The following is a 51,510-nucleotide window of genomic DNA, read 5'->3' as shown; positions in this document are numbered from 1 at the left end:
GAGCATAAACTGAGACCTACAAGGACAGACTGGAACTGTCTTCAACCTTGATGATGTGGGCGTCCTGCAGGAGAAGCTGGTGTCCTCGCAGAAGTAAAAGCACACCTGACTCAGGACTTGGAGAACTGAAGGGGCTCTAGGGGAGGGTGGAGCCCGGCAGCTAGGAGGTGAGCCAGCAGGAAGGCAGCGGCCTGTGTGAGCTAGAGTGGCTGCCACTCCCCCTGCTCTAAACCTCCCTCAGTGCTGCCTCCTGTGGCCACCAAAGGGAGACACATAAGAAAGGGAATTCTGGGAAACATGGTTCAGCCCCGCCAAGTGGACACATTCCAGAGCCGCCAGTGCTTCTCTCTAGTGGTAATGATTTTGCAATGTTTTATATTTTCTTTTTCTTTCTTTTTTTTTTTTAAGAAAGTAAAGTGAGGATTTATTAAGGGAAGGACAGTACACTCTCAAGGGGAGAGCAGCTGCCCCAAGTTTCTCATTTTATATTTTCCCCTGAGAGAACAAAACGGTGACTTAGTCTTTCTTTCAGCATATTTGATCAAAATTTGTCTTCTGTTATTCCTAGTTGAGATTCATAAAACATGCGACTTCACACAATTGGACCTGACGTTATAATGCGATAAGAGTTTTGTGTCCCACAGATATAAGAATTCTGATCAATTCCATTTCATGTGATTCCCACTCAGAAAGAAAAGAAAATGTGCCCTCATGTTTACTCAGTGATTTAGTTGGGTGCGGAATTCTAAGCCTGAGGCTCCTTTCCCTTAGCATTTGGAAGGTATTGCTCTACTTTGCAATGCTGAGTGTGTTCCTGACGGAGAGGCCGCTGGCACTCGCCATGCTTCAGCGAGACCTGAACTCATTGCTTACAATTTTGCACACCTGATGATGGGAATAATTTTCCACAGACCAGCTTCTGATTCCATACATCTCAAACCTTGTTTTTCCTCTTCTGCCCACACACGTAACTACCAGATGCTGCAGAACAGCTTCCTATTAGGATACAACATATGGCCTCGCCCCTTCCAGTCATGGTGCCGGGTACGCTGGTCCAGTGGGTGATGGGAGTTCTCCCAAGCATCATTTTTACAATCAGATACGACAGCAACAACGATATAAGGAAGTGGTTGAAAACCACATAAACGTATATATGTCGCTGAACCCAAACCACTAGTGTCCCTAGCTCAGTGTGGTCTTAATCTGATCCCAGATATTCCTGCAGTCTCTCTAACAGCACCTGGCACAAACTAGACTTGTGACTGCTTTGACGACAGAACATGGCAGAAGTGACATGTGACTCCTGAGACTGGCGTTTAGGAGCCTTGCAGCTCCCTCTTTCGCCCTCCTGATCACCAAGATATGAAGGAGCCCCAGCTACCCTCCTGTTGGATGAGAGGCCGCACAGGAGAGAGCTGAGGAGCCCCAGCCCACAGCCTTTACCCACGGCCACGTGTGGACGGAGGACATCCTGGACTCTCCAGCCCCAGTCAAGCTGTCAGCTGACAGCAGCCACAGGAAGGACCCCAGGCAAGACCAGCAGAACTGCCCAGATTGCCAACCCACAAGACCGTGAGAAACAATAACCATCTTTGTCTTTAACCACTAAGTTTTGGAGTGGTTTGTCAGGGAGCAGCAGATAACCGGACACTTGTAAATCACATAACTGCATATAACTGGGCTTTCAAAAACCCAGTCTGAATGCCTTTCTTTTCATTGATAACAAATTATTCACAATTTATTGTACTTAATGGTCTGTTCGTATCTCTTTCTAACACCTTATTTTGAGTTTCCTGTCTAACATGCTCCCGCCCCCCATTTCTTGCCTTTTGTTACATAGGTCAAATTCTATTTACTGTATTTTTCTTCTCATGATCTGACTATTACAGATTCTATCTCCATTCTTCTGGCTTTTCTATTCAGGAAACAGGACTGTATTGGAACCTGCTTTCTTCATTTTTCTTTGGCTACAGGGTGTGCTTTGGAGGTAATTAGGTTGAATTTTGCCTATCAGAAGGGAAGCTACTGCTTGTGGCCTAGAAAAATATAAAATATAGAATAAAGCAATCAGAATCACCGCAGGAGCGGCGCCCTCGGGGTCTGTCCGTGTGCGGGTGCGCGAGCGGATGGTTACTGGAACACGGCGGGAGAGCAGCCCGTCTGCGGCGGCCCTGGGCTCGTCGGCCCCCGCCTGGCACCTGTCAAGAGCGTCCGCAGACGGACCCAGTGTCTCCAGTTGCCCTGGCTCAGCCTCTGCGTTGCCGGGACCACACTTTGGGCAGGCTTCCCTCTCCCCTCCAGGCCCCTGAGCCCCGGCCTCAGCAAGCGCAAGAGCCGCGGGATGAGCCCCTCCCTCGTCAGCCTCTCCGGGAACTGCCGGGCCACAGCGGGCGCTCTCCCCGCCAGGCCTCACTGGGGCCTCCCCTCGCACGTCCCGCCTCCCCTCCGAAGGCTCTGCTTATCTCGGCCCGCCTCCCCTCTACCCTGTGAAAGAAAATCCTTTTTCTGTTCGATTTTAAGGCGTTTGCAGAGTTCTGAGATGAGAGTGTTCTCCCTGTTGCGATAGATTTCTTTCTAGTTAAAAATCTCCACCTAAGGCTGGATTTGCGTTTATTTGACAAGATAATAGTCGTCACTTGTTTAGCATAAAAGCCTGGATAACATCAGAAACCTGGAAGGTAAACTCTTTACGGGTAGAAGCAGTGGCCCCTTACTATTTTTCCCCAAGAACTTAGACTGTTCTCGAAACAATCGGTGCTACGTATGTGTTTTATGAATGAATGAATGAGTGAACAAATGAACAGTTGCTCAACTCAGGAGACAAGAGAGACAGCCTGGGAGACCTGGGGCCTGGTCCCTCTTTGCCCCAGAAGCTAGCTGCTCCTGGTTCACAGCTATAACCACCAGAGATTCCGGAAGCACACCCTCTGCCCTAGAAATGTGTGCAGTCATGGGGGAAACGGGAAGTTACTTTTCTGAAGGAGCTGCATCGTTTAGAAGCAGATCTTAAAAGTCCTTGCTCCTGCAGGAGGGGATGACTGAGTGACTGCAATGGAATCACACAGTTAACCATGTCAGTCTCACACGAAGTTAAAACAATGGATAGAGACGCACAAATCTGTGCCACTTACTTGAGCTCCCTGCCACCCTTTGCCTTGCTTTCTCCAAGGTCCCCTTCTCCAGCGTCTTGCGACTGGACGCACATATGTGTCTCAGCAGCCGCCTGGCTGCCCTAGGGACTGAGGCAGGAAGGAGCTGTGTTAGGCTCAGCGGTTCTTGATAAAACCCAGTCGCTAAAATCTGACCACCCTTCCCCCACCCCCAAGCTGCTACTAAGGCGACTCCCTTTGCCAGGCGTGTTTATCTTTTCATCACTCTTGACCAGCTCTGGACTATTTCTGGATCCCATATCTGTTCTCTGACAAATTCCACATCCCCGCCAGCTTCCTGGTGTCTATAACTCTGCAAGGCATGGGAAAACGACATTGTCTAACCAAACCAGCATCCCACTGTGGCGAAAAAATAGATTCGTCCAAAGTGATTTGGCACCCATGAGTGTCCCCAAGTCACAGAACAGCCCCAAATCACTGGTTTTCCCCGTGGAGAGGTTTTGCAAACACTAACCCATCTCTGAGCATTTTTATGCTCTGATTTTAATTTGGATGGATTTTACTCTTCTCTTTACTTAAAAAAAATCATTTAAATCCATTTTTAGCTGATTATTCCTTCTCTGAACTTTTTCTAGGACAGCTAGAAACAATGTAATTATCTCACAGGGAGGCTATTTCCCCTTCACCTGATGTGGGATCTCCCGTGCTCAGGCTGCAGGCCGGGGTTACTTCTCCTCCCACTGGCCTTGCTTGTAGCCAACCTGTAGTCTGTGAGAGGGCGAGGGAGGAGTGGCTGCATGGAGCGGAAGCTGGCCCCCCAGTACCTGATGACACAGGTGCATCCGATCTGTGACCCTAAGGTGCTCCCTCTTCCATGAATGCGGGCTGCAGCCCAGCAGCTGCATCTTATCTCTCCCTGCCCGCCTCCCCAACGCAGAAAATTGAGGATGTTATGTTAGTGAAACCCTCCCATCGCTCACATTGCAGAGTGCTCCCTGACTTCTCTCAGTCATGGGAAAGGCCTGGAAGCAGTTACTCTGATGACAGCACCACCTCGTACCTATCCAGCTACACAGTCGACCAGCTGTGCGTCAGTCTAGAAAAGTCACCCTGAAACCCAGCTCGAGTTTGGGGGAGGCGACACACTCTTGTTTTGTTCCAAGAGCTGTTCTTCTGTGGACCTTGCAATGGGGTGTGCAGGGGGAGGGGGGTGCAATGCCTCCCAGGCCGTGTGCAGCGGCCTGGCTGAGGAGGGAGGGGGTCTGTTCACAAATCTGGGATGAGACAAGTACTTCTAAATCAATCAAGAGTTCTCATCTCCCCAAAGACACTAATGCTCAGGTGAACACAGCTATTGCGTTAGACTGGGCACGTCAAACTCTCACTATTGTGTTGTTTTCTTGATTGCCTTATGAAACTAAGTAAAGTTATGTTTCCTGATTCAGAAGTTGCAATGAAAATACCCTTCACGGAAACAAAAGGTGGAAATTTTGCTTAGCAGATATGTTGGCTCTTTGCAGGGCACAGCTGATCCTGGGAGCTGTTCCAATAAGTACACATTCTGTAGCGTATCAAGCAGCGGGCTGAACCCAGCAACAAAAGCACATTCTCCCCAGCTCTGAGGGATCTGAGTTGAAAGATGGAGTTTTAAACTGTTTTCATGATTTCCCTGAAGGTCTTGGTGAAATCACAAACGATATGAAACAAGAGATTGTTGATATCTTGTCCAAATGCCAATTTGCTCATCTGTCTGCCCAGGGGCAAATGATGCAAATGTAAGTCCTGGAAAATTCCATTCAGTCTATGAACTTCTTACCGAAGAAAAAATAACAAATCTTACCTGCTAAATGTACATAACACTGCTAAAAAAGGGGGGGGGGCCTGATTTGCTTACCTATGGTATTGAGATTTTCATAATAAAAGTTTAGGTCATTTTTCCATTTCCTCAAAGCATGCAGAAGCACTTAATGAGATTTTTAATTTATAAGCAGAAGAAGGTAGCCTCCTTAGACACATGCTTACAAGATGTCTTGTAGAATACATGTTAAAGCACTGGCCCGCTGTAAAATAATATTTTCCACGTGTGGGACCAGAGGAATGTTCTTGTCTAACTTGGAGATACATTGAGGATGAGAGAGGAGAAAGGGGTTACTGTGAAATGTCATTTCTCCAAAACTGCTTGATGATCTCCAAAGAGGCCATAGAAGAAGATCAACTGAGTGTACCTGGCTCGTTCCATTTAGGTGTAGGTTGTGACAAAAACTATCCAGTGGAAAAAAAGCGACTCATTTCTTGGAAGTCAGGCTACTTCAGAACTCAAAAAATTCTCATAGTAAAGGATGGCCAAGTTGGATAGGACCTTCTCAATTCCTTTGTTGTCAGTTATTTGAAATCCAAGTTCAATTTCATAAGTTCAGATTGCCTCTGTGCTTTAAAACCATTTTTCCTGAGAAAAGAGGCTTCCCTCGTGGTGACATTTGATGTGCTTCCAGTTGTTTTAAGATGATGGACATTTTAGACTTGGAGAACTTACAGGATGAATTTAGGGACACAAAAGACCTGAATAACAAACAACTGGTCTCCCAAAATGAGCCTGTAGGTACACAGAAGATGGGCATTTTTGGAAAGGTGGAAATTAATTCCTGCAAGTCCAAAAATCAGCTGACACTAGCAAGTAAAATCTTAAGTATTCCAGGCTCAAACACTTTTCTTAAGAGGACATTTAGCACAATGTCATCATGTGGGGGAACCAGTGAGGTTCGGGCTTGAGGAGAGCAGAGCTGCAGTCAAAGTGACCGTTGCCTTTGCCTCTATTTGGGGGGAGGTTATACCTCAGCACTCAAGAGGTCGTGGGTTCAATCCCAGTTCCTCCTCCAAGTGGAAATCAATGAATAAACCTAATTACCTCCCCCTCATAAAAACAAACAATATAAGCAAATACAGTTGTCTCTATTCAGTTTTATCACTCCATAAAAGAAAAGAAGGCTGTCATAAAGGCTGCAGGCAATTCAGAGAAGTGCTATTGGAAAAGGAAGCTGAAAGAGTAAAAATATGCGGCAGTAGTATGGGTCAGAAGGCAACACGTCATTGTTATTTTTTATTAAATATAACTAATATCTGTTTAACTGATACTACTATATTAATATATTCCTTTCTAGAAGTCTTCCATGTATGTATCTTAAGAATATACAGTAATTAGTCTACACAGTTTAAATATCCAGTAGAGTTTAAAAAGTTAAAATAAATTGCTGAATCAGAGGACAGAATATAAAAATATTGTTTTATATTTTATCTCACACATATTAATGTTAATTAGTCCTGCTGTTATTCACCACTAATTGCTACTGTTAATTGTATTGTTTAAATAATAGCATTTACATAACAGAAAGTAAACAATACAGAATACATCATTTCAAATAAACACCTATTTTTACATTTGTATAGTAAAATTTAAAAAGTAAATTCACATATGTATATACTTATTTATCACATATTATATTATTATGATTTTTTTTTTGGTCTGGCATGGCACAGCTGTCTTGGATTGGCTTTCTAAAAAGTTGGTCATCCTATTTGCCACTCAACATAACGCTTCTGAGATTCTTCCATGCAGTGTGTATCAGCTGTTCAATCTTCTTTATTGCTTGGAAGCGCTCCGTAGCATGAATAGACACCTGTCACTTCTTTTCATTCATTCACTAGCTGCTGGACATTCATGCTGTTGCAGTCTGGGGTGACTATGAATAGCGCTATTTTAAACATGTGCATGCAGGTGTTTGTAGGAACATACATGTTTATTTTTCTTGAGTAACTACCTGAGAGTAGAATTGATCGGTTGTACAGTAAATAAAAATGCAAACTCTCATCTTGCTTTCCAAAGCGGCTGCACCATTTTGCGTTGCCCCAGCAATGTCTGTGTTGCTCTGAATCCCAGCTAGTGCCTGATAATTTCAGAGTTTTTAAAAACTTTCCTTTTTCAGCCATTCTAATAGATGAATAGTGGTATCTCATTACTTTAACCTCAGCCATTTTGATGGGCCGTCACAACTGCCTGGAGTGGAGCTGAGACAAAAAGAAAACATAAAGAAAGCAAAGTTCCCCAGTGAAACTGGAGACTGGGACAGGTGTGGAGAGGGCCCTGGGGAACGTACGCGACTTGGAGCATATTTGGAGTAAAGAATCAGCTTGTGGCTGAGGAAGAGCAGGAAGGGGGATCAGCCAGACTCCCCCCTCCCCGAGAAGCCCACACCTGCAGCACTGGAAGTTCTCAAGAGGAGAGAAGGAATGGGGGAGGGGAGGGGAGAACTCTTGCTCAGAAAGGTCAGTCTCAGAGTGTGGCACCCATGCGCCTGCATGAAGGCAGCCTACTGTCAGCCTCGTCCCCGCTGTGTCCCCAGAACCCGGCTCACTGCCTGCCTCATCATAGGAGCCCAAGAGATACTGTGGAATGAATGAACACATGTCTCGGGACTGCTGAAGTTGCTCCCTCCCACCATCCTTTTGTGAATCTGGCCCAGAAGCAGCACCGCCCTGCCTGCCAGCCCAGGGAAAGCCCCTTTGCTCACCCGAGGCCCAGTTCTTGGCCCATCTGGCCACTTCCTCACCCCTCTCACCCCGTCCACTCCAAGCACCTCCCTTTCTATTGCTTCCCCTCTGGGCAATTGACTCAGCCTCCTGACAACTCTCCCTGTGCCCCTAGCCCCCAACTCTCCCCACTTTCTGATCTACCTCATCTGCACCAGATGCCCAATCCTGTGCTCTCACAGCCAAGCATCTGCACTGGCCCTGAGGTGCCCACAAGAGAAAAGCCAACCGGCAGTCTGACCCTGGCTCCCTTCCTCCCACTGGTCTTTTGGCAGCTTGGGATTTTGATCAAATTCAGCTTCATGTCTTTTATCCTCCCCTTTCCTGCTACAGCCATGACCGATCCAGCCTTTCAGGCCCCTTAAGAACCAGGCAGAGGTGGATTTGAGCTCTGGTCTCCTTATTTCCTAACCTAGGGGACATTGACAAATTCCTTAACCTGAGCCTCAGTGTTCCCTTCTCTAGAATGGGCAATAAAAATACCTACTTTTGTGTGGTGGTAAGGAGATTGTGTGAACAAGGGGCCTAGCACATGGTAGGTATTTAAAGAATGGTAGATATGATTTTTGGTAACTCCTACCTCAAATAAAAAACAAAAAAAGGTTAAAAACAGTAGTATAATTAATTTTTTTCAAATCTGCTTCCAGACAGAAACGGAAGGATTCTTCCCTAGGATCATCAGAGGAAATGCCTGAAAGAGATAGGGTTTCAAGTGTGGTGCTGCTGCGTCTGAGTACAGTGCCCCGACCCTGGCATTTGGGGTATCCCCCAACCTAAAGACTCACACACCCTAAAGAGGAGCTGGTTAATCTAGGTGCCCCCCCAGCTTCCCTCTGCCCACAACTCCCTACCCCTCTGCTCCCTGGCCAGCCTCCCTGTTTGAGAGAGCGGCCTCACGGGTTAACAGACTAAGTGCCTGATAGGAAGCAGTAGGGAGGGGAACCAGCGAAGAACTCTCACTCTCCAGTGTGGACAATGGGAATCATCTCCTGTGTGAGCCTCGTGAAAGGGAACATAAAGATAAACCAATAGACCGGGAGCTCCCTGAGGGCAGTCACTGAGCTGAGACTGGGCACAGGGGTCCACAAAGAGACTAATGATGGTTGGAGATCTTCCAAGAAGGGGACCTTCAGAACTTCTCCAAAGCCATGGGCCTCCTTGAAATAGAAAGTTCTCCAGCATTGATGGTTATTTTAGAAGGAACATCATGATGGAGTTTCGGGGAAGAGCGTGAAGCTTCCAGTGGGCTCTTTGATTAGATGCCCTCTCAAGGTGGCCTCATTCTGGGCTCTACAGCTGACAAGGCTTTGGGGATTCAAAGGGCTCCCAGCTGCTTGAAAAGCAAAAATAAAGAGAAGAAGCTTGCATGTCAATAAAGCAAGTTATTAGGGAAAGTCACTAGGCCAAGCAATGTCAGCACGAGGAGATGTGTACAAAGCTTTGTCATTTTTAGTATTTGGTGAAGACACATTATTCTTTTGACAATAAGAATAAAGAAAGCAATTAGAAACTCCAGGAAAATCAAAAGCTGTAGGAAAAAAAAGCCATCAACCAAATATAAAGCAAATGAAAATGTGGCAAGCTTTTGAGCAATTGATGGAGCCTAAGAAAATTGAATACATGTGACCTTGATGCATTCTTAACCATCCTTCAAGTGGCCTGGGCATCAAGACACTGGATCAGAAGGGAAGGAAATATAATCCTTGGGTACATATTCCCTGGCTCAGCAGTGAACCATCCTCATATAGGCAAGAGAGTGCAATATTGGTTTATTGATTTTTAAAAAACTTTTAAAGCCGATCTAAGGACAAAATGCAACTGTCATAATTATGACTTCAAAACAGTATTTAAATATTATCATCTTGTAAAGAGTAAGACAATGACAGACAGGCTGAGAAGTAGATGAGTGGCGGGGAGGAGAAGAGGAGAGATGCAAGTGGTAACTTTCTCAATTTAAACAGTAAGGAGGCATCAGATGTGTCTCCACTCTAGGGTGTAGGAAGGAATGTGCACTGTTAGAGCTCAGATGTAACCAATAGAAGAACCAAGGCTATTTTAACTAGTGAAAACCAGGAGTAGGGGAGGGAAGAATGGAAGCATATAACTGAGCTAAGCCCCGATTTTGCGTAGAAGAGTTAGGTTCCTAAGGCTGTCACAACGAAGTACCGGGTGGCTTGAACAACAGAAGTTTACGGTCTCACAGTGCTGGAGGCTGGAAGTGTGAGATCAAGACGTCAGCAGGGCTGGTTCCTCTGAGACTGTGAGGGAGGACCTGCTCTATGACTCCTAGCTTCTGGAACCTGTTGGCAATCTCTAGGCTTGTGGGTGCATCACTGGAGTATCTTCCTTCACCTTCATGATGTGTTCTCCTCTGTGTTTTACATGGCGCTCCCTCTGTGTTCGTCTTTTATAAGGACACTAACTTCATTGGATTAGGGCCCACCCTCATGACTTCATTTCAAATTGATTACCTATTTAAAGACCCTATTTCCAAATAACGTCACATTCTGAGGCACCGGGGACTTCAACATATTTTTGGAGGGACTACAGTTCAGCCCGTAACAGAGTCATTAGATATTGTCTAAAGTTTCCATATCAAGACACGGTAGTCTATGCATATAATTTAGATTTATGCAGGTCATTATCACTTTAATCCAGGCAAGGGGGCCCCTGCCCTGAGCACAGTGCTTCAGAGGGCTCTGCCTTGACCCTCCTCTAGTCTAGAGTTGCCAGATTTAGTAGAATTTCAGATAACAGATAGAGGTTTTTTTAAGCATAAGTATGTCCCATGTAATATTGGGGATATACTTACACTAAAAATTATTGTTGTTTATCTGAAATTCAAATTTAACTGGGTGTCATATATTTTATTTGGCAGTCTTACCTTGGACTTGCCTTTCAAGGGGACTTTTCAACCTAGAGCCTGCACCCTCACTTCTGGACTAAGTTTTGAGGGCCTGGGACCCTGGAATTCTCTGCCCAAATGAAAGGACCTGAGCCTGCTTCCAGGGCCTCTGTAAGTATTTTCACTGACCACCCCATCCCGGGCAGAACTACACCAGGAGGTGTGCACCACTCGGCCTGAGTCAGTTTGAGGGAAGTGGGGAGTGTGGATGGAGACTGAGTGTGAGGGCTGGGGTGTCCACTTCTGCACTCGCAGGACCCCTCGTGGTACAGGATGGAGCCTGGGGTGGGAAGAGAAATAGGACACCTGTAGGCTGGGGACTGGGGGCCAGGGGGTGGCTCTGCCTGCCTATCTAGGTCTGGGTAGGACTCTAAGGAGTCCAAGACATCCACGTTTGAACTTGGCCTTCAAGTGGTTATGAAGGTACATTGGTCAAGGTGGGAGACTAGAACATATTATGTTGTTTGCAGGATTTATAACTTTTAAATATTTAGACGTATGGTACGCGCACCCGCAATGTACTCTTGTCTCACGCCCTGCAAATGGTCTGGGCAGGCCTGCTGTGTGTAACCACAGTAGAACTAAAAACAGAAACCATCCCAAGTTGTCGCCTCTGGGGAACGGATCGGGGAAGGAAGCCTGGGAGGCAGGGAACTGCAGCATTTTGTATTGAGCCTCTCTGTCCATTTGATTTTCTCTTGTACCACTTGCAGTCTTTCCTTTTTTATGAAAATTATTCAAGTTCCCAGATCCTCCCTCAAGCCTTCTTGACCCCCAGCTCCCTTCTCTCAGCTCTACACCCTGATGCTGCACAGCATCTGATCCTGCCCGGCGCTCTCCCAGAGGTCTCTGCCGCCGCCTGCCCGCAGGTCTCCTCTTCTTGCCATCCCCCAGACATGGCCTTGGGCTGCAGTCAGCATGGCCTTGTTGTCCTGCCTCCCCGTGGCCAGCAGCCTCGGCCGGAGCTCCTCTTCTCCCTCCATCTCCAGCTGGGGCTCCCACCTGCACCCCCTTGGAAGCCCCTCAGGGTTGAGAGAAGCCTGCAGCCCCGCCCCCAACCTCTTCTGCAGGTTGGTGTGGAGCAACATTGCCTGGAAACTGCTGCATCCTGACCTGCTGATGAGAAGCAGGCGTTAGAAGGGCTCTCTCCTGTGGGCGAGAAGCTCTGCCTTCCTCCTGCTGCCCCGGCCTCTCCCAGCCCTGACCTCTCAGGTCTCCAGCTCTCCCCGCTCCCCTCTCGCCTTTCTCTCTCTGCCCTTGTCTCCCTGCTTCTACTTTCGTCTCTCTCTTTTTTCATTACTCTCTAGTCCTCTGCCCGCTATCTCTATTCCACTTTCCAGGAAGACACCGGGACCACGGTGACTCTCCCATTCTGGACCCCAGGCCCTGCTTTGCATGTGGCATTAAACTACCCCTGCCCCACCCTCTAAACCTGCACTCGCATCTAGTCCTGGCCTCTCAAGCTGATCCCTAACAAGTGGCCTTTGGCCTATTCCTGGTGCCCCATAGCTACATAAGGACTGGGATCCTGACCCTATAACTCTGGTTCCAGCCTAGAACCTTAATTCAAATACTCATTCTCATTTACAACACTTCCCAATCTCACCCCTAACCTATGGGAAGGGCTGGGGATGAACATTGAGATCGGCTATGAGCCCTGGGTATGTGGCCAAGGACTGGGTTTCTGAAAATTGTGGGACTGGCCTGGGGAAAAACAAAAATAATTTCAAGGTCGGGGGTATAGCTCAGGGGTAGAGCATTTGACTGCAAAAATAATTTCAGTGAAATATGCCCCAGTTAACACTGCTGCTGGAAATGGTGCCTACAGACTAAGGGAAAGGTCAGGAGGAGGCAGTGAGGATGGTGCCAGGAGGGGGACCAAAAATGCCAGTGACAGAGAGGGCAGTGCCCCACAGAAGAGAGGGGGCAGGTGAGTCCCTGGACAGATGGAGGAGGGCTGGGAGTCAGAGGCTTCCTACTGGCCATTCTTCATCCACTCATTCAACACTATTTACTGAGCACCCGCTCAGTGGCCGGCCCTTTGGCAGGTGCTGGGGGTATCGCAGTGAACAGAACCAAGGGCTTGCCCAGGCGGAGCTCACATTCAAATGGGAGATGGACAAGCATTATACTCACAGCTATGCCAGAGGAAAGTGTTAGGGAGAGGAACAAATAAAGCAGGATGAGGGGACAGAGTGATAAGGGCTGTTGATATAAGGTGGTTGGGAAGGCCAACCTGGGGAGCTGGCATTTGAAAGTCTCCATGGACTAGAAGACGTGAGTCCTACAAATAAGGGGGGCAGAGTCCAGTCTGAGAAAAGAGCGAGCGCAGTGGCCCCAAGGTGGGAGCAGGTGGGGTGTGAGGCTGGACCAGCGAGCAGGTGGAGATGGGCCCAGACCAGTAGCCAGAGGCAGAAATCCAGGGCACCTCCTGTTTTCCAAGGTCTGAGGAATTGAGACATAGGAGGGGAGAGGCCCTCACACCTGTGTTGGGGAGGGGTGCGTGGAGAGGGAGAAAGGAATCGGGACTGAAGGCACGCGGTCAGCCTGGGGCCTGGCCTGTCGCCCCCACCCACAGCCTCGGGTGCCCACACAGTGAGCCGATGCTCGCGCCGCCCGCGTGGCCGCAGTGTGCACGCGCCAGCGAGCAAATGGCAAACGAGCACGGGCTCATGTGTGTGCAGATAGAAACCACTGTGTGCGAGCACACGCGTGCACACGGGCTCTTGTTGTAAAGGTAGACGTGCATGAGAAATTCTAGAACGTCAGGGCTGAAGGACATGAGACCTTCTTACCCAATTCCCCAGCTCCCACCTAGGACAGAGAAACTGAGGCCCAGGAGAGGCAAGGGTTTCTCAAGTCCCAGAAGTTCGTGGTCCAGGCAGACTTCAGTATCCTCCCCGCCCCCACCCCCCTGCCAGGCACATTGGCATTTGCCAAGCTCCTTCCCTAACCCTATATTCTCAACGACCCAGGCCAGACTCTCCCTCCCTGGAGACCTGCAGGCTTAACCACATCCCTCCAGGAGTCACTGAGCTGCCTCCCATTTATTCCCAATTATTTCCACAAGCTGCGTGGAAGGAAAGTGGGGTTGAGATTGAGACAGGCCTGCCCCTCTCTGCCTGATGGCAACAGCCCCCCAACCACAGCGGGCCACACACCTGAGCCCCACTGTCTCCTCCCTCTCGGAGCCCCTTTCAGGGCCCACCAGAGCCTCTGTCTCCATTTCCCTTTCTGCGTCTTCCTTTCTCTGCCTCAGGTCTATCGCTGGCTGTCCGTGATTCTCTGCTTGCTTTCTCTCTTTCCCCTCACCTCTCCCTTCTCTCCGTTTCTCAGTTTCTCGCCAGCTCCCTCTCTGCTGGGCCCAGTCCCTCTCACTCTATTTTCTCTCTCTCTCCAGTATCCTTTTTTGCCTTCCAGGAAAAGCTGACGTGGCCCCCTCCTCCCCCTCTCCATCAGTCAGCAGGAGTGAGGCCTCTTTGGGGTGGGGGAGTCAGGCTGGCTGAGCAGCCACAGCTGGAGAGGGATTGGCCAGAGGGAGAGGCAGGAGGAATGGGAGGAGAAAGAGCTGGGCTTCTGCAGAGGGCTGGGGAAGGGGGAGCAGGAAGAAAAACTCTGCGGGAAGAAGTGAGCACCACCTCCCCCACTAGGGTGAGCCACTGTCCTGGCTGGCCTGGGGTTGTCCAGATTTTAACACTGAGAGCCCCATGTCCTGGAAAACCCCTCAGTCCTAGGCAAACCGGACAGCCGGTCACTCTGTGCTGAGACCCACAGGAGCCAAGTGGGGCTGGCAGGAGGATGCTCCCAGATCTGGCCAATTCTCCCTCCCACTGTTGCAGGGTGGCTGTGGATCCAGAGGTAGTGGAGGGGTTTTAGGGCCTGAGAGGAGCTCTCCAGTCCTGGGCCTTCGGGTCTCCATCTGTGATCTGGGGACAGTCAAGGAATCCACATACTCCCCAAAGACCCCCAGCTTCAGGCCTGAGCCCTGCTCTGGGGAGGCCAGGAGAGAAGACGGTGGCTCAGGCAGCCCACAGGGAGCTCCTGGCTGGGAGGAGGAAGGGGAGCTGATCTCCGGCTTGTCTCCTCACCAGCTCACATTGTCTCCTGTGGGACAGGCTTTTCAGGAAGAACTTTCAGCAGCTGACAGCGCAGGGAGGGCAGAGGGGCTGCTCGGGGGTAAAAGCTCCATCCTTGGAGGTGCACCTCCACTCCTCAGGCTCAGCAGCGGGGGGCCCTGCGCAGCCCACTGTGAAGGGCCTTGGAGGACCCGATGCTTCTTACTTGAGGCCCACTGGGCCCTGGTGGCCCTTGTCCTATTGTCCTTCCCAGTGGAAGTGGGGCACGCTGCACCCTCAGATGGTGGTCGATCTGGGCAGTTGGGGAGAGGCTGCCAGTGACCTGTCCGGGAAGACTCAGGTCTGCCTGGGTGGTCAGGTCCTTCTTGCTTCTCCTGCCGTAGTCCCCACCTGGCTGTCCTGCAGTGGGATTCCGACGGAGGCCTAGTGTTCAGCTGCCATCAAGGTCTTTGATGATGGAGAATTGGGGGGCAAGGGCTCTTCTCCCCCAGGAAGGCTGGCAACACACTCACCTACCCAACAGAGTGTGGGTCTCCCATTCTCAAAATGTCCTGTCCTAAGGAGCCCAGTCTGGGCCCAGAGTCCCTGCTTGTAAAACGAGGAGGTGGAGAAGGAGACCTCCAGAGTGCTCTCATTTTTGGCGTCTGATGTCCATCCAACCTGCCCATTCATTGGGTCAGGTATTTACTGAGCATCTTCTCTGAGCCAGGGATGAACAGCAACTGGTGGGACAAGACGCCTGCTGTCAGCAGGCTTCCTCTCTAGTAGATGGGTCTCCCATTAAACACATGGGAGTACGCTTCTGCCAAGTGAACTAACTGAGGAAGCCTCTAATAGGAAAGACAGAATCCCAAACAAGTAAGCAAACAGAAAAAAAAAGGTAACTTGAAGGAAACTAACAATGCAGAAAGAAGGAAACTTAAAAAAAGATAAAAGAGGCTATTATTATCCTTAGAGAGATAAAATATATATACACTAAACAAGAACTGGGTGCAATATATTTTATATTATTTTTTATGAACTATAGTGACAATGCAATATAAGGAGAACGTTCTGTAAATAATAAGGGATCTTTGAACATTAAAACTTACAAAGCAGAAACCAAAAACACTGTTAGAGGTGTAGAACGGTAACACTGAGGATCTCCTAGAAACAGGGACAGAAAGATGAAGAGATGTGACAAAGGAGGGAGAAGATAAGGAAGTTAGGGTCCCTCCAAGAAACACATGTGGTTAGTTGGGGTTCCAGAAAGAGAGAACAGAGAACAAAGGTCAGGAAATCATAAAGGAGAAAATCAAAAACTTTTCTGGAGCCGAAGAGCATGAACTTCCAGCTTGAAAGGGCGGCCCCTCACCAGAGCCCAGCACGGCGAGTTCTCAGAACCCCGAGGGGAAGAGAAGGTCCGACCGGCCTGCAGAAAGAAAACTCGAGGAGCATGCCTGGAACCATGTCGGAGCAGCCCTGGATGCTCCACACCAGCCCTGCAAGCAACGCTGCAGGACGGCTTTAAGGCAGGGCCCGCTTTTAAAGTCTGCGAAGAAAGATCTCTACCTGGAATTCTACACACAGTCAGACTGTCAGTCAAGATTGGGGCAGAAGGAAGAGTTTTCAGACATGCAAGGTCCCAACGCATGTACTTCCCACGCACCTTTTCTGGGAGCCATTGGAGGACGTGTTCCACCAAAATGAGAGCGTCAACCGAGAAGCGAAGCAAGAGATCCAACCCAAGGGAGGTGAGGGGAACCCCGAACAATGGAGGGGGGCCATCCCAGCATGCCTGCCCCACAGTAGGCGTCCAAACAAATCAAATTGGAGCAGGTCAGAGGCTTGGGGAGAGACTTCCTCAAGAAGATGAACTTGATAGAGTACTTTACAGGTTTACTTATGTTGAGGGGAGATTCACCCAACTGGGAGAGAGCTGGGACTGAGGAAGTGAGCTGGGGTGGGGCTCCCCAGGGATGCTTTCAGACATCGGGTATCTGTTGACCTCAGCCCTGCCAGGAGGGTGAGATGAGTCATGAGCAGGCGTCAGCCAGGTATACAGACGAAGGAAAAGGAAGCTTGGGCGAGGGAGACTGAGGGGATATGAGTCGGCTTATGCTGAGGAGGGCAAAGCTATCCAGTCTACAAGTTCCTTCCAGGGGCTTCCTCATCTTTTGGCTTCACTTCCAACTCTCTTGTTTGGCCTCTTTCTCCTTCTCATTCCCACTCCCCTGAACCCTCCTGCTTGGGGCAAAAAGGGTCAAGGATCCTCCCCCGGGAGGCACTTAGCCTTGAGACAGTGGAGCCCAGAGAGCAATGCTGCTGCCCTATTTGCAACGGGGGGGGGGGGGTCAGGCACAGTGGGAGGCCACAGAGAGTATATTCCAGAAGGAGTGAGGTCCTTCAGCTTCACCTCTGGCTGCCAGATGGACAGTTCTGGGTGATGGAGCCATCTCTGGGGGCCTGGGTGTCTCAGAATCCCAGCCAGGAACCTGAAGCCCCGCTGGTTCCTGTCCGGAGCTTTCTCTCACCCGGTTGGAGCCCAGTCACAGTCCACCCGCCCTCCCCTCCCTCCCCTCTCCTCTCAGCACGGCGGGGAGCCAGGGCTGGAGCCTGGGGACCTCCCTGGACAACACGTGTTTAGGGCAGACCAGCCTCAGAGCCAGCAGGCAGGCCTGACACGGGGCGAGGAGGATGCGTTTTCTTACAAAAACAGGCCTAACATTTTGGCTTCTCACTGAGGCTTCAGAGCCTGGGGGGTGTTTTATACACTTTGGCCTCAGCTTTTCGTTGGAACACACCCATCACCCACACAGACACATGGTCACAGAGACGCACACTCACTTCTACATAGAAACACACACACGCGCCCAAATACACATAGAGGCTCACACATACCCACGCAAACACACACACACAAAGACTCAGTCTCACACCTATACAAATACACACACATTCTCAAACACATAAATTCACACATACATGGTGTCACACCCACATCCACACAAACACAGATACAAACTCATCTGCACATAGAGATGTCACACCCACACTTTTTCATGCACACACAAGTGTACACACAATCCCTCACAAGGTCCTATCTTAGAGAATGCCCTCCCCCTGCTTTTTTTCTTGTTCCAAGCGAGGTTATGTCTCCCACCTTCCATGGGATTCAATTTCTCACCCTTCCCCCCATAAAAATCCTCTGGCCGCATCTTTTCTTGGGTCCTGTCCAGCTAGTGCTGTGTCTTTAAGGAAGTTGAAGCTGCTAAAAGTGAGTGAGAGAGAGGAAAAAAACCAAAAAATTTGGCATCTTTTCCTCCTCAAGTTTCTGGTGTCACTTATGAAACACGGGTCCTTGTTGCTGCAGAGAAGCAGTTGTTTTGCTGGAAGGCGGGAGTGTGCGGGCTGCCTGGGCTCCCTTCCTGCAGCCTCCTCTCAGCAGACTCTCAGGAACCCTGTCCAGGGCAGGCCAGGCGTGCAGACTGAAGGTGAGGCAGGGGCCAGGCTGCCCCTGCCTCCAGCGCCCTCATCTTCTTGGGCGCCCTTTGTCCTGCAGACAGTCCCAGGCTAACTCCATCCTTTGTTGCTTTTTGGTTCCATCTTAGAAGAGGCTCTGCTTGACTAAAAAGAGTAGTTTGAAGGTAAGCCAGCGAGAAAAGGGCTCTAAGGGCCAGTGGGAGAGGGGGGCAGCCTGTTAGGCACAGGGGCTGGGCTCCCCTGGGCACTTTCCTGTTGGTTTGGGGTGCTTGGGACAAACCCTTGCTTGGATCTGTCCAGGGGGCATCTGTCCCTCTAACAACCACAGCCCCGGAACTGCTTGGGTTGAACCGCTGGCCTCTCCCAAGCCAGCTGAAAGGTCCCAGCAGGGGTTTATTTAGGCAGCTGCCTGGCGTAGTTTGAACCGAACAGGCCAAGGGTGTGATTCTGTAGAAAGGGTCTGGTGTCTGCTGTGGTCACGGCCGGTAGGAGCGGGAGAGGGGTGGGTGGGGCGGATGGGGGTGGTGTGCACTGCACAAGGGGCCTTCTCTAGGCTGGGGCAAAGCATACCTATGGGGGGCTCCGGTGGGAGGGACTGTGGCCAGGATGTGGGAGGGCAGGAGGGAGGTTCTGCCGAGTGCCGGGGGAGGGGGTGGCTGGAAAACAGATTTCAAGTCATAAAATCAGCTAGGAGCTGGCCGAGGCAGGGAGAGCTCTCTGCTCAGAGAAGGAGCTGGGGTCTTCTTCCACCCTGTCTTCTCCTCCTCCTGACTGCATGGCCTCGGGCAAGTCCTGGCCCTTCTTTGGGCCTCAGTTTCTCATTCTGTAGAATGGGGGTAGTGGGCTAGGTGGTATTGGGGCTCAGCTGGATTGTGAGGGGTAGGGCCTTCGGGTGGGGAAGAGCTCTGGGCCAGGGTGCTGAGAGGGAAGAGTGCCTTCTGCAGGTCCTTGGGGTCACCTCAGCGGCATGTCCTTCTCTGCAGGAGGTAGGATGCAGGAGTTGCGTCTGCTGTGCTGGGTGGTCCTCGTGGGCCTGGTGCAAGCCTGTCCTGAGCCCTGCGACTGTGGGGAGAAGTATGGCTTCCAGATAGCTGACTGTGCCTACCGTGACCTGGAGGCCGTGCCACCTGGCTTCCCTGCCAACGTGACCACGTTGAGCCTATCGGCCAACCGGCTGCCGAGCTTACCAGAGGGCGCCTTCAGGGAGGTGCTCCTGCTGCAGTCGCTGTGGCTGGCACACAACGAGATCCGCACGGTGGCCGCCGGCGCCCTGGCCCCACTGGGCCAACTCAAGAGCCTGGACCTCAGCCACAACCTCATCTCTGACTTTGCCTGGAGCGACCTGCACAACCTCAGCGCCCTCCAGTTGCTCAAGATGGACAGCAACGAGCTGACCTTCATCCCCCGCGACGCCTTCCGCAGCCTTCGTGCCCTGCGCTCCCTGCAGCTCAATCACAACCGCCTGCACACGCTGGTGGAGGGCACCTTCGCACCGCTCACCGCGCTGTCCCACCTGCAGATCAACGATAACCCCTTCGACTGCACCTGCGGCATCGTGTGGTTCAAGACGTGGGCCCTGACCACTGCTGTCTCCATCCCGGAGCAGGATAACATCACCTGCACTTCGCCCCACGTGCTCAAGGGCACACGGCTGAACCGCCTGCTGCCGCTGCCTTGCTCCGCACCCTCGGTTCAGCTCACCTACCAGCCCAGCCAGGATGGTGCCGAGCTGCGGCCTGGCTTCGTGCTGGCGCTCCACTGCGATGTGGACGGGCAGCCGGCCCCCCAGCTTCACTGGCACATCCAGACGCCTGGTGGCACCGTGGAGATCGCCAGCCCCAACGTGGGTGCCGATGGGCGTGCGCTGCCTGGTGCCCTGACAGCCGGCAACCGGCTGCGCTTCCAGGCCTTTGCCAACGGCAGCCTGCTCATCCCTGACTTTGGCAAGCTGGAGGAGGGCACCTACAGCTGTCTGGCCACCAACGAGCTGGGCAGTGCAGAGAGCTCGGTGAATGTGGCACTGGCTACACCGGGCGAGGGTGGTGAGGATGCACTGGGGCGCAGGTTCCATGGCAAAGCGGCTGAGGGTAAGGGCTGCTACACGGTTGACAACGAGGTGCAGCCATCGGGTCCTGAGGACAACGTTGTCATCATCTACCTCAGCCGCACTGGGGGCCCCGAGGCTGCAGCCGCAGGAGAAGGCGTCTCTGGGCGGCAGCCCCTAGGCCTGCTCCTGCTGGGCCAGAGCCTCCTCCTCCTCTTCCTCACTTCCTTCTAACCCTACCCCCACCAGGGCGGGGCTGGGGCGGCACAAATCCTCCTCACTCCTCCCCCTAACTTTGAGGCCGTCCCTTATAAGGGGTGTAGGGGCCTGGGGTTGGCAACTGCTGAGGCCTGCATGGAGGGCTTCCCATCCACCTACCTCCCCTTCTCATCCCTTCTGGAACACTCACCACCCCAACTTCTAGACTTGCTCAAAGCTAGTGACTAGGACAGAATTTGATCCCATAACTCACCGTCTACGGTGCTAATTGCTGCTAACCACGTGGCCCGTGCTCCCCTCTCAGGGCCGCATGCTGACTGGGCGATGCCCTAAACACCTGGGGGAATCCTCACTGGTGGAATTCCAGGCACTGGAACTGACAAGCTGGCGAAGGCTTGGGGTCGGGAGTCGGGGCTTGGGGCTCGGTAGGGAGGTACCTGAAGCAGGCAGGGCCCAGGAGAGATGATAGGGTGCAGAGGAAGTGGCTGGTGTGGCTCTGAGGCTCTAGGTGACCTAGCTGAGCTCCTGCTGACCGGCGCTGTTCTCTGACTTGGGGGCTTGAGAGTCTCTGTCCTCATCTCAGATGGGACTGGAGGGAGGATCCAGGATGGCCTTCATCTCCTCTCACCCTTCCTCCCTCAGCCTGTGCTCCTCCATCCTGGACACCTGCCCTGCCTTTCTCTCCAGGTCTGCAGCCACAGCCTGCCCCTCCGGAGAGGCCAGCCAGCCTGGGGGCGGCAGAGAAATAAACAACATTTCTGATGCTCCCCTGTGTCTGCCTGGAGTTTGTCTGGATCTAGGCGTGCCCCCACCCCCACCCCCTACCCCGCCCCGTAGAGGACAGGACCGGAAACCGGAGTCAGGGCAGCCAGCCTGCCTGTCCACGTGTGACGAGGCCTGGGAGGCAGGGAGGGGCGGCCCAGTGGTGGGCTAGGGGCTGGGTTGAGCTTCCAGTGTGCTCCTTGCTCCGCCCCCAACCAGCCCACGGCACAGATGGGAGCAGAGCCTGACAAACTTGCAGAGGCTTCCCTGGGGTCCCTGAGCAGCGCTTTAAGACAGCCGTGGCCTAAGGAGGCCTTCTGGAGCAGGGTGGGGGAAATCAGGTGCCTGGGTTACGGCCCCCCTTCCCAGTCCTGCTCCTGGAAGAGATATTAGGGAGCGGAGAGGAAGGGGGACAGGCAAGGCAAGAGGAGAGGAGAGAAGGGAACAGAGAGGGGACCTAGGACAAGGGAGAGAGGGCAAGAGAAAGACCCAGGGAAAGGGAGAACGAGAGAACACATGTGGGGGAGAAGCCAGAGGAAGTGACTGGCACTCCCCGGCCCTTCCAGGGGGAGGAAACGGTGTTCCGAGGAGCCTTTCCTCACAGGGCAGGGCATCAGGAACTGACTGGGGGGCTGAGGGCCTGGCAGCACCCTGTGTGTTTCTTAGAATGAAGAGCATGTAGACGGGGTCAGAACCTGGAAGACAGTAGAGCCCCATATCTGTGTCAAGTCAGAGAGATATCTCCCTTCTGCCTCCATCCTCACCCCTTTCCAGACCAAAGAGTGCTACACATAAGAACAAGACCCTGTGGAAAAGGCTCGGAAGCCGCTGCCCAGATCCCCCAGAACTGCTGAGCCCAGCAAAGTGGAGGCAGGGAGGCCAAGGAACGTGGGGCAGCAGCTGTGAGTGTTGGAGGTTGGCCAGCCCCCTTCCGCCTCCTCTCGGGTCCACATACGGCGCCTTCCCACCCGCCTCGTCAGCTTGCAAGTCTCACTGAGCTGATGTCACCAGAGCACATGTCAAGGATGACTGCACCTCTGATGGAAAGCAGCAGGATGGAGTCGAGTCCCCTGTGCTGTGCCACCTTGGGTAAGTCACTGCCCATTTCTGGACTTCAGTTTCTTTAGAAAACAAAGGACAGGGTGAGACATGGTAATGCTTAAGGGTCCCATTGACTCTGATTATCTATGGCTTGATAATCCTAACCCTCTTGAACCCCTGATGTCTCTGGCTCCACTCACAGCTGAGCAAGCTTAGCTTCTTGGAGTAGGACGTGGGCCTAAAACCTGAGTCTGGGGTGGCTGGGGAACTAGCTACTCGCCTACTTTAAAGTCATCCGTGGTCCCCCTGCCCTCAGGGTAAAGCCGCAGTTCCCCAGCCAGCCATTCATAGCCCCTCTGACTGGCTCCCCTCTGACAGGCTTTCCCCTCCACCTCTCTTGGAACAGCGAATTAATTGTTCCCTTAACACTCTGCGATGTGTCATCCTCTGTTCCATCATTCTGGACACCCTTTTCCTGTGCTCACTTGGCTAAGTCAGCTTTCAAGACTCAGCTCAGGTACCACCTCCTCCAGAAAGCCTTCCCAGATGCTCTTCTCCTACCCCCCCAAATTGGACTAAACCCCTCCTCTGGCTCACACTGCCCTGGGTGTCCAGTGTCTCAGCCTGATCACACTCTATTATGACTCTGTTTCCTTATTAAAGGCAGAGACCCAGTCTGCCCTTTCATCCTTGTGACCTGTCAATCACTGACACAGGGTTAGGAAAACGTTTTTCAATGGGCTGTAGTGGGATCAACCCCTGCCCTCGTTGCCCTCCTCTCAGGCAGCCCCAAAAGTGGGTCTGAGCTCCCTGGCCTTACCTGGCCTCCTGTCAGTCTGAGGCTGCAGTGGGCATGCGGGAATATTGGGGGTAGGCATTGGTCTCCATTAACTGTGCAGACATTTCTGGAGGCCCCCCTGATCCAGATCTATGGGGTGGCCACAGTTGCCCCACCACATAGCCCCAGCCCCACAGCGGCCCCCACACTTTCACTCACACATGCCCCCCACCTCCACCAGTCCCCAGCAGGGGGAGGGACCCCCTTGGCGGCCCTTCCCTCTGCATACTGATCTGTTCCCACCTCCACATCTTTATTCACATGGCTTCCCCATCTCCTGAAATCTCTCTTCTTCTCCAAATCCAGCCCATTCTCGAGGATCCAGGATAGGTTCAACTTCCAAAGCCAATGCTCACACAGCTCAGGGTTGGCACATAGGTCCCCAGTCTCTCCACCATCCAAAGGCATGCGGCCATGGGTTCCCCTCTGCCCCCCACCCAATGTCCAGCCCAGCACATGACCAAAATGCCCCAACTCCACCCCAGCCCCATAAACAAAGTGTTGATTTACTGAGAGTCCAGGCAGTCTTCCCCATGTACCCCTCCCCCACAGGAGGACTGTTTCTTAGGAACAAGTTTATTACGGGGAACACACTAACCTCTTTCATAACATCTAAAGGCATCCCAACTACAAAAATATCAGGCCCTCAAGTGTGGGCAGCTCAGTGTGGGGCCTGGTTTGAGCTGTGCCTTTGCGGCTGGGTAGAAGCCCGTGGCTTCCCCCTGCAGGCCACGAGACCCCCCGGAGGAGGCGGAAAGCCGCAGGAGGGAGGAAGCGCTGTGTCTGGTCATGGCGGTGAGGTCCAAGACTGATGGGCAGAGCTGGAATGCTAGGCTGTCCCGGCCTGCATCACCAACTCCGGTCAGGAGAAGGCCTCCGTGAAGCCTGGAGACTGGCGGCAGAGCCAGTGTGAGGAGGGCCCTGGATGTGGTTGCCCCACTTCCACTGGCTCCTGGACCAAGGGCCTAAACCACTCGTTGCTTTCTCCAGAGCCCTCACTGGCTTCCCGAAGTCAGGGCAGCAGACCAGAGCCTCCCAAGGCTCGTGGTGCCAACAGACCTCTACTCAATCACAGCGAACCTGGGCCGGCCCTAAACTCCCAGGACCTGCTGGCAGAACTGGTGCCAAGCAGAGAGGCTGCCATGGCTGGGGTGATGATGTTGGCACAGCTGGGAGGGAGTGGGCTGGGAGGAGGGGAAGCACCCCAGCACAAGCAGTGACATGTGGGGTGGGCTTCCCCACCCTCAGGGCTGGGCCCCGTTGGCCCGGGCACCTGATAGGGCTGTCTTCCGGAAGGCCTGCAGGGCTGGGTTGTGCAGCAGCGTGTATGCCAGACCCCAGCGGGCCCTGCCTCTGCGGGCCCTGGGCCCTGCTCCCTTGGCCACTGGGTCCTTGGTCTGCAGCAACTGCATCCCTGAGAAGAGACCCTCTGTAAGTCAGTCAACAAACACCCAGCCAAGCCCTACCCACTTGCACCAAGACAGAGTCTGAAAATCCCGTGCACAGGGTGAGGGAGGCTCATGAGACTGGGGCTCCAGGCACCATCTCACAGAGGGGGAGGCCGGGAGAAGTGTGAGGCTGAAGAGAGGTATTGTAAAGGTTCAGGATGTCATCCTCTGGGTGGCTGACAGAAGAGGGAGAGGATGACCTCTGTGGAGGAGACTGGAAGCAGGGCTGGGACAAGGGTCTGGAGCCAGTTTAGTGTCGCCTTCCCTACTACACACTTTCCGGGCAGGAGAACAGGGAGAGGACATACTGCCTTAGGAGAGGTAGTGGGTAGCGGGGGGTGGTGGAGGTGACAAAGCCCCCTGGCAAGATAGCTGTCTCATTCTCCACATGAGAAGTGTATGGGTGTGTGTATGCACGCACACATGGAATGACAGAGTGTGTGTGTGTTAGTATCATGGAAAAAATCACCCTGAGACGGACCAGGAAAGTGCTCGCTTCCCTTCCCCAGCGGCGGCAGCAGGAGACGGGAAGCGAGTGCAGTCCTGGCCTTCTCTCCCGGTGTGTGTTGCAGATGGGGGTGCGCCTCCTTCCTGGGAGAAGCCAGGCGGGCTCAGTACCCCCACCCCTAGTGGGAAGGCGCACCTTCCTCTTCCTCTCCCAGCCTGAGGCCATCCTGGGGGGCCGTGCGGGGCCGGGACCTCCGGGCTTGCAGGAGCAGGGCACAGAAGGCTGTCAAGGCTGGGTGTGACTGGCTGACCTCCATCTTCAAGAAGTTGCAGTACGTGTGGTAGCCTGGGTGGGTGGGGACGGCAGCACTATTTGCGGTGGGGGGCCCAGATGGCCCCTAACACAGACACCAGGGGTGCCCTGCATGCCCTGCATGCAAGCACATGGCCCCCTGCACACACCCACGGCTCAGGGTTACAGGCGTCCTCCAGGGAGACGAGGCCTGGGCAGACCCTCCCAGACTGTCTGGGAAGCCTAAGCACCGCCACCTCTAGCCCCTGCCCTGTGACCTTACCGGGGTCGAGAGAGGCAGCTCTAGGTGGCAGCAGGCTGAGGTCCATCTGGCCAAGGTGGACGGCGTTGTAGAGGGCGGAGAGGAGCACTCGCCAGCCAGCCACCATGGCGCCCACCAGCACGTTGATGGGGAAGAGAAGGAAGGTGGCTGCACAGAGAGCTCGCCTGGGGTGGGGGAGAGGAGAGGCTGAGGCCCCCCCCCCACAGAGCCCCTTCCTCAGGCGCAGGGTCAGATCCAGATGACCACAGCTGCTGTGTATTTTTTGACTGCACCTCTGTGCACCCACCTTCTTAGCTGGGTCCGCTCTCTCACCCAGCTCGCCCAGCCCAGCCATTTGGGAGACAGAGGCGCATAGAGATTGAGTGACTTAGCTAAGGCTGTCTAGCTAGTCAGTGGCAGAGCTGGGGTTTAAGTCCAGGTCCACCTGGATCTTCTGTGACCCTCATGTCTCCCACCTCCCTCCTCTCAGTCCCTTGTTCACTGACTCTGAGTCTCTCCTGGAGCTGAGGTCCTCCCACAGCCTTGCCACCCAGCACAGAAATAATATTGCAGTTAGCCTCCTTCCTGCAAAGGGAGAGCAGTGTTAATCCCTAAGTCAGGAAAGGCTCATGGAGGTATTTCTGGCCCTGTGACAGGTAAACAAAGAGGCATTTTTGACTAAAGCTGGGCCACTGTCCCCTTTCTCTGTAGACAAGGCAAACCCTTTTTATTATCCACTGGGCTCCCTGTTAGAGAAAGGGGAAAGATGACAATGGAGGGAGAAGGGCACAAAAAGAAAGACACTGAAGAAGAGGCTGAGGGCCTGAGGGAGCCACAAGCCCAAGAGCTGCCTCACCGGTTGCTCAGCTCTGGGCGTCCATGGTGAGTCTCCAGGAAGACCCAGTGGGCTGCCATGTTCTGCAGGGTCACAGCCAGGGTCAAGGTCAGCCAGAAGGGCCTGTGGGATGAGGGGATAGGAAGGTTGTCACTATTAGTGGCCCTCTGGGAAAGGATCCCAGAGCCCTCTGCCTCTTGCCTCACTCACCACGAGGTCTTCAGGGATCGAAGGAGCAGAAGGTTCCTGCCGTGGAGCACAGGCATGAACACCAGGAATGCGAGGGCCAAGGTCCCCAGGAAGAAGAGGACCTGCTGCACCAGGAGCCCTGGCAGCATGGGGAGGAGGGACGGGCAGGCATCAGCCCACCTCTGCCACTCCCAGAACCCAAGGCTTTGGAAATGGGCAGACCTGGTTTCAGATCCCTGCTCTGCTGCTGGTCCACCTTGAGCAAGTTACTTTACCTCTCTGAGCCTTGGCTTCTTCCTCTGTAAAATGGGGATAGCAGCCTCCACCCAGGAGGGCCGTTGTGAGTCTCCAATGAGACATTACTTGTGGCAGATCTTTGAAAATCACAGAGTGCTTTGCAAATGTTATTTTTTCCCAATTGTTTCTGAGTCTTTGAGGACAAGACTGTATTTTAAAGTAATGTTTGCATTTCTATTGGACAGAGCTTGGCACATGGTAGGTACCTGAAAGTTGTCTATTAAAATAATTAGCTAATTGTTTACATGAGATATGTACAAACGGGCTTTGGGGGTATAAAGCTCACCAACATGAGGAATTACGACGTTTAGAGCTAGTGATTCCTATACCGCTTCATCATCTTTCTCCACCTCCCAGGGAGATGAGAACTGAAGGAACCAGCAGGGAGAGAAAGCAGGCCCTTGCTTTTGTAACATTGGCCCCAGCCCCTCACATTTGGGAGGAGTTTATTCACTGCAGCACCAAAGGGGAGTAGCAGAAACTCAGAGCTTGGAGGGGCCCTTGAAGTTAATCGAGTCCCATTCCCTCAGGGCAGGGCCTCCTTTGCAGCCCTCTAAATGGCTGTGTAACACTGCTTAAATAACTCCCAGTGACAGGGGTCTCATTACCTCCTAAGACAGCCTATCGTGGTATAGCCCTCCCTTACATAAGCAGGAATGTGCCTCCTTGAACCTCCCACCTTCCAGCCCTGGGTCACCCTGTGTGAAAACTCCTGGTGGCACCCAGGTGCCATCCTCATGTGATGGGTATCCCTTCCCCAAGGGCTCCTGCACCTACCCACCCCCTCCACCCTGCACCTGTGTGGACTTCTGAGGGCAGGGAAGCCCTGCTGAGCACTCTCCCCTCCCCCACTGGGGCCTGCCACGACCAGGACAAGTGGGCTCACCAAGGCAGGTAAATGCTGTCTGGTAGGCAGTGAAGCTCATCCAACAGAACACAGCCTGGCGGGAGGGGTGGGGGCTCTGGGGCAGGGAGCCCAGGTCCAGGGCGCCCCCTCGGTGCAGAGCTTGCAGGTTGGCCCTGGGTGGGAGTGAGGAAGACAGGGATCTCAGGGACACACACGCTCTCTAATTTCCTCTTCTGGGCCAGCCTCTGGCTGAACTCCCAGTCTAGGTAAAACCCACAGCCATGGGCAGGGAAGCCCAGGGCTGTGGGAGCCTTGTGGAGGCTCCTAACCCAGCCTAGAGGTCAGGGAGGGCTTCTCAGAGGAGGTGATATCTGAGTTGAGTCTTAAAGGATGAATAAGAGTAAGCTGGTGGGGGGGCGGGGCAGGGATCAAGGGAGACCAGTTAAGGCAGGAGGCTCAACCTGAGCCAAGTCAGGAAAGGGAGACACCACAGGAGAGATCGAAAGTGACTTGTAGCTCGGCCACCAGGGCAGAAGGTAAGTTTCCAGGCAAGGAAGAGGGCCGTGAATGCCAGCCTAAGTAGAGCCAGCCATGTGAGAAAAGACCCCGGGCAGGAGCCCTGAGTCCTGATGAGTGTACAGGGCATCTGGACCAACTCCCTGCTAAGTTCCAGCCTCCCCTTCCCACCCACCCTACCCCAACCAGAATCTTATCTCCCCCTCTGCTCACATTTCCTCAGTGCTCCCTCCTTACCATTCACCACGAAAGGACAGGGTAGGTGGCTTGGCACTCAATGCCCCATAACTATCTCTTCAGCACCCCAGTGCCAGCTGGGCCACCTCCCCACCCACGCTCACATGCTCCTGCTCACACAGCGCCTCCTGCCCAAGGCACCGTCCCACACCCCCATCTCTTCTTCCGTTTCCAGGGAGGATGCCAGCTCTCCCAGGTGGCCCTCCTCAGAGGGCAGCTCCACATGCCAGCCCCGCTTCAGCCGCGCCCCATGGCACTCACAGACGTTTCTCCAACTGGAGGGGGATGCTCCACCTTCCCCACCCACCACAGGGCAGCTGGGCAACGGGGCTCAGTGACAAACTGGTCCTGCGGAGACCCTCCCTCCCTCCCTCCAGCCTCCAGGCTTTCCCCACAGGCCTCCTGGGTCAGGGGTCCTGCAGGCCCATAGGATTCCAACCTCTTCCCCACGTCTGCACTGGGGGAGTCAGAGTCTGCCACTAACCTGTGTGTCACCAGCGAGCGGATCAGCATGAGGAAGGTAAGCAAGCAAGACAGGACCAAGGCCGAGATGTAGCAAACTGGAGGGTGGAGAAGGAGCAAAGTGGGAGGTCAGGGCCGGGGGTCTCCCGGGAGCCTCCGAACTGCTGCTGGGGTGCCTGGGTGGGAGCTGTCCCTGCCCCACTCCTCTCTGAGTGGAGGCCTCTTGCCACATCCCCTGTTCTCAGATCCAGTGTTTAAGTCAGCGACCTCAGTTGACCCACACTGCCAGGTGACATCTGGTGGCCAAGACAGAGGCCAGCTCTGAGGCTGCAGACCTGGCCCTCACCCTGGTCTGCTGCTTCCATTGCTGTGTGACCCCCAGTGAGAGACTCCATCCAACCGGGCATCTGCCTTCGGCTCCACGGCCTCCGGGCTGCGTAGCCTTCAGGGGGTCATTTCCCCTCCCAGCCTCAGCTTCCCAGCGCCGGGCGCACTGCTGGGCGGCCCATCTCCTAGCACTCTGTGAGCCATAAAGCTCCATCTGCGCCTGCGCCTGCGGCCTTTGTTTGGGGCACAGAGGATGCGAGTGCTCGTCACTGTGGCCTGAGTCCGTCAGCATGAGGGAGGTGACCACTGCTACCCACCTCCGCAGTGTGGCCCCTCCTCTCCAGCTCCCCACCCACCCGGGCCACATGCACAGATCATGAGTTCCCTGTATTATCAGCAGCTGGAGGGGAACGCGTGGTATGTGGTGAACAAGTCTGTTACTTAAGCAGAGCAGGAAGGCAGGGCTGCAACCCTTCCACCCTAATCCACACCCAGTCTTACTCAGTACCCTCACAGCAACCCCGCAGGAGAGGCACAGGGACACATGGGACCAACAAAGAAGCTGAGACGCAGAGAGAGGGCCTGACTCTCCAGCCACACTGCTAGGAAGTGATGGAGCGAGTTGTGCAATCATTTCCGAGCAGACCTAGAATGAGCCCAGGGTGTCTACATCGTGATCTCGTCAGTCAGCCCAGGGGGTTCCTGGTTCCCACTAGACTCAGGAGGGGGGCAAATACACAAGGCAAAGCCTAGTGCTAGGTCCACTAGGTCAAGGGTGCTGACCTAACAGGGCTGCTGTGAGCAAGATCTGGGCTTGGATGTGGGCTGATGTGGGCTGATGTGCACCATGTCTCCTCCTGCCTGTGGTCCAGATTGCAGCCAACTTGGAAAACCTCTCTGAGAGAGGTTCAGCCCATCCAGAACTTGTCACCTGTCCTGCTGTGGCCTTCAGCCACAGTTCCAGGGCAGCCTTTGAAGCAGACATACTCAGGAAGGTGGTGGGAGTGGTGGTCAGGGAAGGAAGCAGTCACTGCACACACTTCTGCCCACCCCTACTCTCTGCCCTTCTCCACCTGTGTGATGGGGATGATGTTAATGGTAAGGAAGAGCTGCAGAGCAGTTCTGCACCTCCTCCACCTGCAATACTGGCAGTCTAAGCTCCGACCATCACATGTTACTCCTAAAGAGCCAGAGTGCCCATGCCAGCCAGGGACTCCCAATCCATCAGAGGGTTCCCCTTGAGGCCTGACCACCAGGCTTTGTCTCAAGGTGGAGTGCCCCAGCCTGGGCATCAGGACATTGTGTTCTCTTGGCTCCGCTTCTGCCTGGCTGTACCACCTCAGGCGAGTGCTTCCCCATGTGTCAAGTGGGGACACTTCCCAGTGTCCTCTACAGGGCTGTGGAGGTAAGGTAGGGGGTAATGGGGCTAAGGGCTGAAGGAGGCATCAGACTACAGAAAGGAGGCTAGTATGGTTCCCGAGCCCAGGAGCTCATTGTCAGGGGAAGGGAGGAGAAAGGAGGTGGCCTGGAGGACAGAGACTGGGCACGAGAAGGAATCTGCCCTGCCTGACCCCACCCACCTGCCATGAGGTTTAGCTCAGAATCCTGGCCCACAGCCCCACTTCCCTGTCTCCTTTCCCCCTTCCCCACCCGGAGCAAAGGCTCCAGGGCTGTCCCTTCGGTTCACACAGATCGCACCCTTCCCCATCTCCACACCTGCAGAGCTGGGGAAAGACACTGGGGATGGGGGTGGGAGACACCACACAAGCTGACAGGAGGCGGCTGAGATGACTGCCCCAATTTGAAGATGAGGCAGCCAAGACCCAGAGAGGGAAGGGACATGCCCGAGGGCACCCCGCATGTCCATGGCACCTTGGGACAGAGCTTGGGTATCGGGTCCCCGCTGTGAGCCCTCAGGGACTCCCAAGAAGCCTCACCTTCCAGAGCCCACAGGTGGTGCTTCACCAGCTCCACCACCTCCTGCCTGTCCTCTGAGAGCACGATCCCAAAGCCGGCCAGCAGGTAGGAGACGTCCGTGGTGATCCCCGCCCTCACCTTCTGGATGGTGGGTATCACGCCCACCAGCAGCAGCAGGGCCACCTGGAAGAGCCCCAGAATGAGGGCAGCAGGGCCCGGAAGTGCTCATGCCAGGCACTCCCATCCCAGGAAAAGTGTTTTTTGAGCTGGGGGGAGACTTCAGGGGAGGAACTCTGCAGCACATGACCATCGCGGTGGATGGATATGAACCATCCCTTTGCACAGCATCCTCGTGCCTCTAATCGGCACATAACAAACAGATATGACTTGAGCCTCATAGACCCCAGATATGATTTTAAGGAGCACAACTGTATATGTACCCCTCTGACCATCTATCAGTCATCTATCTAAACTGCAGAATATAAAATTTCCAGTTTTTCCATGTGGGAGAAAGCAAAATGTCCTATAGATGAGCATAGGCATTGAAGCTAGACAGATCTGGATTCAAATTTTGGCTACCCTGATATTAGCTGCAGGAACTTAGCCAAGTCAAATTTACCTCTCAGCCTCAGTTTCTCCCATCAGTAAAATGAAAAAAAATCATATCTACCTCCCAGGATTTTGGTTTTTTCTGCTTGTCTCTTTTTTTAGGGGGATAGTGGTGATGGGAATTTATCAAACACATATGATCTCACTAAATCTTCCCAACTACCTCAAAAGGAAGTAATTCTATTTCTTCCATTTTACAGCTGAGCTAATGGGTCCAGGGATGTTAAGTAACTTGCCCAAGGTCACTCAGAAGGTAAAAAAAGGAGCTAGGATTTAAATCCATGTTTATGTGGCGCCGAAACTCATGTTCTGACCCCATATGAGCCCAACAAGAATTAACTTCCCTTCCCTTCTGGGTGGGCCAGCTTTCCCAAGATGGCCAGAAGCAGCTGGACGAGATTGTGGGCAAGGCTTCTGGGGAGCTGAGCCGGGCCTGAGCTGTCTCAAGCTTGGAGGCTGGGGGCAGGAGTCTGGAAGTAAATGGCACTACAGAGGCAGGACATACCTGGTAGATGGCTGACACTGTCAGGGTGACTGAAAGCACCAGCTTCAGGGGGAGTCGGAATCCTGTAGTTCCCAAAAGGAGGGGGATGGTAAACCCCAGCACCACCCAGGCCCGGGAGCCCCATCCCTCCCAAGGCGCCCAGGAAAAGGGCCAGGCTCCCTGGACCCTGGACCACCAAGACCAGGCCAGGGGCTTCCCCTCGTCCCGAGCTGAGGTGGTTCCTCCTGATAACAAGGGTTTTGGGGGCAAGAGCTGGGCTTCTATTGCAGCTGTTCTGTGCAAAAGCAGGATGAGGTCACCTGTCACTCTTACCTTAGCTCCCCATCCCATACCTCGCTGTGGTGTGTAGATGTAGCATCTGAAGTGGATCCAGGTCCGGGACAGGAAGCCGTGCTTGGAGATGTGGGAGCTGCAGAAAGACCCAGGCAGGTGGGAGCCCTCAGGAGAAGCCCCTGCCCCGAGCCTGGGACCCAGAGTTTGCTTCATTTCTCCTCTCTGCCCCACCATGCTGCCCAGTGCCAGCCTCCCAAACAAGCCTGCCTGCCCAGGCCTGTCCCCTGGCCCAAAGCGTATGCCTAGGAGCTCACCTGCTTTTCAGCTTCTTCTGGCAAAGGAGCATCCTCAAATATTCCTCAGAGTAGCTGCTCTGAAGCCCCTGTGGACAAGCAGCTGAGATCTGTCTCGAGCCATCCCTGGGGCCATAGAGCTCAGAGTAACACAGGCACCCAGTACATACAAACCTCTTGGCTGTGGTGGAGTACACAGAAGGGCTCCCCTGTGAGGGACAAGGTGCCCTGTCCTCCTCCATGAATATAGGACTAATCAGTCTCCTATCTAAGAACACTCAATGCTGGGAAGTTCTTCCTAAGGTCTATCTCCAACCCTTTCCTGCTTTACTCAGTCACATTACAGCATTGCTTTCCTCCTGGCCCTCTGGCCTCTGCTAGCTGAGACTGGGGCAAAGGGAGCCTATGTCCCATGAGCACAGCCTAGACCAGGACACAGGATAGAGCCGTTTCGGGTCAGATGCCCCAGGCCTCTCCTCCTACTCCAGGAAGATCACAAGGGTAACCGGATTTGTCTAAGCCACATTCCAGGCCTTAAGCCGCCTGCCAAGTGGCAGAGGCCCATGGTAAGATATGGTGAGCCCCTGGCCCCTGATCATTAGGAAAATACAGGCCGTTGTCACCTGTTGCCATGGCAACCCTGGGATCCAGGGCGGGTGTGGGTCAGCTCAAAGCTTGACTATGTCTTTTGAGGCTTAAACCTCTTTGACCAAGGGCCAAAGAGGATTTTATTTCTCCCAAGACTTCCCAAGAGGAAAGGCATGCAACAGAGGGAGAAGAGCCCTGGAGGAGGAGAGGGAAGGGCCCGGACAAGGCAGAGACGTGCCTGGTGCACCGTGAATCCCGGGGAGCAGCTCCCCTCTTCCGAGCCAGCTGTAAAAATGAGGGGACAACAGGCTTCTTGAGCCTCTGGAGGACAGTAGTGATAAGTACTGAGGACCCTACTGCTACCATGTGGGAGTCAGGTGGGCCTGTGGGGGACCCAGGGGGACCCCTGGAGACACGCAGCACCCCGTCTCTTCTCCCCTCACTCTTCATCCCTCCATGGGGACCTCACTCCTCTGGCTTCAGTTCCAGCCCCTCTCCTGAGCTCCAGGGCCATGGCCCAGCTGCCCGCAGACCCCTCAGCGCCGCACAGCCGCGGCTGAACATCACCCCACCCCCACACTGGCTCTCATCTGGCGTCCTGTGCGTCGGCGACTGGCGCCATCACCCAGCTGCTGTCTGTCCTAGGTGCCAGCCTTCAAGCCTTTCCTTCACTCTCCCCATCTGCACAGTAACTAGCCTTTTGCATCTGTGTCTTCAGCCTTTCTTGAGGGCCTCTGTGGAGCAGTTTCCCTCTTCCTCCTCTCTCACCAGGAAGAATACTTGACCCCACTTCCACCTCTGCTCCCAGGGCAGCTGGATGAGTCCCGGCTGCACCTCTCATACTGCATATGAATGTGTCGCTGCACCCATCTCCCCCAGGTTCCGGGGGGGTCCTGGAGGACTGGCACAGGTCATTCGGCTGAGTGCACAGTCCCGAGCCCAGGGCCGGGCGCAGGGTATGCTTAGAAGGTCTACCTAATCTAAAATAAGATTGCTGTATCTTGTAAGAGTTCTCTTGCCATGATACACTCATCCACCCACCCACATACCCACAACTTCAAAAATATTTGCTGAGTGTCTACTTTGTGCTTAGACCTGCCTAGTGCTGCAAATCATATACGAACGAAGCCTGCAGCCCATCTCTGCCCCTTTACTCATGCTCTTCCCTTTGCCCGCAATGCTTTCTCCTTATTCTCTCCCCACTCTAGAGCTTTCCTGTCCTCAGTCCCTGCTATGTCAACCTCCTCCAGGAAGTCTTCCCAGCCTTCCTTAGTTCTCCCAGCCCTCCCCCTTATCTCATGTTATCCAGCCTATAGGTGATTCATAGTGTAATTCTGTCCTGGGTTCTTCTTGAATTGTGTCAGCATCTTCAGAGCTCCCATTAGGCATAAGGCTCCTCGCCTGTCTCATTTCTCCAACTGGAGCCTCAGTATTTCAGAAACAGCTATGACTTCCCTGCCTTCTGGCCCACTTCTCCTTTGTTCAGTGCCCACTGCTCAAACAGCTTGGTACCTTGGGTATCCTGGGTGCCAGCCGAGGGCCTGGCCTAGCCTTTGCCTGGGGAGAGAGGACAAACCAGCCCCTCAGCGACTCAGCAAATATTTCCTGAGCACCTGCTATGTCCTAGGCCCAAGTGTGACTACATGTAGACCAATAAACAGGGGCAAGGCCAAGGTGCCTCGGGTGCTGCGTATGAGCCCACCCCAGCCCTGCCCCTTTACCTCGGAGTCTGCTGCCGCCCCAGGACTGAAGCTTCTCATCAGCTGCACCGGGTACCAAAGACTCAGGAATCCGAGGCCCAGAAGGAGAGGCAGAGAGGCCAGCAGGGAGTAGTACTTGTAGATCTGGGTGGACAGACAAACGCTCAGACACATCTACATTCTGCCTTCTTCCCCCAAGAGAAGACTGGGATTCTTGTCCCTTCCCAGTTCATGTGGGGCCCTGAGGGTGGGCTAGGATACATGGGAAGGCTTCTGGTTCTATCACCATCCCCACCCTGGGCCACTCGGCACCAGCTCCTACTTCCCTCTCTCAGGCCCTGCGGAGGTGCTTGCCCCTCCCCCAGTTCCCTTAGAGGAATCCAAGGGAGGGTGTTGTATAAGCCCCTCCTATCCACCCCAGGGGGCTGGGAAGCGGCTGGAGTGGTGGACATCCCCCTTCCATGTTCCCGTGTTCCTGGCACTCTGGACACAAGCCTGATCTTTTCTATGTACGGTCTGCGACCTGGGCATCAGAGAAGTACATGCCCTGCCTTCCGAGGCTAAGGCCCTTCCAGGGTTGGGCCCGTTATATATTTATTCATTTATTTGTTAATTCAGTATGATTTTATTGGGAGCTTAGTATGTGCCAGGTCCTGGATCATGAAAAAGACCAACCAAGTCCCTGCTCTCAAGGAAGCTACCTAATCTTCAACTTTACCCCAAGAGATCAGTGTTACCAACTTCACTGATGGGACTGGGATGGGGAGACGGGGGTGGATCTGAGTCTCAGAAAGGGGACATGGTTTCCTCAAAGCACTTGGCACCACCCGGCATCATTTTGTATGTTTGTTTGTTTGATTGTGTGTCTCCTCCTGGAACGGCAGCTCCTGGGATGCCAGGGACTTCATCCGTCTTGTTCACTATTCCAGTGCCTCAAAATGCCCCTGGTACAGAGTATGTGCTCAAATGTGTTCAGTGAACAAAGGAAGGAAGGGATGAGGCCGATTCAAACTCCTGTTGTCTGGCTCTGTAGCCTACACGCCCACCCTTTGGGCTCTGGGTTGGGCAGCTTCATACCCCCAGCCAGCTCCAGTGAACCAGGTTCTGAGGTTCTGGAATTCTCTTTTTAGCCCTCTGAGACCACCCTCCAATTCTGTGCTTGGTCCTCCAGCTCTCTTCACTCCCACACCAGCCCGGCCAAGGGAAGTCTGGGGTATCAATAATGGGAGATTTCAGACTTCCTCTACCTCCTCCTCTGTCCCTTTCGCTCCCTTCCCCTTCCCAGAACGGAAGCTCCTGAGGTCAAGCCCAGCTGCCAGGTCCACAGCCTCTCCCACAGAGTGGCCGAGCTAGGAACGAGCATGCGTTTAAAGGCATGAAATCCTGCGCACAGAGCAGCAGGGAAGCATGGAGGCGAGATGAAAGGAGCCACGCTGGTTTAAGCAGCTCCTCCACGCCCCTCTGCCCCAGGCTGTCACGAGTCAGTGGTTACCTTGGCCGACTCGGGGCACTCTGCCCTCTGCCAGACCTGGACCCCCAAGTGAGCCCAGGACAGCATGCTGCCGAGCAGGTGTGCAGCTCCATGCCTGACTGTGGCACAGGCAGCCAGGGGATAGTAGAGGGCAGGGTAATAGAGCAGGGCCAGCATCTTCCACGGCCCTGGAAGGCAAGACAGGCGGAGAGACACATGATGGAGAGGCAGACGTGGGACCTGGGTCCAGCCCACCCAGGCTTCTCTCCTGTCTCCATCTTCCAAGCCCCTAGGCTGCTTCAGTGGGCAAGAGCCCTGCATTCAAACCCAGGCTCTGACTAGCATCAGCTCTGTGATCTTGGGCAAGGTACCTCTTGGAGTCTCAGTTTCCCCATCTGTAAAATGGAAGTAATAGTAGTAAATTAGCAAAGACAAACTGAGCAGGTAATATGTACAGTGCTTAGCACAGTGGCTGAGTTAGTACTCAGTCAGTTAAGCTCCTATTTCATTACTGTTCCCTTCTCGGACCCTCAGGATCTTCCACTGTAAAATGGGGCTAATACCCGCACTTTGTGGAGTCACTGTGAGGAGCAGAAGATCTAAGGGGGTCATGTTGCGGGGCAGTGGCTCCTGTGGGGGGAGCATCACCTCCCTGAGCCCAGCTCAATTCTCCAGGACCCCACCCTGCCCCCATCTCCATCCTTCTTCATGCTCACACAGGTCTGGGCTATCTGGGGAACTCAGCCTGTGGCTAGGAACCAGAGTTCCCTCCCTCCTGGGGGTGGGGTTTGCACAAGAACAGAGGAAGCAGAGCAACAAAGGTATCAGGCACTGCGGTGGGACAGTTGGGGTGGGTAATGGGACAGAATCTCCCAGGTGGTGGCTCATGATGGGATGGGGAGCCCCAGCGCTCATTTCCCACCTGCCCCTCCCATCAGTCCAGCCCAGGGCCTCAGCTGTGCTGGGTACCTTGGCCGGGTGGTGAGCCGAGGGTCAGGAAGGGCAGTGGGTCCTCGGCCGGGAGCAGCAAACACAGGGAAGTGAAGAGGACCACGAAGACAGCAGCAGGCACGCTCCGGGGCCTGTCCCCAGCCAGGAAATCCACCGGGCTGGTGCAGAGGCAGGGCAGGACAGGAAGAAGTCCCTCAGGCCCTGCCCGCCCATTACCTCCTGCCATGCTCCATAAACCAGGGAGGTGGAGACCGTCCCACTTTCCACAATGGGAAATGGACACCCCTCTGTGTATTCATTCCACAAATACTGCATTTCTTGCACAGATCTTTGTGGAGTGCCTTTGTGGAGTGTATCAAGGTCTGGACTCTGGCAAAATGACTCAGGCACATCCCCCCAACACACACACACACACACACACACACACACACACACACACACACACACGGAACAAGCCTGATCACTGCTCCCTCCACCCACTCTGGAAGCTCCGGAAACAGCCGCCTCCACTCTAATCGGTCTGTCTGGGCTGGCAGACCTTCAGAGAACTAGAGAGTCACAACATCCTTATGCAACGCCGCCACCCTGGCCTGGGAGTAGCCCCGGGGCAGAGGGCAGACAGCGGGCACAGCTGTCCCAGGCATCGCCCCTCTGAGCTCGGGCCAGGCCATTCCGACCCTCTGCTTCTGTGCTCCAGCCCGGAGGACTCCATCCTGCTTCATTCTCCCCTCAGTCCCTCCCCTAAGCAGGGTAAGCTCTTTCCTGGGCCAGCCAGGCTAGTCTGCCACAAAACCAGCATGGCAGGCCCCACCTCGGTGTGCATCCCAGGCCTGGGGGCTCTACCTACCACCTCCACCAACCCTTTGGTCTCTCCCACACAAGCCTGCCCCGTCTCGTCTCCTCGGGGTCATTCCCTTCCCAGGCTCTGGGGCTGCAGGGCTGAAGGAGGCAGGGGGAGAAAGTTCTAGTCATAGACTGGAGGTCAGTCCCTCACAAATCTGCCTGTAAGCATCAGGGTCCAGATAACACCCTCGGGGAAAAGAGGGTCAAGAAGGCAGGGGGTGACCATGGCCTGTCCGGGCCATGGGCTGCTGGAGCAGGTGTGTCTGGAGCTGGGCTTGGTCTCCCTGGGGTCTGCAACAGGAGTGGGTGCACCTGAGTGGGTCCCTCCCTTCCCCTCTGGGGGTTCCAACTAAACCTGGAGATCCAGAACCTGCAGACTGAGAGAGTTTGGGGTGTCACTGAAGGCAGCACTGGCTTCTAGGTACCTAACCGCTCACCGCCCTCCCAGGGCGGTGCTTTCAGCCGGGCCCCGAGTCGGGGCGCCCACGCCCAGGTACCAACCTGGGCAGTCCGGGCCGGCCGTGCACACACTGGGGCCAGAGCTGGCGGCGCCGCACCAGCATGGCCAGCAGCAGCAGCACAAGGATCTGAAAGGAGAGCAGAGAGGAGGGCTCGGTATGCCCAGGCCTTCCCTGAGGGGCTGAGTCGGAGCACTCAGCCCCAGGAGCCCCCTCCCCCACCCCATGCACACTCATGTAGCACCTGGGGGACTGGCTAGGAGGTGACAGAAGTCTGAGAGGGCTCAGTCTGCATCCTGGTTTCGGTCCCCGCCCTGGGAGAACTCCCAGGACCCCTCCCCATATTTGGGCTCCCAGTGTCCCTCTTCACCCGCCCCAGCAGGGAACACACATCCCCCTGAACAGGCTGGCAGTAGGTTGCAAGCCAGTCTGGACTCACCGACAGCACAGCCAGGCAGGCGTGGTAGAGGCCTGGAGGCACACTTGGGTGGCAGGTAGGCACCACCCTGCAAAGTGATTGAAAGCTGGGTCAGGCCTTATAGGGAAACCCCAGGTGTACAGCCAGGTCTGGGGTTCCAGGCTGTCCACACTGGGGCTCCACCTACCACCTCCCTCAACCCTCTGATCTCTCCTACATAAACCTGCCCAGTTCCACCTTCTCAGGGCTGCTCTCGGTCTTTTATGACCTTGTGGTGTGCTGGTCCCATGTCAAGCTCTGACTTTACAGGGCTGAAAGAGACGGGGGGCTCCCCAGGGAAGACATGGGAGAAACAGAATGGGCCAACTCAGTCTTCCTATTCATCAAGGCCCACTTCATTCCTCCCTCCTTCAGGAAGCTTCCTTGACTGCTTCAGGTTTCAGATCTCTCCTCGGAACTGTGGCTAAGCATACTACCTGGGTCAAACCATCAAGAAATTAGTCTTACGATATGCCCTTCACTCACTGGTATCTGAGTTTGGTCTGTATCTGTGACTGGAATGGTCTACCTTGGTCTTCCAGGATTTATGTCTCTTCTTTATCTGTTTTCTTCTTATTGAGGTCTTCCATGCACAGTTGGGCAGGTTGTGTACTGTACAAGCATGCCCAGCAAAGGGAATGTGTGTAGTGTGAAATCCAGGCCACACTGCTCATCAAGCCCTGTACATACTGAGTTGCATCCATCTAAGTAGGGACCCCTTTTTCTAATTAACACAAAGGCCCCATATGGCCCAACAGGTCCTGCGTTCACCGCAGCTGAGCACAGAGGTAGACCCAAGGAGGAGATGAAGAAATCAGCGAGGACAATGAATGTCTCTATTTCCCCAGCTGGGTCTTGTGGCAGAGAAAGGTGTCAGGTAGCAGTACTGAGCTCAGGGCTGGACCTGGACCTGGGAGAGCAGATAGGAATATGTTCCTGGGGAGGGGCAGACCTCTGAGTTTATCTAGCCAGAGCCTTGGAGTGCCAGAGGGAGGACACAAGTGTGGGCAAGGTCGGCAAATTCTGGTGGGCAAGGCATCAGAGGAAGCCCTGTGCTGCAGCTGGGCCCTCCTTGCCCGGGAGGCTAGCCCACCCACCTGGGCCCCCTCCTGCTGTGTGGAAAAGAGCGATCCCGAGGGTCAGCTCAGAGCCCTAGGACTCTGTGCTGTGACAGCCCAGCCTCCCTGAGCCTGGAAATCCCAGACAGTGAGGAGCAGGACAGAACCCAGTCACGTGGGCTTGTCCTTGGGGTGGATGGACAGAATAAGTCTGCTTTGTGCAACTTCTTGGCCAGGGCAGAGCCAGCCTCCTCCCAAAGCGGAACTGTGCCCATGTTGGAGTAGGTGCCACATAGATCAGACTCCCGCTGTCTTAGCTCAGGCCTCACACTCTCCACTTTCAACTCTAAGGCATTTTACTCAAGTATGTAGGGAGGAGTTGGGGTGAGGCAGGGTCCCTGATCAGCCCCAAAATCAGAGCCACCACCCTTAGCCCTCTCAGCCTGCATCTCATCATCTGATGAAGTCCTGCTCAATCCTGTCCCCCAGGCCCAGCCAGGTCAGGGGATCAGCAAACTGTCCCTGGAGCAGCCTAACCAGGAGCCAACCTCACCCCCGTGGGCCTTCTGCAGGGCTCTGTCTCGGGGAATCTCTGGTCCTTTCTGTATCACCTGGAGCCTCCCAGCTCCAGCTACCCTGTACTTGGTTTGGCTGAGGCTCACGGACCCTCAAATGTTTGAGGTCTGAGCTAGACATCTGACTGAGCAAATGTTTGGCTGATGCCTCGAGGACGCACGTTTTGTGCTGTGGGACAGGTGGGATGGTACAGACACAAAGAGCTCCATGTCACGGAGGGCGGGAGCTTGATCCTTGAAGGGCCGCAAGCAGATGCTAAAGGACACAGAAACGGGAGAGAAATTTGGGGCAAGGCCTCAGCGCAGGTGGTATTGAGTTTGTCTCTTTAGGCAAATAAGGGGCAAGAGAGCTCATGGAGAGGGACGAGCATGAGGAAGTGGAGCGACAGGCAGGAGACAGTGTGACTGGGGCCAGGCAAGGTTTGCAGCTCGATTGCAGCCCAGGGGGCAGGCTGAGAGCCAGTTATAGCAGGCATGGGAGGCACTAGGGAGCCACTGAGGGTGTTTGAGCAGGGCAGTGTTCTGGATTTTAGGAGATTTCTGTGCCTGGTTTGAATAACAATAACAACAGTAACTAATACTCACTAAGCACTGACTAAATGCCAGGCTCTTCTTGGGCCACGTATTAACTCAGCTATTACCTAAGCGGTGGGCGCTACTCGTATCCTCTTGTGCAGACAAGGAGAACAAGGCTCAGAGAGGCTAGGTATCTTGTCCAGATCACACAAGTGGCGAAGTGGCAGAACCAGGATTTGAACTGAGGCAGTCAGGCTCCAGCGGCCGCGTCTGACCAGGATGTGAGAGGTAAGAAGTGTGTGGAGGAAGATATTAGGTGGAACCATGTGAAACTGTCATTTCTGCACATCAAAACCAGTTGAATATCAGCATTTTCAAATGGTTCAGGATAAGTAGTCTCCAGGCAGTGGAAATCCAGGCAGTATCTCAGAGGTATTTACAAGGGAAAATTTCTACACCTTGACGTGCAGAGCAGGGGAAGGGGTAATTTCTGGGGTGACTGTAGGGTTCTGGGCCTTATTCCAAGACAAAGGGTAAGGACGAGAGGCAAACGGAGCCCAGGGAAGCTGGGCTTGGTCTTGGGCAATTTGGAGGTGGTGACGGGCTCTCAGGGACAGAGGCCGGGCTGCAGTGGAGTCAGGACACTGAGACAGAGAAGAAGCAAGACAACTGTTTCTAGAAGTTTGGCTCTGAGTGGGAGGCTGCAAAGGGCCCCATCTGGAGGGGAGGACGGAGCACATCGGTGTGGGTGGGGGGAAGACTGACTGTCTGGAGTCGGGGGTCTGCGGGCCTGTGGTCCTCGGCAGGCCTGGAGCCCTACTGTCTGACGCTCTCCCAGGCCCACAGCGGAAGGACCTGCGGGTCACCCTGGCGTTGCCCTCACTTGGCGGGAGGGCAGGCCATGAAGGAAGCCTCCCAACTCTGCCTTCCAGGCAGCCCTTTGAAGTGGTGGGGAGGTGACTGACATCCTGGACAGCTGCCGCAGATGTATTTATATCCCCAGGCTCTGGCTGGGCAACTCGGCACTGATGATGGGTGGATGACACATGAGCGCATGGCAAGTTGGGCCCATAACCTGGCAGAGGGGCCTCCGGGGTAGGAGAGAGCCCGCTTGCCCACACATCAATCCTGTGCCTACCGAAGACCCCAGATTCACCCCCTCCCCACCAGGCTCACCCTCACAACCAGGTCCTGGCACCACAAGGGGACCTGAATAAGTATGACCATTGAGTCCATCCCAGCCACTGTCACCAGTGCCCACCAGCCCTGACTGTAGCCGACTGGGGCACACTGAGGCCGGGGGCTGGGGGTGCTACGTCCAGAGCTCCTCAGAGCTTTGGTGCACCATCTCCTGGGGGTGTCTGACTCACACAGGGAGAGATGAGCACAAGTCCGCCCCTTGGGATTCCCCTGGGCTCCCGGCTCCCCACTCCCACCTCCGCCAGGAAGCACAGCTTGGTTTGGCCAAGTAAGTAGATTCAAACAAAGCCCTTCATTCTTCCCAGTAGTAGGATAAGAGAGCTACAGATCCCAGACGCCATCCGCATGAGAGGTGGTACTCCTCATCACCTGGTCCCCGCCATGCGCCAGCTTCATTCCGAGGCCCTGTCTAGATACCCCGGCCACACAGCCAGCTGCAGGTGCCCGGCCAGCCAACGGCTGGCACTGAGGTGGCCAAGGACAGTTTCACATAAGGGCCTTAACCCAGATCAGGGTCTGTGTCCTCCTGGGTCCCCTGGTCCCCTTTCCATTTTGCTGCTTCTCCCACCCACACACACAGCAGGGACCTGGGGAGCCCCAGGCTCTCTAGGCCAGCCAGGGAAGGGAGGGGGCACACTTTTGCTGACAGCAGGGCTGCCTTCCAGGTGGTCAAAATCCCTTGTCCTCCGAACAACAGCTCCTTCCCCCAGGCCTGGGTGGGGCCTCCATCCCTGCTGGGTGACCGAAGCCTGGCCAGGCCGCAGCCCTGGCCCCTGGGGAGGCACGTGAGCATTTTCCCTTCTCCAGTTTCAGTTGTTGATGGAGAACAGATGTGCACACACATCTGGCTCGACAACCCCCCCAGCCTCACCTTTCCAGTTCCCCAAAGCCTCAGACAGAGCAGGGAGGTGGGGGATGGGGTCAGGGCCAGGAACAACAAAGCGAGAACTCAGCTCTGGGGCCCACAGGCGAGGCGTCCTTGGCAGCATGGGGGCACAGGGAGGCCCAGCTCCTCTGCCAGGGTGCCCAGACTAAACAAAGATAGAAGGGATCTGGGCAGAGATGGCCGTGGGCTGAGTCCTCAGGCCACACTGGGCTGGGCTGAAGCTGCCTCCTTCCCCTGGCCTGGCCTGAGCACTCCTGCTGAAGGGAATAGGACCTCCTCATCTTCATGGAGCCTCAGACCAGCCAAAGCCAACAGGAGTGGCATGTTTCCTCAGTGACTCCCCAACCCGGGGCTTTCTTCCTCAGGCCTCCCACTGCTGGGGGCCTGCCCCCGGAGAACCTGATACTTGCTAACCCCCTTCTCCAGATGGTCACCACGGGGACCATTAACCCTTTGAAAGCAGGCCCGACGTCCCCAGCCACTCGCCCAGCTCTCTTTCCCGGCTACAGGCCAGAGTTACCCAGGGAGCCGGCTGGATCTGAGTTTGCAAAGATGGGGCTCAGGAATCTGCATTTTAAACACACTACACAGGTGCTTTTTAGGTGACTAGCCTGGCCCAGATCTCCCACTTCAAGCATCTGAACACCAGGGCAAGGGCTGTGTTCTCATGTAACAGGCGGGGAGACTGAAGCCCAGAGAGGCTATGACTTGCCAAGGGTCCACACAGCAAATGAGCGGCAGAGCCCATCAGAGCAGCCCTTGCTCAGGGTCTCCCCTGTTCCCCTCATCGGTAACCTCCGCCACACCCCATCTGCTGGCCGACAGAGCCAGGGGTTCCAACTCACCCCTCCGGCGGGAGCTCCTGCCCGTCCTGGGGCTCATCAATGTACCAGCTGCCGTAGGCGTCCTCGTCTGTGGCCCCAGGGCTGGTCTGGTTCCCTGTTGTCTGGGTCGACATTCTCCAGCCCTTCTCCTTTGACCCCCAAACAAGAGGAAAAAAGCCACTACAGATGTGAAAAGAGGCTTAGGAGGGAAGAAAAGAAAGAAAACCCAAAGAAACGTTTCTTTTTAATCCTAAAGGTTACTTTCTTTCTTTTGGCTCTCTGGGAAAAGCCCGTCTGGGAGTGAGGGCCTGGGCCGGCTGGCATGGGAGGAGGGGAAGGACTTCTCCTGTCCCCTCCTGTCCCTCCCTGCCCAGTCTCACACAGTCCTGCAAGAAGTAGTTATCCCTTGGGGACAGTCCCCCAACAGGGTCCGTGGGCTCTTGCTAGAGCACCTGTTGGTCTCTCTGACTGTCCACCAGCAAGCTTTGACTCAAAGCACCATTTTCAAAGTTTTGTCCAATCCAAGCTGCCCACAGGGAACCCCCCACTTCCTTCCCCCTCCCCAAACCCATCCAGACGACCCACTGACACACACTCAAGGAAGGACCAGGGAGGAAGGAGCTGCAGAGATGAAAGGGTGGGCGGGCAGCGGGCGGGCTCAGCGCAGTCTGTGGGACCCTCCCAGATGGGCTCCCAGCCCCTCCCGCTCCCAGGGGTCCAGCCCAATCCCCCCCTCTTTGTTCAGGCTCCCTTGAGACCATCCCCCAGCTTCAGCCTGCCCCTCGCTGGTCCCTTTGGACCTCAGTGATGGAATCACATCATGGCCCTCACAAGCCCCCATTCCAGAGGCGAAGGCCCTAGCTCCATGCAGTGGCCTGAGCTGGGGAGGAGTGTGGCCAGGAGGGCCGGCATCCGGCTGCAGCACATACCTGCCTTCAGCGCCTGCCCCAGATCCCCCACATCCTTGCCCGGCACATCCGCACACATCCGGCACAAGCCAGGCATTCCAGCAACCCAGGGAGACTGCCGGGGCTGGGCTGGGCGGGAGGCAGGGCAAGGAGCCTGTCCATTCTTTCTCCTGGAAGAGCATGTGTCTCACTAGTCAAATCTTTTTGTTTCTCCAACTTGATTTCACAGGGAGATAACTCACCCCCACAAGGCGGAAATTAGTCCTTTAAACACGAACCAGACCCAAGGGTAGGCAAGAACCCTGCCTACCGCCCATTCCTCCAGGACTGTGGGGTGGGGGTGGGGGTGAAGGCAAGAAGGCAGGGTCTGGGCAGGAGCTGGGGGTTCCTCTCCGTCACCTTTGGCTGGCTCCGCCCCCTTCCTCACCCCCAGGGGAGGTGGGGAGTCGGGGGTGGCAAGATGCAGACAAGGCAGACAGCAGTTCTCAGGCCCCTATCCCTGAATATCCCTGAATCTTTGAGGATCCCTGTCCTTCTAATATCCCACAGGAGGCCTGGGTCATGGCCCTGTCCAGCTGAGGCATTTATTTGACAAGCTTTTCAAAAAGATACTCATCCATTTACTCTTAACAAATTCACTGAGCACCTACTAAGTGGCGGCACTGTTTGGAGCCCTGGGATGTGAGAGTCTACAGTTGGCAGGGAGGTGAGTGGACACAGACCAGTCGGTGAATCACCCGAGTCTGAGGGTTCTAAGGGAAGGCACAGAGTGCCCTGGTTTGTACCATGGTAAACTGAATTTGGTCCAAAAAGTGGGGGGCTTCCTGAAGAAAGAAAGCTTTTCAGTGGCGGTCTGAGGGCAGGGAAAAGTCAGTTGTGCAGAGGGCAGGGGGTTGAGGCTGGAGGTGTGTGGGGTGGTGAGGTGGAGGGAAGTGTGTTCCTGACAGAGGGAACAGTGTGGGTGAGGCTCAGAGGGGACAGAGCTTGAAAGCCTAAAAGCTCCCCATCCAAATTCGGAACCCCGGGCCCACAAGGCCTCCCAGCATCAGGGCCTGAGGGCTCTATTGGCCTTGGTTCCTCCCCCCACCTTCCAGAAAGGCTCCTCTTCCAGGAAGAGGGCTCCAGCCACCCCTCCCCCACCCGGAGATGTCAGCATCTGCTGACTCAGAGTTGAACCTGAACTTTGATGCAGTGCAGGAGCTCACACTGCCTGTCTGATCCCGGGGATTGGGGATGAATCCTGCCTCCCAGGCCTGGCTGTGTGCTCCCAGGGCAGAGCTCAGCCTCTCCTCCTCCTGCCGCCTTCCCCGGATGCACAGCATGCTGCTCTGGGGCTGCAGGGACTTTGTAAACTAGGCTTGACAAAGCTGTTGCTCGTTCCGGTGACCAGCACTCCTCCATGGGCCAGCCCCAGGCAGGCTGCTGTTTTTTCCAGCCAGGTTTCCAGAGCTCTCTGCTCCAGCACCAGAGCCCCACGGTCCCCTCATTGCTCGGGAGTCTTAGACCCACGCATAGCTTAGGGAGCAACTATCTGATTTTAATGATTCCTCCAACAATTGGAGTCCAGTCTGTGATGGGGAGCTCACTCCCTCTACAAGGTAGATATGTTCATAGCTGGATAACTCCGCCTGTCGGAAACTGCTTCCTTCCCTGGAGGGAGCCTGAATCTGCCCCCCAAGTCTGGTTTGTTCATTCACTCATTCATTCAACAGGTGTTGACTGCATGCCAATTATGTACCGGACAGTTCCACATGCTGAGAGTACAGCAGTGAGCAAGGTAGATAAAGTCCAGTACTTCAGGGACCCTCACGTGTAGTGGGAAGCAGAGGGCAGACAAAGCATGTGTCATGTGTGCTGAGAGGGAAAATAAAGTTGGGCTAAGAGAGGAGAGACAGATGGACAGGAGCTGGCTCTTTTAGGCAGGATGGCCGGGAAAGGCCTGGCTGAGGAAGTGATATTCCAGCAGACACCTGAAGGAAGGACGGGGTACCCAACTGGGCACTGAGGAAAGACATTCTGGCTACCTGGAGGAGACTCCATCAGCCTCAGGGGCTGTAGCCAGGCCGGCAGGGGGCCCCAGGCAAGTCCAGGCACAGCCCCTTCCCCACAGCACCCTTCCCTGACCCATACCTGCTCTGCTCCCAGGGACTTCCGGTGGAGTCTGCCCCTTCCCCCCCGGGATAGCCCAGTGCCCGTGGCATCACCTCCCTCCTCACTGGGGAAATGCAGAGGCCACCTTCAGGGAGGCCCTAAGTAGAGATGAGGAAATGGCGAGTCTCGTCCCTCTCCCCAGGTGTGGGCATAGCGGACAGAGGGCAGCCTTGTGCCCAGTTCCTTAGTCAGGGCCAGGCTGGACATGAGAAGGGGCAAGCCCAGAAGGAAAGAGCAGGGTTCCCATATGGCAGGGGAAATGCCCTGGTTGGGGAGGCAGCCTACCTGGGTTTGATCTTTGGAACTGGCTGTGTGACCTTGAATGAGTCCCTTGGCCTCTCTGGGTCTCAGCCCTGCCTCTTTCCCAGCAGGGGTGGGTTATCCATCCAGGAAATTCTTTGATTCTTGTGGGCTCTGCTCTCCCCAAGGCCCCCACTCCCTGCCCTCAATGACTTCACAGCTTAGGAATGTGGAGCCAGTGCACCAGGCACTGGTTGTAGCAAGAAGGTCAAAGCCACAGAGGATGGCTGTGACTGCCCAGACGTCCCCCATCGTCTCCCACCCACCCTCCTGCCCCGCATCCCACACCCCCATCCACTCTGTTGGGGGCAGGGAGGCAGACTGGGTCCAAGATCCATGGACACTGGGTGGTCACATGGCTCAGACTGGGAAGAGGACCCCAAAGTACCATTCTTGAGCCCAAAGTACCTAGAATAGCTTGAAGCTCACATCTGTGAAATGGGAGATTACCTCTGAGGTATTAGTAAGGATGCCACCTGGCCAGACGGCAAGCTGGCAAGGAAAAGTATTGAGAAGAGAAAGATTGTAATGATGGGACCCTGAAGAATTTCTTTAAAGGCCTGCCAGCGAAGCCCATGGCCTGCCCTCTAGAGTTGGCTTTATAGGAGGACTCAAACCCCAAAGAGTCAGAGACCGGCACTTGCCAACAGGAAAGGAGGGGCTGGCAAGTGGAGGTGCTTGGGAGACAGATTGTGAAAGTTCACAGAAGAGAGAAGAGGGCAGGAGGAATAAGGACATGTTTGAGCAGTCTTGAAGGCTTCCTGGAGGAGGGGACCAGTATCAAGGTCCTGAGATCACACAGGGTCAGTAAAGGTAACAAGAATGATGTGTTTAAGTATCTCAGGACAGCTGAGAGGGGGCCTCTGAGAGGCAAGGAGAGGGCAGGGCAGAGGTCAGGACGGCCCACATGGGCACATTCAGATGAAGCTGATCCCAATACCCAAGGAGCACCCCGGGCCAGCAGGGCTCCCAGCTGAGCGCAGAGCAGGGCTGGCTGAGCCCTGCTACTGTGACAGGGAGTCACAAGAAGCTCCTGGGCTCTGAGTAGACAAAGGCCATCTGCCACCTGGGTCTGGCACAGAGCTGCCCTGCCCTGCCCCTCGGGCTGGAGCTGGCCCATGAGGCCTTGGGACAGGGCTTCCTTCCTCCCCATGTTTTTGTTCAAGTTGATTAAATCTGAGGAATTTTTGAGTCCAGGAACAGAGGCCCATGTGTGTGCCTTCAGTGGCCTGTGGTTCTCAAAATCCTCAAAGGGCAAAGTGCTAAACTTAAAAGGAGCTGACAGTAGGCCGGAAGGAGTGGAGAAGAAACTCACAAACACCCCCCAAGGACTCCCAGACTCCCCAGAGCACCTCCAAATCTTAGCAATATCCCTGGAATTTCAGTAGCACAACAAGATCAAATCAAATCAAGCACAGGTTGGGGCAAAACCACGGTGAGCAGTTGCAAAAGGCTCAGAGACCGCCTCCTCACCGTTTCTCACCACACTTGCATCCCAGCTTTTGGCTCTCGGAGTCCAACTGCACCCCCCAAAAGCTCTACAGCACCCAAACCTCATAAAACGTCAGAGCCTTAGCAACTCCCCCGATCCCCAGCAGCACACAGAGGATGCCCAAGGGGTGTTTCAGTCCAGGAGTGGGGGGATGGCCAATGTGCCTGCTTGTACAGCCCAGCCCCCCATAAGCCTGAGGATAAGCAACCAACATGGGTTCAACCCCATGTGCACCAGCGAGCTCTGGCTCCACCCCTGTCTTCACAGTGCACTCACACAAACACGTATTGAACTGCCCCCCACACACACACACACACAGGTGCCTAACCTTGGCTCCAGACCCTTCAGTCACAGGAAGGCAGTGTTGTTGGCTGCTAAGCTCATGAGAGGAAAGTGTGTATGGCTCTCTACCTTCTTCTTCCCTTGCCATGTGGGAACATCAGAAGCATCACCTGATATCCCCTTCTCAGAATTCTCCTGCCCTCTCACCAACAGTACTGTCATAGCATGATGTATTTAAGCCAGATTGCTCTGGTAGGAGGGTGGATGCTGGTGAGGAGAAGGAGGGTAGCCAGCTGGTCCAGGGAAGCAGTGTTTTCTTCCTGTCCCAGAGTGCTAGGCCAGAACTGACTTAGAGGAGAGAAGGCAGGGAGGCAGATTTCAGCTCAGGACAAAGGTAGCTTTCTTAGTCTTGCTGAGTGGTGAGCCCCCCATCAAAAGAGGCAATCAAGAAGAGGCTGGTAATATCAAGATGCTACAGAGGGTTTCCTGCCCTCAGAGGAGGACTGGCCAAAAGGCCATGAATGTTTCTGCAGCTCTAAGAGCCCTGGATTTTCCCATTCTAGGATGTCCTCCCTAGGATGGTGTCACTATGGTCTTGCCTTGAGATGTAGGTTTTGTGCTGCCCTCCTTCCTCACTGAGGACACCAACTGCTGGGCAGATCCCCTGAGTTCTCTTTCCTTGTTCCCTGCTGACCACAGGGCACGGCTCTCCATCAATCTCTTGCCCACCAGCAAAACCTACTCAGACATGACTCTTTGGATGTCTCCCTACTTTGGGAGCTCACACCAGGTTCCCCCAAGTACAGCCATCTCCAGGTCTCCAACCTCATCCCTCAGAATTGCTCAACCCTCCCATTCCTGTCCCCCTCCTGCCCCACGCTTTTGTTCGTGCTCTGCCCCCCGTCGCTGCACCCTTCCCCTGCACCCCGACCTGCCCCAGTCCTACCTGGCCCGCAGGGCTTGGCTCCAGCCCCACCTCCACCAGGCGTTCTCTTGACCTGTCCCTTCTGTACCTCTTCCTTCTCCTTATTGATCAGCCTGGGGAGTCCTGCCCCTCCAGGCAGACAGGGTGCTCCCCAACAGCTGGGGCCTCCTCCTCTGAGCGCCAGCCCCAGCTCTGGCTGGGGTCCCGGAGAGATGGCTGGCTGCTTGTGCGGTCTCAGCAGTTGGCCCTGAGCAGAGTCCCCAGCACCTGCTTTAAAAGGTGTTTGATCTCCTCCTCCCAGAAAGGCAGCTCCCTCCTTCCCACTAGCCCCTCCTCCCGCTCCCCAGGCCTCCGCCTGTGATTCCAGGATCAGAGCCCACCCCACCCCCATCTCTCCAGCTCAGGCCCACAGCCCGGTTGGGGCCCCACATAACATACAGGGTGGCTTGTCTTTGGCCGAGCCTCTCCAACCCCCAAACCATTTGCCCGAAACTTGATCTCCCTGGCCCTCAGAGTCACCTCAGTGGAGAAGCCTGCACAGGGCTTTGATGGCTGAGTTTCCCCAGCTGTGGCCCAGGATGGGCTCAGGAACCCCCTACCTACATTCATTTGTCACCATCCATCACTCCCAGGGGGCCACTGCCTGATGAATTGCACCAGGCCGGAGGGGAACCACCAGCTAAGCTTTTAATAACCCGATCAGCGTCCTGCTGCTGCCCAGCTGGGCTGAGGGCCCTGACCATGGGAAGGGGGGAATTTGTCACACTTTAGTGGGGCTTCGGGGCTCAAACTTCAGGTACAAGCCATTCCAGGGGGAAGCCAAAGGCCCTCTTGGAGAGCTTTCTGTTCAACTCCTCACAGCCCAGCCTGTCTTCAGAAGAAGGCTGGGGTTCTGGGGCCTGCTGCTCACCCCACGCACACTCCTACAATCCCCATGGCTGCAGGGACAGTTGCTCCATCTCTGTCTCTGAGCTGGGAAGTGGGGTTGACTGGCTCAGGCTCTCCATGCTCTCCCCACCCCCTCCTAGACAGGGTGCCCTGGAGTGGTGTAAACAAGACTACAAAAGGAAAAAAGGGCTCAGAAGGTGCTAAAACCTGGTGCTGTGGTAGTAAGGGAGGGGAGTGAAG

At 54.7% G+C, this 51,510-nt stretch overlaps 2 protein-coding genes across 9 annotated transcripts; one reads left to right on the top strand and one right to left on the bottom strand.

Moving 5' to 3' along the window:
• Positions 1–17,974: 17,974 nt before the first annotated feature.
• Positions 17,975–21,167, top strand: ISLR (immunoglobulin superfamily containing leucine rich repeat). Of its 3 annotated transcripts, none has more exons than XM_006213728.4 (2): positions 17,975–18,301; positions 19,121–21,167. In XM_006213728.4, exon 2 carries the CDS (start codon positions 19,129–19,131, stop codon positions 20,413–20,415), a length of 1,287 nt encoding a protein of 428 aa, XP_006213790.1. In that variant the 5' UTR covers positions 17,975–18,301; positions 19,121–19,128; the 3' UTR covers positions 20,416–21,167. The 3 variants fall into 3 exon arrangements, with proteins under 3 accessions (XP_006213790.1, XP_015103029.1, XP_031547541.1); XM_015247543.3 differs by lacking the exon at positions 17,975–18,301 and adding an exon at positions 18,517–18,622; XM_031691681.2 differs by lacking the exon at positions 17,975–18,301 and adding an exon at positions 18,783–18,922.
• A 2,434-nt stretch (positions 21,168–23,601) lies between these two features.
• STRA6 (signaling receptor and transporter of retinol STRA6) lies at positions 23,602–50,673 on the bottom strand. Of its 6 annotated transcripts, none has more exons than XM_031691683.2 (19): positions 50,404–50,673; positions 44,346–44,504; positions 39,248–39,314; positions 38,852–38,937; positions 37,526–37,665; positions 36,928–36,951; positions 36,578–36,744; positions 35,107–35,229; positions 32,819–32,886; positions 32,564–32,694; positions 32,232–32,293; positions 31,138–31,300; positions 28,896–28,971; positions 27,698–27,831; positions 26,536–26,653; positions 26,347–26,448; positions 25,512–25,675; positions 25,133–25,282; positions 23,602–24,455 (listed from the first exon to the last, which is right to left on the bottom strand). In XM_031691683.2, the coding sequence occupies exons 2-19, from the start codon at positions 44,456–44,458 to the stop codon at positions 24,286–24,288; spliced, it is 2,058 nt and encodes a 685-aa protein (XP_031547543.1). In that variant the 5' UTR covers positions 44,459–44,504; positions 50,404–50,673; the 3' UTR covers positions 23,602–24,285. The 6 variants fall into 6 exon arrangements, with proteins under 6 accessions (XP_031547543.1, XP_015103022.1, XP_072807121.1 ...); XM_015247536.3 differs by having other exon boundaries at positions 44,346–44,473; XM_072951020.1 differs by lacking the exon at positions 50,404–50,673 and adding an exon at positions 45,254–45,391.
• Between the last annotated feature and the right edge of the window lie 837 nt (positions 50,674–51,510).

This window comes from Vicugna pacos, chromosome 27 (assembly GCF_048564905.1).
Source record: "Vicugna pacos chromosome 27, VicPac4, whole genome shotgun sequence".
NCBI lineage: Eukaryota > Metazoa > Chordata > Mammalia > Artiodactyla > Camelidae > Vicugna > Vicugna pacos.
Note: the sequence above shows the minus strand (reverse complement) of the source record. Positions and strands in the feature narration are given on the sequence as shown.

What these genes read in the sequence shown, in the direction of transcription:
- STRA6 (XM_031691683.2), bottom strand. Translation starts at nt 44,458, where the DNA reads ATGTCGACCCAGACAACAGGGAACCAGACCAGCCCTGGGGCCACAGAC. An exon ending in GGAAACTGAGACTCCAAGAG is followed by an intron (nt 36,745 to 36,927) that starts GTACCTTGCCCA and finishes CTTGCCTTCCAG; the next exon opens with GGCCGTGGAAGATGCTGGCC. An exon ending in CATCTACACACCACAGCGAG is followed by an intron (nt 32,294 to 32,563) that starts GTATGGGATGGG and finishes TGGGAACTACAG; the next exon opens with GATTCCGACTCCCCCTGAAG.